The 67,500-nt window shown below is 40.9% G+C and overlaps 3 protein-coding genes across 3 annotated transcripts in view; all 3 read left to right on the top strand.

Annotated features, from left to right (window-relative positions):
- Positions 1–7,882: 7,882 nt before the first annotated feature.
- On the top strand, positions 7,883–16,037 carry LOC129372884 (ubiquinol-cytochrome-c reductase complex assembly factor 1). The gene is made up of 9 exons (XM_055050448.1): positions 7,883–8,084; positions 9,299–9,394; positions 10,150–10,257; positions 10,906–10,978; positions 11,075–11,132; positions 11,854–11,962; positions 13,379–13,456; positions 13,585–13,698; positions 15,475–16,037. The coding sequence occupies exons 1-9, from the start codon at positions 8,010–8,012 to the stop codon at positions 15,607–15,609; spliced, it is 846 nt and encodes a 281-aa protein (XP_054906423.1). The 5' UTR covers positions 7,883–8,009; the 3' UTR covers positions 15,610–16,037.
- An 11,682-nt stretch (positions 16,038–27,719) lies between these two features.
- On the top strand, positions 27,720–41,537 carry fam83c (family with sequence similarity 83 member C). The gene is given in 13 exon segments (XM_055050462.1): positions 27,720–28,108; positions 28,111–28,439; positions 33,216–33,291; positions 33,294–33,348; positions 33,350–33,380; positions 33,859–33,983; positions 38,266–38,499; positions 40,135–40,239; positions 40,241–40,281; positions 40,284–40,370; positions 40,373–40,489; positions 40,492–40,583; positions 40,585–41,537. Coding segments are annotated over 13 exon segments (1,791 nt in total). The 5' UTR covers positions 27,720–27,942; the 3' UTR covers positions 40,918–41,537.
- A 10,260-nt stretch (positions 41,538–51,797) lies between these two features.
- mmp24 (matrix metallopeptidase 24) overlaps positions 51,798–67,500 on the top strand; it is a 25,838-nt gene continuing 10,135 nt past the window's right edge. Inside the window, exons 1-5 of the mRNA XM_055050098.1 lie at positions 51,798–52,218; positions 60,297–60,445; positions 60,728–60,844; positions 64,404–64,503; positions 64,592–64,796. Coding sequence (XP_054906073.1) covers positions 52,072–52,218; positions 60,297–60,445; positions 60,728–60,844; positions 64,404–64,503; positions 64,592–64,796 — 718 coding nt within the window. The 5' untranslated portion in view covers positions 51,798–52,071. The remainder of the gene's footprint in view (positions 52,219–60,296; positions 60,446–60,727; positions 60,845–64,403; positions 64,504–64,591; positions 64,797–67,500) is intronic.

Raw genomic sequence — 67,500 nt, 5'->3', positions numbered from 1 at the left:
GGAAGTCCAAACCCGGCGCGCTGCTTCCACCTTCTCTGGTATTTCTCTGTAATCAACCGCTGGCATCGTCTCTCCATCATATGAAACTCTTTAGCAAAGCAGAAGCCAAGATAAACCAATTCTGATGCTAAAAATCTGATCCTGCTTCTCTCCATTCCTGCATTTCACTGTGAGCTGCGTTCAGAATATCAAATCAAGCCAAACTGCATTTTTGTTGAAAAATGTTTAAACATTTTAATGTGCAACTTTAGATCTGTCCAATCAACAATTCAAAAATCTGATGTTACCAGGTTTGTCCCAAGAAATGCAGAAATATGTCCTCCATCTTTGGACCTTTTAGTTTTAGTTTTCCAGAGAATGTTTCAGAAACTACCTGGAGGTCAAGGTCAGATTTTTCTGTTTCTGTTTTTCTTGCTCAGCAGCTCCTGCTTGTGTCTTTGCTCTGAAAGACACAAGCAGGCCCATCATTTTCTGGAGTTACTTGGTTAAACTTAATAACTTAATAAATTGTTCCTTTAGCAAGAGATGGTTTGCAGCTTGGAACAAAAATACAACATTGTGTGGCTCAAACTCACAACCTCCTGATTAGCAGGTGACTCAAACACGTCCATTTTAGTACTAAAATACTTTTTAATACTAAAAGTATCATTTTAGTGATACTGTTTCAAGATGCTAACAGCTTAAGGAGTTGTAATCAGGATTTCAGGAGAAGCATCATAGTTTTTAGCTGCAGCGTAATGTCAGAAGATCCTGCATCCTGCAGTTTCCTCCTGAGATAAAACTGCTAGCTGACGATGACTAGCACTGGTTTTAGCTATCCAGTTGTCAACATAACACACTAAATTTTAATGAGTGTATCTAAAGTGTTTGCTACTAATTTTCAACAATACAACAACTAGACAGCCAGGTCAGTGAAAAGTTTTAATTAATTAAAAAATAGAGAGGGAGAGGGAAGTAGCTCAGCTATGCTAGCTTGACTATGACAATCTGAGCATGTAGATGTGATGTGGAATTCAGTGTGTTGGTTCAGTAAAAAAACAAAACTAAGGCAACCTACACACCAGTCGAGCAAGTGTTTCAACTCACTGGTGTTTCAGCTCATCAACTACTGCTGTGTTAGCTCAGCTAATAGCAACAGTAGCTAATCAACCACAGAGATCAATTTTTAATAATCACAAAATAAACATCAAGGCTGAAAACATAAAACTGTAAGCGACTGAATGTTTGTGTGGGAAATGCTTTCATGTTTTTTGGTCTTAAATCCTGATACATTTGTGACATTGCTATGGCAACAGGTCTGTGTGTAGCACAGCCAGCACAGAGCGAGAAAAAGAAAAGTACAGTGGTTTCCAGTTATTTTTTAATGGCTTTTCTGCATTATTTCGTGTTGCGCTCTGCACCAAATTAATAATCTCTGCATGTCCAAGTTTCATTTTGTAATGAAGCGTTGTGCGCATGCTCAAAATAATAACATGCAACTTGTCTACATAATTTATTTAGTACTTGAAGCAACACATTCCATCAGTATTCTGTCACAGAGGCCTCGTTATAAAAGTATTGATCTTTTTCTGATTTGTCATCAGAAGCTCCGGTTGTAGTAAATTGAACAAAACAAGAGAAAAGCTCATCAGTGTTGTGATTGGCTGAAATCCTTCTGTAAAACAAGACAATAAACGAGCTGTGGTCCCGGGTGGCTGTTTCCATCCCACCATTACTAAGACCTTTTGCTCTAAGTACTTATAATTTCTTACATTTGGAAGATAAAACATTCATATAGGAGAAAATTGTGTCCTCTGACAGTTGCAGTGAGGTTAGACTCTTTGCTTTGCCAAGAAACACTTCAGTGAAACTCAGACCTTCAGCACCATTTTTACTTTCAGCTCAAGGCCACAGCGCTCCCCGTGTGTCTCTCTCATCATGCAGATGGAAGTGTTTCCAAGCCGTGCAGAGAACCGTCTACCTGCTCAGAAACTTCTACTGTTTTCCCAGGCTGGTGTTTTTCTTTGTCAGTTCTCACAAAAGATGAAGAATCAGAGCGGCTGCAGCTGCAGGGCAGGACGGGTTCTAACCTCGGTGACATAAAGAGTTGATTATATTGCTGAACTTGTTGGTACTTTTTCAAAGCTATGGCCGAGTTTAGAAGCATTTCTGGTGCAGCACAGCAGGGGTCCAGTGGAGACATTAGTTTAATTACTACTGTTTACCATAAACCAGAAAATGATCTTCAGTGAGGTTCAGACTTATTGAAATACGCTAAATTTCAGTTAATTGCAGTAAAACAATGTGCTAAAAACAATGCACACTTTTCTCAGATCCCTTTTCTGTCACATTGGTGACACAGACCCTGAAACTCCAGCCTTGCAAGCCACAGAAATACACTGAACAAAGTCTGTCGCCTGCAAAACAGAGTTTCACTTCGCTCAGAGAACCGCAGCTTTAAACTGTCAGCACAGAAAAGCATAATCACACTTTGGAGATCTACATGGCAGACAGAAACAAATCCAGTGTTTTGTTTCCCTGGTAGAAAAAGTGAGGTTGATTAAAATTGCAACATGTAGAGAGGCTCTTTAGATTGTCCACACAAAGTCATCAACATTATCATTTATGCCAGACATCATGAAACTGCTCAAATTAATTCTTCTGTCTGGATCTGAAATTATTCATAGAAACCTGACGACATTCCTGTAACGTTGTCCTAATTAATGATGTGATTAATGATTAGTGAAACCTCAGCAGCTTTCATCGACCATCAGGTCGTATCAGTGGAAAATCACCAAACTAAAAACATCCGCCTGCACAATGGAGTTAAAACTCACAGATGAATGTGGTCAGACTTTTACTTTGAAGGGTAGTCTACCAGAGGAGTTAAACCCTTCAGCTTGGTCAGGGTGGGAAACGCTACAATGGCTCTGAGGTACGGAAGAGGATCTGTGATGCTGTGGGTTTGTCTTTGCTCTAAAGCTCCTGAAATTAAATCTTCAAAAACACTGGAAATCTGACGACTTCAGGCAGAAATATGAAAACATGTCATGATTCAAACCTCCATCAGAGTCAAATCGAAACGGAAATGTTCATTTACTGGGAGTAATGGTTTGCTGACTCATCAGGACCCGCTGCCTCTGCCTCATGTATTTATTGTGTTTGTTCCAATCCGAATGTTAATAAATCAGCCTAAAATCATCTCAAAGTTTGCACTTTTTCCAGATTTATTTGTTCTGACCTTTAGTTGTAACTTTTCTAGTGAAAAACAGACTTTATGAACACCAGAGTCAGTTTAAAGCTTCATGTTCTGTCCTGCATGCTGAACGTACTGCCTCACTCATTAGCAGGAGGCATATTGAGTTTCATTAAAACACACACACACACACACACACACACACACACACACACACACACACACACACACACACACACACACACACACACACACACACACACACACACGGTGAGCTGGAGTAAAGCTACAGCTGGAGCAGCTGCAGAGGTTAGATCATCAGTTTGTTCAGCAGGCTGGTACCCCGGCCCGCGTCAGGAGGTGTTAGTAGTAACATTGGCGGAGGGGGGCGAAGGCGGGACGAGCCAGCAGCTGAACGCGAGCGGGGCGTCACCGCCACGCAGAGCTCCAACATGTCACTGCCGATGTTGATTTAGCCCCACCATGAAAACGCTGAGGAAATCAGGCCTTCTCTGCAGGAGAGCTGCACAAACCTTCCTATCCTCACTTCTTCTCCGGCATCTCTCACACCTCTTAATATACGAGCAACAAGCAGGAGTTTAATGAGCCCAGAGCTTCCCTCAACAGCCGGGGCACAAATCCCAGCACATAAGCAACTAAAAGTTATAGATTGGTTAGAAACATAAATCACTTGGCAAAAAACGGAAAAAGAACTACAAATATGCTTGGACAGAAATTTGGCTTTTTACTGCATTTCATCTGTTTAGTGCTTTAATTTTTTATGCATTTAGTTTTTTTCTTATTCTCGTTCACGTTTTGTTGTTGGGTTTAAAGTTTATTCTAAGTCCTGTTGATGTCTTTATGACAGTTTTAGGGAACATCTGCTATCCTTTCTGTCAGTTTATTTATTACTCAAGAAACCAAAGTTTAGGAGAGATGATTTGGAGCAGGTGAAAGGATTTCAGTCTCACATGTTCAGATCAACAACCAGTGAGGTAAAATATGATGAAACCCCAGAAGGACGTTCAGGCCTGAGCTGGTCAGTCACTGATTGGTCGGTTTAAACAAGACAGTTCAAAACACACAGCTGGAACCAGAGCGGCCGAAACGCCGAGTTCCCGTCTGATCAGTTCACTGAACCATGATGAACGCAACACTGACCAGCATGTTTATGAGTATTGATGGATTTGATGATGAGACTCATCAGTATGTGATGTTTGTCCCTGGTTTTCTCAGTTTTTGACTTCTGGTGTTTTTATGACTTGTTGTTTATTAATGTGTATTTAGATAATCCTGAACAGTGGGATCATGTTTCAGTAAATCATATTGTGGATCAGAAACACGTCTACAAACCAAGCCAACAGAGTAAACACGAAGAAACTGAACAATGGAGGACCTTTAACTTAAACGATTCATTCTTCTGTCATCATTCAAACAGTTCAGTCTTTTTGTCTCAACGATCTTTATGCTTTTCTCAGTCGGCCCCCTCCCAGTTCATGGAGTCGGAGAACTGGTTTCCCAGTTCAGATCCACTGATGCTTCCAGCAGTTTCCAACCTGCATGGTTTCTTGGTTGAACCTGAACGATTTAGCGATTTCCTTTCCTCTGAAGGTTCATTCTGCCTCCTTCCAGACCCTCATCAAACTGCTGAAGCATCAGACGATCTGGAAGCAGCAGTTGATCACAAATGGCTCCAAATACTTGAATGTCTTTCAGATTTAGTGAAAGTTTCAGTCCAACCAGAACATCCAGAGCACAGAAGAAAAACTGAAGAGAAAACGTTCAGCTTCTCATTTTTACACCTGCAGTGAACCAGCAGGAGCTAAAGATGTGTTTTTATTTGATGATAGTTGGGAAGTAACTGGCATGACTCAGTTTACTCAGTTATATTTACTTCATATATTTACTGTATTCATATACTTCATATATAATATACTTCATGTATTTACTATATTTTCTGCCCACTGAATTCCAAACCACCCCCTGTTTTTGCTTTTTTTTTGTTTATCTTGACTGAATGAGAACAACATTCATGCAGTTTTTTTAAACTTTCATATCTTGTTTATTGAAAGAAACTGATTTAGAAAAAAATTATTTTGTCAGATTTTTAAAAATTTTTGTTACTTATATGAATTATTGTTATTTTCATCCTTAAGTATCCAAATTTCCACTGAACTTTAAATTTTGGTCCATCTGATTTTGTAATTTTTGAAGATGAAACTCTTTATGATTTAATCAAATTATTGAGTGACTTTTTACCAAATGCTTTTTTACTCTTGAGTTATTTCTTGGTGACTTTTTACTCTCAGTAAATGTTTGATTTCTGCCCACCTCTGGATGTCTACATGTGTTTGATCTCTAAACGCGTTTGTCCACCGCGTGGCGCTGATGGGATCTTTAAATGTTGTAACTGAACCTCTTTGGCACGTTCCAGGTCTGCTGGGTTGTTCTGACTTCCTGGAGGGTTCGTCAATGTCGGACCAAGGTCACCGATGAGGAATGGTGCTTTGAGGGCGAGGTCGCTGCGGGATGAACATCTGACTGCAGAGGAAACGGCAGCCCCGCTCAGTCGGGCCTCATAACTCACAGACCGGGTCCAACTTCGATCCAACGCCACTGATCTCATTTCCTCCAACATGAATGTTCAGACTTTTGGTCCAGAAAGCTCCACTTGACCTTCCAGTTTTCCTTTTCATGCCAGTTTCCTTCCCTGATGACTTTGTGTTTTCTGAGGAATCCTGTTATTCCAAACTGAATTTTCCTCTCAGCCACGAGTCTCGAAACATGCTGTGTTGATCCGGCTGGCGGTTCTGACCTCCCTTCCTTCGACATGTTGCCTCCTACATGCAGATGCTTCCAGATGAGAAAATTAAAACCACAAAGTGAAGAAAGAAAAGCTTGAAACTTCAGAAAACCACTCGGCTGCTCCTCATCTCCTCTCTGGTTGTGGCAGCGGTGGAGCCGACGGTCGGCCTCCATGTACGTTAAAACCTCTGGTCAAGTCAATCAATCAGGTTTAAAAGAGCAAAACATAAAAAATTCATGAAATAACAGTTGTAAAGCCAGGAACAGGCATTACATTCAAGTATCATTGATAATATTACAAACACACATTAAATATGTTGGATAATATTCCATTTGTTGTGGTTCAAAAACAACTGCAAACATGTGGGTTTTTAATCTCCGTTTGAAGAAACTTCAGTTGTTTTGCAGCTGAAACAGGAAAACGTGTAAAGGTAAAAAAAAAAAAACATTTATTATTTATTCAATTATTGTTTTTTTTAGCATTTCCAGTTTAGCAGGTCCAGAATGACATGCTAATGTTTGCTGGGTCTACTGGTGTCTTCTCCTGTATGGACTAAATTGGTGCCATGACGTTTGTTCAATAGAAAAAATAAATAAACTAAACACTCTGCTCAGCTTCTTCTTCTCTAGAAAATGAAGTCCAGCTCTGCTTACCTGTTTCAGAAGGTCTATTCAGATCCTCACCAACCAATAACAACATTATAGATCCAGTGAAGTGAAGCTGGAACTGGAGTTATAGATGTTCCTGATTTCTGGTTCCTGTTGAAAAGATGAGCAGCATGTTGTATGAACTGGAAGCAGTGAAGTGATGATTGATCTTAACACAGCAAGAAGTTTCAGTTAGAAAATGTTCATCTTGACAAGTGATTTGTGAGTTTAAAGAATCTGCCAAGATTATAGAAAGAACTCAAAAATTATCTCATCTCTCAAATTCCATAACTTCCATTTTTATTATTGGAGAAAGTTTGAGTTTTTCTACACTTTTATATGACCAACACAGTCCAAGAACAGCTTAAAACTGTTGTTTTTCATGAATGGGCAGATAGATTTGAATTTACACAGACAAGCAATAGAAGTAGATATTGCACTTCCCTAAAATAGACCTTGGGGATAATATCTATATGGAAAATAAGACTGGGCCAAGGACAAATCCTTGAGGAACTCCACAAGTGGGAGGTGCTGAACGTCATCTCATTTTTGGAAAACAACTTTTGTTTCAGTATGAGGCAGATATTTGGTTTGTTGTTGACAGTGAAAGAGAAATTTAAGAGGCAGAAAAAAACAACTGAAAAATGATGAGTTGGTAATAAGATATGTTCTGTATGTTTACAACATTCTAGGAAGAATAACATAATAAAGCGCCGCATTCCGTTTTTATTTATATTTTCCACAACATCCAGGCATTTCTGGAATGGATGATTCGTGTTATTTCCAGTGAGTTCTGTTTCTCCTTCCAGCTTGATGCAGCTGTAGGAGGTCTCTGACTCAATGCAACACATTTGTAAATCAAAATGATCACGCCAATAAATTTTTAACATTTTAGTTGTGAATCATCAGAACCTGTGAGTCATGCATGCAGAGAAGACGCCAAAAGACCCAGAACCCAGGACTTTCTTGTTCCAATAGTGTTTCCAGGTGCTCAAGGTGCAGCCCTGTAAATCTGGAATTATTCATAAAAAGTAATTGTGGCACTTTGGGTTCTCCATATTAGTTTTCTTAGCAGCAGCTGTGCTGTCTAAATAGTTCACCAGATGTATAAAATTGCAGATGAAGTTTAATCCTCACTGAAAGCAGATTATGAATTTATTAGCACAAATAAACTACAAATTACATCAGACGCTCTGCTGTTATTAAACCAAGCGGACCTTTCGTTCATTTCGCGGCGTTCCGGTCGGACAGTATTCGCTGCCGGACAGATTCCGCTGACATTGCTGGGACAGGTGTTACCCAACCAGAAGGTGTGCTCGCAGGTAGCCGTAGAGAAGCAGCCCGGTCCTCCTCGGCCCTCACACCGGTACCTGCTGCAGTCATGTACCGGCGGCCGCTGCAGGTCGCCGCCAGGTGCGCCGTGAGAGCGGCGGCGTCCAGGGGCGCCTGCGCGAAGGTAGGAGCTAAACTTTAGCTTGTTGCTAACTCCCGAACCAGCTAAGAAATCTGGATCACTTAAATCCAGAGAGGCAGAATCTGAAGGGTTCGGTTGGTTGTGATGAGCTGAAACAGCGCAGAGGATCAGAAGTTTACAGGATGATGAGATTATTTACTGTGACTGACAGACTCACATACTCAGTTTGTTGTTTTCTGGTTGTTGAAGGTAAAGATGAGGCAGGAATGTTTCTTCTGGAAATAATTTATTCTCTAGAGTCTGAAAATAAAAAAATAAGCAGAAATGTTTACTTTTAAATGTTTACATTTTAAAAACTTTTTATTGTTTGTTGGGTTTTTGGATTCTTTTGTTTTAACATTCTAAAATTACAATAATGAGATGTTTTTATTAATTTAAAGCATTCATAAATTACAATTTTTTTCTTTATAGAAAAACAGTATAATTCTTTATGGTCATTATAACTACATTTTTATATGTCAGATAAATAATTTCTTAGGTCTTAACTTGGTAAATATCAGTTTTTTTGTACATTTTAAAATGATCAATATTTTCTCATGTTGTAAATTCGCTTGAGCTTCACAAGTTATAATGAAACTTTTCCACCGAGTTCACGCTGAAAACTCTTTTTCTGATCCAAGTGAGTTTCAGGAACAAATGGCTTCCAGAAGCTTTAGGTTAAAACTAATAAAATATTTTTGGGTTTTATTTATGTTGCCATAAAGTTTTCAATTAAAGTTATTTTAAAAAACATTTTCTCACCATTGGTTTGGATGAATTGGGTATTTTTAACTAATTATGGATTTATTGTTCAGGAAAATGCTGCAATATTTGAGAGATCCAAACCTGGAGCTGATCTGTGAACATCTAAGCCAGAACACCTTGACCTCTGACCTTCCGTTGGTTTTAGGACAATGTAAACATTTCTATGATAAATTAAACTCTGAATATTTTCCCTTTGCTGTTAAAGTTTATTCTCAAAACTCCTGAATTAAACAGGTATCATTAAAGAACACTCAGTTGAATGAATGAAAAATATATTTATTTTTACTTTTTCTTGCCTTTCTTGCCTGCAGAACAATAACAGCTGAATTTTCCTCAGATATTGAGCAGCAGCACTGAAGTTCATCACTGAACAAATGCAGCACATTAACTTTTATGTTGCACATGTATCTGAATTTCAGAGAGAAATAATAAATATAATTTCTTCCTTCCAGCTGCTGGAGCAGGATTGGTGTCTGAGAGCTTCGGCCGGCCAGCTGAGCAGATCCAGCTGTTTGACGCCGAGTCGGGCTCTGCACATCAGCACTCAGGTAATGAAGCATCAGGAATCTGACCAACAACCCTGCGCATGCAGAAACCAGGCATCCCTGCAGCGTGCAGGTTGGGTAGCGGATGTGTTTGAACGTCCTGCAGGTTTACTCTGAGCCACAGAACAGTTTATCTGAGCTTCCTCTGATGCTAACGCAGCTAATGGTGATCAACATAAAAAGGAAATAAAATATTTTGGCGATTGTCATCAAGATTTTTTTTCTGATCATTAAACTTACAGAAGGCTTTAAAAAACATTATTTCATTTATATCAGAAAAGAACAAAATGTTAATTTCAAATTAATTCTCAAGAAATTAATTTAAACTATTCATCTTATTTTACATTTATTTAATATTCCTGCTGAGTTTGTGAATCAAAACATTGATGGTTTTAGGAAAACAAATGTTAGTTTTTTTCCTTACATTTTGACCAGCAGAGATGGGAAAAGTACTTCAGAAAGAGCAGAACTACTTCAACTTATTTTTACTTAAGTTAAAGTGAAAAGTAAGAAAATACTTAAGAGTAAAAAAGTATTTGGTAAAAAGTCTACTTAAATACTGAGTAACTGATGAAATGATCAACCATTAATACTTCAAAATAGCATCATTTATGAAAATACATTTTTAAAATTCCATCAGCTTCTTTCCAAGCCAAAAACAAATGAATATTTTCTGAGGTTAGTCTTTTTTGTGGATTATTTATAATGAAATGAAATGTCAGACGCTTTGATCAGAAGTAATGGATGTGGGTTTGCAGCGCCGCAGCGTGAAGGAGACGCCTCAGCACTCTCAGGAGGAAGTCGGCGCCTTCTCCAAACTCATCGAGGCCATGGGCTTCACCGCCCCGCTCAAATACAACAAATGGGTAAGTCGGAGGGTTTGGATGGATTCTGGTTGTTTAGGTTTGGACGAAGAGCAGAAAGACAGAAAATGTTGGAGGTTTTAAACCAGAGAAAACATGTTTATATGATTCGTGTCCTTCAGGGTGAGACGTGACCAAAACTTTTTCCTGATTTAAACTGAAACTACAGAAACTAAAATGTTTGAAAGCACTTTACAACACAAATCCTTACCAATATTTCCTGTGTAGTTTCTGGTGCAAATGTCTTAGAACTCATAAAAAATACAAAGCTAACTTTTCAGTAACAAACTTTTTTCCAAATGGTTCAGAAAGTGCAATTAGGAATTCTACATATAATGTAAAATAAATAATAAAGTTTGGCAAAGCTCAGGGCACAAACATAGAATTAGACTGAATAGATGCGCCTGTACAGCCGCAGCACGTTGTGACTGATCTAGAACGTTTTCAGTTTTGGGACAAATCCAGATGTTAATATCAAGTTTAAATCAGTTCTTGATATTGATTCTGGTTCCAGATGTTTCTGTCTTGTAGGGAAAATTGTCTTGTTTTCTACACTTTCTAACTTGTTGTTAGGAATAAAAAAAATTTCAGGAAATTAAAACTTTAAGTTTTAGCGTCTTTTTAAAGTTTTGGACTTTTTTGCTTTGACAGAAAATCAAGATCGCCGCGCTGCGCATGTACACGTGTTGTGTGGAGAGAATAAACTACGACGAGTTCTTTGACAGTAAGTCTTGAGTCCTACATTTCCCACAATGCAGCAGAAGGATCCAGCGGTTTTCAGGCTTGTTGATGTAGTATAACGTGGTTCTGTTTGGTCCAGAATGCTCCCTGCCGGACACTCTGAACTCCTGGTTCCTGGTCGCTCAGCTGCATGTCTGGTGAGTTGGACGCCGGCTGCTTTGCTGTTGCATGGCGTCCTGTTCATGTTCATGGATTCGTTCAAATAGTAATTTGCTGCGTTGCATCGCGGGTGGAGGATGTGAGGAGAGGAAATGGAACTGCTGCGTAAGCGGTCTTCACCCATTTCAAATAAGAGCATGAATAAAAAGATCTGAAACTAAAACTTCAACACGGTTCAATAATGAACTTTATTCAACTAAAGAACTGAACAACCAGTAAAGTTAAGAATCTATGCAGGAAAATTAACCTGGGGGGTCAAAGTGCGCTAAATGTTTTCAAAGTTAGCTAAATTGCTAAGCTAAAAGTTAGCTCTGCTGTTAGCAGACATTTCCCACCATTTCATTTTAAAGCTTAGGTGGATTTTGGATGTGATTAGATTTACAGATTTTGATTTAATGGATGCAGTTTGGACTTTTCCCGCTCTCTAACGGACTCAGTCAGAATATCTGTAATAAAAGATGGACGTTTTTTCGTGTAAATTGTAGTTTAGATGATCTAAACACAGTTCAACTGAGCTACAAGGAGTAGACAGAGGGCCGAATGAGGGAAGAACAATCACGGTGAGATGGTTCAGTGGTGGTGGGTTTAAATCCCAACTCCAGACTGAAAGATCATATTAAAGCAACTAAATCCTCCTGATTGGACCGATTTATTTAACAGCAGATGTGCTGTCCATGCTCCCTGTTTGTTGCCTGGCAGGATGTGTTTGGTCCGGATGCGTCAGGAGGGCAGAGAGGGGAAGTTCATGTGCCGTTACATCGTCCACTCCATGTGGGAAGACGTGGAGCAGAGGAGCAAGATCATGGGGGTGAGTCGGGTTTGTTTACATGGACTGGGTAGTGAATGCTCAACAGAAGATTACATTTTAAAACATGCTCTTCAGTTATTGTTGAACAACCAACTGACTCGAGAGGTTTCTTCCAAACATTTTGCGTTTTTATTTTTTTCGTTTAAATGTTTTCTCAGTTTGAGTTTCCATTATTTTGTTTTAGTTACCTATAATAACCTCGGTTGGGAGACGGTTTTAAAGGAACTCACTGATGTTTGACAGTTTTCTTTTGATCAGCTCTGCGAATCCTGCATTTGTGAAAATCAAAGATCCAAACAAGAGTTGTTTTCTGGAATAAACGTTCGTTATTTCAGTCCCTGGGCCGCGAGCCGTGCCGCTGCATCCTGCAGAGCGACGCAGGTTGTACATCAGCATAACTTAGCCAACAGGCAGGAAGTGCAGACGGGTCCCAGGAGAGCGCGGCCGGCTGCGGTCGCCGCGGCCACAGAGTCGCTCCTCTATTCTCCGTCAGTGGAGCAGCTCCAGGAAACGTCGCTGCTTGGCATGGAGCGCCGGACTCTGGCTCACAGAGAGGCTCCTGCAAGGCCGATTACTGCACAGCAGAAATTACAGGTTTCACTCTGAAAAAGTCAACTCTGTTCAGGAGTCACAACAAAGAATGTTAATGTGGGTCTGCAGGATATTTCAGGGTCACTTTAAGAAAAACAACCGCAGCTCTGAAAGCCTCAACAAGCGTGAAAAGCTGCTCTAAGCGGTGGCTCCACGCTGCTCAAACAGACCTGGCTCTGACCTGCATCCATCACGCGCCAGAAATCTGTCCGCTTCAGTCAAACATCAGCGCTGCTTCCCTGGGGGAGTGACTGGGTTGGAAGAGACGGCCATCTTGGGAGAAAACATTTTAGTTTACTGCAATCTGTGGGAATTAATTTCAGCTTGAAAAGTTTTTATCTGCATTGATTCCCCAACAACAGTGAGGTAATGCAGCTCTAACATACATTTTTCTGTTTCCATTTGGGGAAGAAGGAAGTTGCGCTCAGTGTGTTCAGAGGTTTTTGTGTCGTTTCCTTCAGTGGATCTTGATGCGGCGCCCCCACAGGCCAGGAGGGGAACAGCCTTTTCAATGAATTTGACTCAGTGCATTGAGGAAGAAAACCACCGCAGCTGGAAATCAGTCGAGTCCGGTCCTGGACGGCTCCAAACCGGGCTTTGGTTATCACATTTCAGTTCAATTCAGAAATCACAAAGGGAAATAATCTGACTCTTCTCCTCCACATGTCCAAACTCAATCCATCCTTTAGTTTCTGCCCTTATTTAAATCAGTTTTCGGATTTAAATAAGCTGATCATCCTTCTTATCGACCACAGACCTGATGGCCTCAGAACCAGTCCAGGTTCTAATGGACCCAGCTGAACTGTGGTTCTGTTTGTGCTGCAGATCGATGCCATCCACAGGAAGGAGGCACTGAAGGCCATGACTGAAACCTTCTACGCTGCCATATTTGGATACGATGAGGTCAGAAGAAAGCAGGAGATGTTTTTTAGGAAACATGAAGTCAATCCCAGATCTCTGGGTTTTTAACGCCTGGCGGGCGTCCAGACGTGGGTCCTGGTTTGAGGTGAAGTGTTTCTGTGTTTGTGCAGGGAATCCTGTCTGATGACTGCGTCCTGGCCGCAGCTCTGTGGAGGAACTTGTTCAACTGTCAGTGTGACGACCCCCAGCAGCTGGAGCGCATGGTGGAGTACGTTCGCAAACAGGTGTGTCGGTCACTCAGTCGCACTTCCTGCCAAAAATGACATCACAATGTATTTTTGACAATATCACAGACGATGTTCCGCATTTTACTGAATTTGGCCGAACAAATGTGCCTAAAGAACAGATTTTCTTTTACTTTGATTGTGTAAAAGTCAACAGAATATAAAATATATTCATTTATACATTTGTTCAAAATCACACCGTACATTTAGCAGATGGAGGAAAATATAAGATAGATAAAAATCAGTCTGAAATCAGATGAAAATCTGCTGTGGTTCAACAGAACATTAGTTTTACAAAATGTTAAAGTGTTTCTCCTTCATGTTTCTCGTAAGAATTGAAAATCTTGTCCAAGTTTCCAGTGACAGCGGCTGTTTGTCATTGTCTGCGTCTCTTCTGCTTTTTATTCCCAATAGCAGGAAGTCGTCTTCTGCTGTTGGGAATAAACGAGCGTCGCCGTTACACCAAACCAAACGCTGCTGGTGTCTCCTCATCTCTCCCCTGCCTGGCTTTGCTTCTACAAAACCAAAGTTCCTCGAACCACCTGGTTTCCTTTAGCTTTTCCAGGCGATGGGTTTTCCAGTTGACGTTGTGAAAGGCCTTGATGACCTTTGACCAAAGCTCATGGAAGTAGATTAGCAACACAGTTCCTAAAAAGGGCTCATCTTCTCTGCATCGTTCCCCTTAGAGTCACGTACAACCTTGACTGTCGTTGGCCTGCAGTTGCCAAGTTAAAACCGCTTCTCCGTTGTCAAATCTGACTCCAGATGGCTAAACTGGAATACAGCTGGTTTGGTTCTATCCCAGTTTAGAGTGTCTCCATTAGTCTGTTCCAGTTTTGTCTTTCACACTGATGTTGTTAGCAGCGACGCAAGCAGTGGAGAACCTCCAGGTTGTGGTTTTTGTTGGACTCAACTAAACTCATAATTTTGTCTTGTATAAATTTCTTGCCCAAACATAATGAAAGCAATTCCATAGTTGTATGTTTTAAACATGAACAACCTATTGATTTATGTAATGCAGTCAAAAGATGTAAACTAAATGAACTGCATTGAGAAGAAAACACAAATAGTTAAGCCAAGTTACCGTTATGTAGCTCTGGTGTTTCACTCCAACTGAACGCTGAGCAGAGCTGCTTTGCTTCTCACGTCTTCATTTCATTCCTTCTCTTCAGATAAATCTGCTGCTTAAATGGCTGCAAAATCAGTCAATCTGCTCCAAAAGCCACTCAGGTGGACGTGGCAGACACTGTGTCCACCTGACCGCTGCAGAGGTTGGAGGAGTTTGCAAAGTCTCACACAGTGACGTAAATTACGCCAAGACGCAACGCTTGGCTTGTACTGCCTCTGAAAAGGGCACGAAAAATGCAGAAGAGACACAGAGTCTGCTAAAGGCGATGAACCTGGCTGCAGCAGAACCATTTGAAGTTTTCCTGACCTCTGAGGAAGGTCAGACAAAGAGCTTTTCAAAAAGGTCTGTTTAGTGAAACTGTAAACAAACCTGCAGAACCAACTGGACTTGCTCCACATAGACGTCAGTGAGTGAGATGACTGTAAAGTTGAGGCTTCGACTTCATGGTGCATCATTTTATCTTGGCTTCCTTTTCCAAATCAGTGGTTTCACAGATAAAAAGTGCCTCCTCATTCCAGTGTATATTTATATAAAACCATCAGTATTCATTGTGCTGAGTCAGCATTTCATTTAAGTCAATCATTTAAAATGAGTTTTCACTGCATGTTGTCGTTGCTGTGAGGGTAAATGTTCCTCCTGCTCTTCAGATGCAGTTCATCGACGCTCTGGACGGAGAGGATCTGCTGCTCACAGGAGAGGTGAAGTGGCGCCCTCTGGTGGAGGAGAATGCTCAGAGCATCCTGAAGGTGGTCAGTCCCACGTATAACGACGCAGGGCTGTGAGATGAACGCCTCTCCACTCTGAAACCAAGAAACACTTCCTGCTTCTCCTCAGATCAGACTTTAAACCTCCCCTCAGTCCTTTGCTGTAGCTTCTTTCTTCCTCCAGGTTTTCTTAAGTAATGAAGTGTGTGTGGAGGTTCAGTAAAGCAGCAGAGACCGGAATAGGATTCAGACACATGCTGGTGTGTCTGTCGTGCTGTTGGGTCTGAGAGCAGCTTCTGTACGCAAACACACACTCTGTTTATATTTCTACTGAATGCCACTCTGTATTTATGAAGTATTTTTGAATATCCGTGTGTTTCCTCTGTGTTTAAATAACCTGCTTGTTCCCTCGATGCTCTCAGACCTGAACAGGATGCAAAACTCCGAGACTTAAACATCAGTGGTTTTAAAAAAAGATGGTTAATAAAGTTTTCTTTTCAAACTGAGTTGTTTTTTTCTTCCACTTGTTCTGATCTTGTTCACTGTTCACTGGAAGCTCCAATCTTTATATATTAATACTAATTAGCTAATTATTGTCCTGTAATTAGCCGCCTTACTCTGGACGAACAAATGGAGTCAGAATCAATCGATCCTTATTTATACATCACTTTTTATACAGATTAGAAACGATTGAAACAATTCTGGTGCAACAGTTGCATTCATTCATAAAGCCAATTTGAAAACGGCGCATACTCTACAGTATTTCAACACACATTGGTTTACAACGGTTTCCAGACACAACAGACTCAAAATAATCAAATCATAAAACAGATAAAGTCCCCAGATAATCAGATCATCTTCATTTTCAATCCAAACTATATGCTTTATTTCAGTTTATGTTCTTCATGCTGAAAACATCAGAGCTGCTTAAAATTGGATCCAAAAACTCTTTTCATGTTTTAACTTCTCTTTCTGCTTTGACATCAGTGGAAACACAGACTGATTTATTTTGCTTTAAAAATAAATCTGAGCAGGACAGAAACCTGTGGTGAAAACTTTACTTTCTTAAAATTTTCATTTTGAGGTGAAGAGACTCTCCTCTGACATGGAAAACTGTTCTACCTTTACCCAGCAGGGGGCGCCACAACCCTCCCGGTGAAGTGACAAATTTAAAGCAGTTTGTGTCTGAAAACTAAACCTCACTGGTTTTATCTTAGAGCAGAAACATTTAGAAAATAAAAGCTCAATCCTTCAGCAGTGAGGCTCTGCAGAAGGATCCAGAGTTTTTTATTTAACCCTCTGAATGCACAAAGATGAAGTTCATGTGTAATTCTGTAAATCGTTTGACTTCAACACATAGAAAACTCGTCTGACAGCGAAGATTCATCCATGAAAACATTTCTGATGAAGAAAAACTAAAACATGGATGTTAAGATCTGGACCATTTCAAATGTAATCAAGTCATTTTGCTGCTTCTTGATTCAAACGTTTCCCCTCAGAAGAAGACCCGGTCTGTACAGAACCGGGTCGTACAGATTACCCGGTCTGTACAGAACCGGGTCGTACAGATGACCCGGTCTGTACAGAACCGGGTCGTACAGATGACCCGGTCTGTACAGAACCGGGTCGTACAGATGACCCGGTCTGTACAGAACCGGGTCGTACAGATGACCCGGTCTGTACAGAACCGGGTCGTACAGATGACCCGGTCTGTACAGAACCGGGTCGTACAGATGACCCGGTCTGTACAGAACCGGGTCGTACAGATGACCCGGTCTGTACAGATGACCCGGTCTGTACAGAACCGGGTCGTACAGATGACCCGGTCTGTACAGAACCGGGTCGTACAGATGACCCGGTCTGTACAGAACCGGGTCGTACAGATGACCCGGTCTGTACAGAACCGGGTGGTACAGATGACCCGGTTCTGCACAGCAGCTCAGTTCCTACCTGATCCTTTCACTTTGTTGAAAAGCTTCATTAGATCTAAATGTGCCCCGGGTTGCTCCGGGACCAGAACTGGGTCAGAACCAGGCCTGATTAGCAGGATCCCAGGTGACAGAGTGACGCTGCGGCATCTGGGTCACGAAGAGGTCAAACCTTCAGGAGGCACAGCGGGTCAGAACCTCACAAAAACTCAAACAGAACTAACTAAATGTTATTGGTCTCTTTATTTGAGACCAAGAAAAAAATTAAATGATTGTTTTTGTTAAAATGTCTGAATTTGACTGTTTATAAAACAGAATACCTTAAAAATACCTTAAAGGATCCAGTTTGTTTAAAATTAGAGATGCCCATTTAAACTTTAGAGCTGATTTTAATTATAATAAATAAGAATTACTAAAAAAAAATAGTTTCCTGCTTTTAGCTCTTGAACTGCAGATCATAAAAATATATATAGTAACCCGATATCTTCAGGAAATTTTACTAACGTATTTTTTCTGGAATAAATGATCATATAACAACTTCTGTATTTCACAAAAAGTTATGCCATGAATAATCCCCACTTTGTATAATTTAGACCAATGTCAGAATCTCAGTAAATATTTTTTCCTTTATAGTTTAACAATTTAAACACAGATCTTCATCAGCTCCATGAAATAGAAGGAGAAGAAAGAAAAAATAAATAAACTAAACAAATTCAGTATTTTTTTCTGGATCTAAATGTTTTCTGACATAAATATAAATGAAGTAAAATTAAACTTTAACAGAGAACTATAATTGTATTGTGATTTAATGTGACAAACTAACAAAGTGAGAAATAATTATGACATGGAGGGAAAAGGATCAATGGGGATTCAGATTTGTTAAAAAAATCTGAAAAGTGTGGTGTGCATTTGTAAACTTACTGCTGTTGGAAGATTCTGATATAAAGTTCTGGTTCGGTCCACTTTTCTTTCTCCATTTTGGCTACATGAGAAAATCTTTCATGTTTCCAAACACCAGAGTTCAGAGACTGCTGGCAGTTCTCTTTGTTTGGTTCTTGTGTCACATTTTAAAGTTTCCCTACAGAACGTTGTTTGCTGCTTTAGTTCCTCACAACATTCTGCATGGTAGATTCAGGTTGATTGGAACCAGAACATCTGCTCCACCTCCAGCTGCTGCGGTTCTGAGTCAAGCCAGCCTGTTCCCCACCTGGCCTGTGGGGCGCTGCACCAACAACCACTGCAGGAAACGACACTAAAACCTCTGAAGATGCTGAGAGCAACTTCCTGTTTCACCAGATGAAACAAGATGGAGGCGTCAGAGTTTAGTGATTTCTCTTTAGTCTTTGGCTGAAGACCAGGAGCCATTTCTGCTGCTAGCGCTAGGCTAGCATTGATTGCTTTGGAGCGCTCTCTGGTCCGCTTGCCGTTCACATTCGAACTGAACCAGAGTTCACTTCAACCGAACCCGGACCGAGGTTTGGAGGACCAGAGGTCAGAGGTCGATTAGCATTCACAGCTAACAAACCAGATAGATCTTTTAGATAAACGAACTGGAGTCGGATTGAAGCGGACTGAACAGAACCGGGCGATACAGACTGAACTCTGCTTCCACTTCAGACTCTCTTCTGGTTCAGTTCATCTGTGTGACTGAACCGAGTCAGTCACACACAGTCTGGTTCTGGTTCTGGTTCTGGTTCTGGTTCTGGTTCTGGTCCTGGTTCTGGTCCTGGTTCTGGTTCTGGTCCTGGTTCTGGTTCTGGTTCTGGTTCTGGTCCTGGTTCTGGTTCTGGTTCTTGTCCTGGTTCTGGTTCTGGTTCTGGTTCTGGTCCTGGTTCTGGTTCTGGTCCTGGTTCTGGTTCTGGTTCTGGTCCTGGTTCTGGTTCTGGTTCTGGTTCTGGTCCTGGTTCTGGTTCTGGTCCTGGTTCTGGTCCTGGTTCTGGTCCTGGTTCTGGTTCTGGTTCTGGTCCTGGTCCTGGTTCTGGTTCTGGTTCTGGTTCTGGTTCTGGTTCACTTCCTGTTAAAGTGAGTCATTCCTCTGCTACAAGGAGAACGACTCGATTCAAAGAACCGGGATTCATTTTACTGATTGGACTGTTCTGGCTGGTTCTGCTGGGATCGGACTGGACCTGCTTGCTTTGTACTGTTCATTGATGAATTAGGGTGTATAAATAAGATAAAGATTGACCTTTATGGAGGTTATTGATAAACTGGGTGGGTTCTATGGGGGGGGTTCTGTTCCTGGACCGGTCCAAACTGCAGTTCTGTTTCTGGTCTCTAATGTTCAGTCCGTCTTTCATTGAGCAGCAGAATAATAAAAACTGCAGTTGCTGACATTTACTGTGAGAATCTCGTGCAAACTGTGTCAGTCTGTTGAGCTTCAGAGCATCAACAAAGGTCTCATTGAGTCGGTGAAGGTCCGCTTTCCAGACTGAAGGTTCTGACACTGGACGGGTTGTGGTGATTATTTTAATTTCAGCCTTTCGGTTGAGTCCTGTTCTTGTGTGAGGCAGAACAATGGTGCGGTTTCTCTCTCTCGTTCTGAGCTGGGACCTTTATCTGCCAGCCGGCTTCACACCATCAATGCCGTTCTGTCCGGGTGTTGAAACTGTGGGTGGACAAACCCTGTGAAAGTCTGTCTGCTGCTGCCGTCCTCAGAAAGACGCAAACCCGTCTCAACAGAAATTCACAACATTTTGGGGAAAATCTCACATTTTCTTTCCTTCCTGAGACGTTGAGGATCAGATTATTTGTCTTTTTTACGTTTATCTTCTGGGTCCTTTATAACCAGGAAGCTTGACGGAAAGATTCACAGCTGGAGTTCCAACGAATTATCAGACCGTATGAGTCAAAGTCTGTCAAAGGAAGTGTGGAAAAAATAAATCACATTGTTTCTATTTCAGCAGCAGTGGAAGGTCTTTCAGTTCATTTAGGTTTCTGTTTTCTCTCCACAACATTTTGGTTTTTATTTAAAAACTCCTGAACATCAAAATAGTTAGCTACAGAAATCACAGCACATTAAATGAAACCCTGAGGCGAATTCACCACATACTTTTTGTTTTGGTGAAGTATGTCTATCAGGTTGAGGTTTGGACTTTGACTAGACCATTGCAGCTTCTAGATGTGTGTTTGTGATGTTTGGCCTGCTTTGGAACCGTTTTCAGATTTTACACAGATGAATTCACATTTGACTGAAGGAGGTCATAGTTCATTAAACGATAATCCACATCACCATACATCCACCGCCGTGTTCAGCAGATGTTTGTCCCAGAATCTCATCCAGGTGCAGCGCTGCTAACCTGCCGCCATCTTGTTTCTAGAGAGGAGACTTTCTCCTTCAGTCCTTCCCAGCTTACATACTAGCTCAGCGTCATGACCTTTAACCTTTAATCCACTTCATGCCCTGACATTGGGGTGAATCTGCAGAATAATTCTCTGTGCTTTGCAGAAACACATTATTTTACTGTTGTAGACAGAAAAAAAATCATTTTTACATCCAGTTATTCACTACTAGAGCAACAATTTACTGAAACATAAGTCAAAGTTTAAAATGACTCAATGTTCTGCCTTTCACATCTGACCTGCTGTGAAACAGATTCATTCTGATGTGGAGGATTTTCACCAGATAAATAAAGTTCAAGATTCAAACTTTTCTGAATCTCGAACATTTTCAGAGTTCAGCTGAAGCTCTGACTCATGTTGGGTCAAACTACATGTCAAAGTTCATAAATGAAGACAAAAAAACCATTTGTAATCTCAGTGGAACATACCTGGTACAATAAAGGCTATGTGAGGGGGAAGTTTGGAGGGATGACCATTTTGCTTTAGCTTGTTTTGGAATTCCAGTAAAATTGACTTTTAATCATTTAGAAAACCAAGACATTTTGAGAGAATGGCCACATCTACAGGCTTCATGAGACTTCCTACAATAATAAACATGACAGATTCAAAATGGGACATCAGGAGCACGAGAAAAGACTTTCTGTCAAATCAGGACAAAACAGGAAAACGTTTACTAACATCAGCGTTGGATCTCAAACATTTTCATAATGAAAGCTAAGTGTTTCTCATTTTCCACACATAAAATCATGAGCTGCAGGTTGATCTACAGTCAGTAATTGCTTTTAGGAATAAAATACTGCATCACTCATAAGATCTGGTTTCCTTGCAGTGAAATGTTGGTCTGTTTGCTGCAGCAGCAGATCAGCTGATGTTTGTCCTGTTTCACGTCCAACATCTGTCTTCACCTTCATGACTTCACGCCTGCTGACGAGTCGGCGTTGTTTACTGTAGGCGTATGCAGGTCACACACACACACACACACACACACACACACACACACACACACACACACACACACACACACACACCCACACACACACACACACACACACACACACACACACACACACACACACCTCTATGACGAGAATGACCGATCAATGGTCTGTTTCATTTTTAAACAGAAGATCAGGTTAAACAGCAACAACTCTTCCTCAGGATGAACAGTAATATCTGCTGAAGTGAATTATTAATCTGGAGGTGAAAACTCTGACCTGGATACAGACTCAGGGTCAGAGGTGAAGGTTTAAACTGACAGGACAGCAACTGAGCATGAGCAGAGTTTACTATTTTATTCTCAAAATAATTTTTACATATTTGTTAAAACTGTCACCACATTGTGACAGAAACAGATGATCTATGAAAAGACGGATCTCCTTCACCTTCTTCCTGAGATACTACTGTCATCTGAAGAAATACACCAAAAACAACCAATCACAGCTGGGAGGAGGGGCCTAATGCTGTCAATCAACTTCATGTTCGCTGCTAACTATGCTAATGGTTGAGAAACAACTCATAATTACAGAAAAACCATTTATTTGCCAGCATCGATCAATGTTTCTGTACGGCGAATGGGAATGGGTGATTGACAGTGCTAAGACCCGCCTCCTGGCTCTGATTGGTGGCTTCTTGTTAACACTGAGAGAAGATAGAAGAGCTTCATTTTTTTCAGATGATCTGTCTCATAACGATGTTAAAACATGGTGACTCTTTCAACAAATATGTAAGAAATGTTTCTTTAATTCAATTAAAATATTTTATTGATCTCAAAATAAAATTAAATGTTGTAACTTTTATTAATTAAAATTATTCAAGGAGTTGTTGTAGATGTTGATGACTTTGGCAGGAAAGCTCTCAAGGCTTTGGCATTATTTCAGCTTTTCCAATGTTAATCAGCTGTGCCTTGTAAACCCCTCTCCCTCTCGATGCTATGGTTACACACCACAACAAGAGAGCAAAGCATAAAAAATATGACCAAAAATCAGTCCAAGTGCACAGTATCCAAAACAATCAGCAACAGTTGACCAAAAATAAGGAATTGTTTCCCCCACAGAAAACATTCTGTCCTGTTTTGACACTTCAGGCATTCCGTACAGAGGAGATGGAGGGGGGCTGTGTTGAGTGCAAAATGTCTGTGGTTTCTGCACAGATGCATGAATCAGGGAATTTCTCTCTGGTTCTCAGCTGAATGTCTCTCCTGTTCCTGCTGGTTTGCCTGCAGCTGTTTCTGCAGAGTGAAAACGTGCTGATGCAGGAAAATCCTGCAGGTTTGATTTCTAGATGAAGTGACAGGAGAATAAAGGACGATTACGGAGAATAAAGCAGAATAACAGAGCATCACAAACTATCTGACAGAATCCAAACATGAAATTTGGATGTTAATTTTCTATCTGCAGCAGCATGTTTGTACTAAAGCCATTATTAACCATCATCAACAAGTCATTTAAATTCATGACTGCAAAGTTTACCAGGTCCAGGAAAAGCTTGGAGAAACTCTGGAAGGAAGGTTGATAAAGTTTTTAATACGTGGAATTAAAACTGTCAATTTGTTCCTGTGTTTTTATAGAACAAATCTCCAAGGAGACAAACTCATAAAGAAAAGAAACAATCATGATCAAACCTTATTGTCTTTGTTTAGTATTTGATTTTTATCATTTAGTTTTTATTTAAAGAGTGAAAAACAGTTTCATTATTGCTCAGATCAATCCCTCTAATTGAGGAGCAGTTGTTAATATTTGACCTCTGGTTTTATGAAACAAACTTTTTTCTCTTATTTCGGTTTGTTTCTTAAATTCAAACCATTTCTGTTGGATAATAAATATTTAATTAGTTGGATGAAAATAATCGGATGCAGTTATGAGTCACATAGTTTCCTAAGCAGGTTTTCTATTCATTTTATAAGAGTTTCTCCACAATTTTGTGTATGAAACTATTAATATTATAATATGAGAAGTGATGCTGTCATCAGTTCCAACAATGATTTAAATGTATTACTCAGTGCTGGTCAGTGTCCTGGGCGTGTTCAGAATATTAGCTGAACTTATTCAGGTGTTTATAATGAATCATTTTCAATAAGATCAGATTAAACTTTCAGATTTGAACTGAATGTTTTTGTTTCTGGCTGATGAATTTCCTGGTAACTGCAGGTTACGTAAATAAAGGTGAATAAATTTAAACTAATAACTGAAAAGTGACGCGTCAGCATTTTCTCAGCCAGCGGGTCGGACCGGTTCTGTGCTGTGGATCTAGCAGCGGGCGCGGCTGCTGCTCACAAAGCCCTGAGCCGAAACAAAGATCATCAACATCATCAACACGTCCATCATCACGTTCATTGTGGCTCTGCCAAAAATAACTGGGCAGCTGAAGACAGGCTGCAGACTGAGCTGCTGAAAAAACACTCATGTTGCTCTTCTTCTGAACTGATCATTATGCAAATCCTGGAGGATTTGCATTAGATTGCTCTTCCAATTTATGAGCTATATAATCAGCAAATTTTTTTGTTTTTAAAAAAACTTTTCTGTTTCTTAAACACAGACAGAAATATATTGAATTATAAACTTATTTGATGAATCTGCACCAGTGCAGCTGACTTAAATACAGTCAGCTAGAACATGTGAAAACAACTTTTATTTGTTCAAGTCAAACATGTAAAAACAAACTAAAACAATAGCTCGACTACGTTGGTCAAACATGTAAACATAAACAGTAACAAGCTTCTTTCAAATGATCAAAGGGCAACTAGGAATAATTTAAAGTATCAAATCAGACTGAATAGATCTGCCCTTATTAATCGAGATCTTTGTCACTAATTGAATTCCAACCAGTAAAAATATTTATATTGAATTGGAGCATCTCCAGTAAACATGAGGTTAAAGTCTTCAGATATATTAAACTTTATTTCATTAAAATCTCATAATATTTTAGTTTAACACCATTTATTCAGAAAGAATCTAAATTTGAGGAATAAATATTTTCAACATTTAAACTTCTCTAATGTTGTGTCTGTAACCATGACGGATAAAAAAAACACTGCTAAAACATTTTCCTCTCCTTTTCTGAGCTGGTCACTTTCATCTTTAACTGAATGATCCTGAAAAGGGTCAAAACAAAAATCAGGTTCATTGTTTTAATGAGGAAATGGAGAAATGTGGAGTTAAATTCGCTGGTGGATGAAATGTTTTTAGCTCTGCTGGTCGGTTTCTGCTCACAAACAGAGAGGATGACTTCATATCCATATCTATAATCTATAATCATAAAGGATCAATATAGAACAAAGCAACTGATAATGTTAAGAACGGAGGAGGAGAGTGATGCTGTGGGCCTGGATGGATGGATGGATGGATGGATGGATGGATGGATGGATGGATGGATGGATGGATGGATGGATGGATGGATGGATGGATGGATGGATGGATGGATGGATGGATGGATGGATGGATGGATGGATGGATGGATGGATGGATGGATCCTCATTGGTTCCAGAAATAAACTTGTTGGCTTAAAGTAAAGCCTGGAATAAAAACATCATCTTCAATATGGCTGAGACAATTAATCAGATTAAGATAACTGACCTGAAATAATCATCAACTGATTTAGTAATCTATAAATAGAAAACTCGAGGACACAGACTTTAAATGAACATTTATTTTTATTCACAAAAGGAACTGAATTGTTTATTTGCAGGGTTTTATTCCAAGGTATTTGTTGACATGCAGTCAAAATGGAAAGCATGTGACTGCGGTTAGCAGAAAGAAAATGTCCATGATGGACAGAACCATGATGGACAGAACCATCCTAATCCTACCCCTACCCTAAGACAAGAATGAGATGTGGCAAAGGTCTAGTCAAAGTCCAAACCTCAACCTGATTGTGGAAGGACCTTTAGGTGAGCTGAAACAAAAGTCTGCAACATTGCAAAGAAGTTTAGAGCAAAACAAAGTGAGAAACTGATGCATTTAATTGGTCAAAATATAAACAATAAAGTTTATTCTGGGCCTGAAATCATTAAAATGTTTAGAAAAACACATTTTACATCTCAGTAAGCAGATCCTGAATATCCTGAGTACAGCTGATGTTTGGTGTGAGGAACATCCCATTTCATCCATCAGAGAAGGAAAATCAAACTGACTGAATGAATGAGGATCCATGATGGTTCCAGTATAACCAGCTTCTGACTGGCCCAGTTTCCGAGCCGGACCTCACAGGGTCAGTTAATCCGCCCAGCCGTTCTGACTCGTGACCCGGACGCTGCATGGAAATCACACTCTGCTTTACCTATTCAAACAGAGCAGGGAGGATGATGTCAGGGAGAGGTGTTTTGGTTCGTTCACCTGCACCTCCCTTCTGGTAAACACACCGTCACACCTGACCCGATCCCGGATGTTCAGGCCCGATTACGGACACTGGAACCTTGGGGAAGTTCTGCTGCCAGGAGGAAGAAGATGAAGATTTCTGCATCAATGTCTGACGCATCAAAGGAAATTTCTGCAGAAGCTTTCGGTGAGGACGCAGGAATTCAACCTTCATTCCAGGGAAGGGTTGAGTCTTCTAGCATCACTTCCAGTTAAAAAGGAAGAATTTGGTTCTGGCACAGTTCTAGTGTCAGGTGACAACTGAAAAGCATCACTGTGATTATTTAGCTACACATATCTGTGCCATAACTATAGCAGAAACACAAAGAAGTATCACAACAGATCTATTTGTGGTTTTCTACTGACATGTCCGGCACAAAACCCCAAAACAACAAAATGACACCACAAAAACTTTGGGTCATGTATCATTACCTCTGCTTTCTGCGGCACAAGCTGATGGTTGAATACACTACAAGACTCAACAAAGTGACACGAGAAGGAAAACTTTTCACAAAATTACATGTTTCACTACAAAGTTATGTTGAATAACTAATAAATAACCAGCTATTCCCTCTGGATGAGGACAAAATAGGAATAAAACCTGCAAACCAGAAACAGGATGATGAAAATGTGTGAAATTAACTGAAATGTGACATAAAGCAGCAAAATTAAATTGAATCAAAATACATTAAGGTATAACTCCTTACATTTACTCAGAAACACATACTCGAGTAACTTTTTGGGAATTTATGGCAGTTGAACTACAACATAGTCTTTACTTTTGGTGAATAATATCTGTGGATCCTGACCCCACTGAGATTAGCTTCACAGAATACAGAATAAACATGTTTTAAAATCACCAGAGACAGTTTTAAATCAGAGTGAGACATCTTGCTTCTACACCAGCTTTGTTGTTCTGAATAATTATTTTCTGATGAGCCATTTGGGGATCAAGATAATGCAGTAAAGGAGATAAATTAATCACAGGAAGTACTTTACCCTTTTCATCTCCTGCTTCATACTGACGACCTGCTGGGATTAAAACTAAATATTGGTTTAATAATTTATATGTTGACAAAAAATATTTAGAAAATTACTTCTTCTTGTGAATATGTTTTATTTGTATTGTCTTTATTATTTAAATACAAAAATTCAAACTGAACTTTACATTTTTTCAGTGTGATTACGGAATTTTAAAATATTAAATCAGACGTTATTTAATAACATAAAATAACAAATAAAAGTCTGTTGACTTTTATTTGAGTAAAATATGTCAATGTTCATTTGACATTTAAGTTCAAATAAACTGGGCGAAAAAAACAATAAAGTAAAATCAGTATTTTCTTTGCTTCTTTTACTCGTTGATTATTTTTGAATCACCAGCAGCTTTATTTTGAAATCCCTGAGCAGACGTGGGCTACTTGTTGTGAGCTGGTTGGCTTGGTAACGGCTGGAGGGGGAGGAGCCTGATTGCGGGCAGCCAATGAGAAGACAGGCTGCAACAGGTGAGCAGAAGACTCACACCTGACCTCCGGCTGCTGCACAACAACCGCGCATTGGAGGCGGCTGCGGCGCGGAGAGGCGACATCCTGACGGACAGGCCGGGAACCAGAGAAGCCGGGACCATTTCAGCGCCCGAACAGAACCAAGCTGTCATTTACTCTCGTTAATCCGGAGGCAGGTCGGTGCGGATTACTGATCAGATTTAATCCGCTTTCTGCTTCAAAAATAGCGGCGATGCTTCAGGACTAGTTCCCGGTTCCAGGTCGATAGTCTCCCAGTCCGCCAGCACCATGATCAGCTCCGAGGGCCTGCGGCCGGCCCCCGGCGGCAGGAAGCCGCTGGGGAAGCTCGCTTCCCGGCTGGAGGAGGTGAAGAACCCGTGGAGGGAGGGCTCCAAGCTGGAGCTGAGCCACAACGAGGCGGCGCGGCTGGCCACGGACGCGCTGCTGGAGCACGGGAGAAGGAGTACCGGCGGGTCCTGGCCGAGGAGCGGGAGCTCAACTTCCTGTCCCCGCTGGAGATCCGCTACATCAGCCAGCATGCCGCCAGCAAGACCTCCGACCCCGACAGCGGCGACCGGGACGACGGGGACGCGGACGCCGTGTCCGAGCTGACCTCCGGGACTTACTTCCCCATGATGTCCGACGACGAGCCGCCGATGCTGGAGCTGGGCTGGCCCGAGACCCCGGTGCGGTTCGGACCGTCGGAGACCCAGATCTACTTCCAGAGGGACAAAACCCACAACATCAAGGACCTGATCCGGTCCATGATCAACAAGGCCAAGAAGGTGAGGAGGTTCGGCTCATCTGGTACCAACTCGTTACATTTACTCAACTTTTTGGAAGAACTTTTTTTACAAGTATTTTTACTATTTTTTCTTTTAATTCACTGAACGAAAAACAAACATTTTTAATCAAAACTCACCAAACTGCAGGTTCTGTTCCAGTTTTCAGGATTTTGCCTGATTTTACTATTTTCTGTTACTTATATAAATTATTATCATTTTGACCTTAAAATACCACATTTAAACTTTATATATTGGTCCACCTAACCCTGACCCTGAGGAAACTTTACCAAATATTTTTTCACTCATTTCTTGGATATGTTGAACTAATGCTGCTGATATTTGAGTAAAGTTTTGGGTTTTCTTCCCATCATGAAATCCTTCATCCAGGTTAAACAGTTGGTCACAAAATCACAGCATTAAATAAATCCACTTTTTTAAATTTCAAACAGGCTTTTAAAATCAGGAGAATAAATAATCAGTTGGACAGAGAAAATATGTCCAAGAACAAAATAATTATCTTAAAACTATTTCTCTGTGTAAGAAGGAGCGAATACTCCTTAATTTAAACAGTGGCATATAGATTTATAGATAAAAGCAGAAATGTATGTATTTTGCTTTTTCTTTTGCTTTTCATCAAGAAATATTTACATATTTTCTTTTGTGTTTTCCTTAAACGTGCATTTTAAGAAAATTGAAAAACAAAATGTCCATATTTCTGCTTTTATGTTTAATTATGTCAGTTTTTTTCCTCCATACAAAGAGAATCAGCTGCAGATCTGTGAGATTAGCTCTGATTAATAACCAGTAGTTTAATCTAATCAGCTTCAGGTGGGCAGATTTCCTGACCCGGGTTAGAACCAGAACCAGAACCAGTCTGAACTCTTCCAGTGAAAACAGACTCGATTCATTTCCAATTCAAATGTTCCCTCTCTCTCTCTGAGGCTGTTGCTCAGCCCAAAATGCTGCGTTTGCGCTGCGTTGTGTCTGCAGACCAGCGGGTCACAGATGGTTTCGGTCCTGTTGCCTCCAGAGTCTCTGACGGCTGCAGAGCTGCAGATATAGACTCTCCGGTCTGATGGCGTCGCGGCGCAGGTGGACACGCTGCCAGAGGAAACGCTGCAGGTGTGTTTCCTCCAGCTGGCTGCGTTAATTTGTCTCCAGAGCCGACAGGCCCGGGCCAGCCCGACCCCCACCTGTTGCCATGTTGGTTCAGCTCTCATTGGGTTCTGAACCAGAACCCAGCAGCTGAGCCCGGATCAAAGACCTCAATACAAACTGACCTGGAAACTCTCAGGACGTTGAACCTGATGTTGGTTTCTGCATCTTTGGTTGCTTTTTAAAAACATTTTGAGCTCGTTTTGTCTGAAATAGTTTTAGTTTATTTTAGATCTTTCAGTTTTCTTGCTGTTTCTGAAAATGTTTCTTCATTTGAATCAATCAGTGAAGTTTATTTGTGTCTCATTTCTGCAACAAGGCAGTTCAAAAACTCAAAAATAAAAGCATACGGTCACCAATTTAAGAACAAACATTTAGTCAAGAACCACCATCAAAAAAATCATCAACGCTCATAAAAATGTTGTTCACTGTTCCATTTATGATGAATCAGCAGCAGCTCTGACCAGCTGGGTTTCAGTCCAGATTTAAAGGAGCTCAGTGTTTCAGCCTGTTTGCAGTTTTCTGTAAGTTTGTTCCAGATCTGTGATGCATAGAAGCTGAACGCTGCTTCTCTGGAAGGTTGAGACAACAGCAGCAGATATTTAATGACTTTTGTTTTTTATAAACTATCAGAAGGATTTTAAGGCAAATTTGTGCTTTGAACTCCATTTCTGTTGTTTTCCTGCTTATGAAGTTCCTTCTGCAGGTCAAAGGTCATGTTTCTGAAGCTAGCTTCTCTGTTTGCAGCCTTGCTTGTCAGTGGATCTCCCAGCAGCTGGTTTCACGGGTTGAACTTGCAGGTTAAAGCTGCATTAGTAAACCCAGAACCCGAGTCAGACGCCGCTGAATCCATGGTTTCAGGTCGTGTTTTTTGTGTGACCTTTGACCTCCCTGACTGGTCTCTGTCTGGAGCTGTGAGCTGGTCCCAGATCAGCCTGGTCAGCTGCTCCGCTTGCAGACGCTGCAGCACGCGCTGCGCGTGAGTCACTTCCTCTTCCTGCGTCTGTAAATAAAGCAGTGGTTCCTCTGGGACCCCAGTGGTTCCTCTGGGACCCCAGTGGTTCTTCTGGGCCCCCAGTGGTTCCTTTGGGCCCCCAGTGGTTCTTCTGGGCCCCCAGTGGTTCCTCTGGGCCCCCAGTGGTTCTTCTGGGCCCCCAGTGGTTCCTTTGGGCCCCCAGTGGTTCTTCTGGGCCCCCAGTGGTTCCTCTGGGCCCCCAGTGGTTCTTCTGGGCCCCCAGTGGTTCCTCTGGGCCCCCAGTGGTTCTTCTGGGCCCCCAGTGGTTCTTCTGGAACCCCAGTGGTCTTCTGGGCCCCCAGTGGTCCTCTGGGCCCCCAGTAGGTTCCTCTGGGCCCCCAGTGGTTCTTCTGGGCCCCCAGTAGGTTCCTCTGGGCCCCCAGTGGTTCTTCTGGGCCCCCAGTGGTTCTTCTGGGACCCCAGTGGTTCTTCTGGAACCCCAGTGGTCCTCTGGGCCCCCAGTGGTTCTTCTGGGCCCCCAGTGGTTCCCAAAGATTGGATTGGATCACTATAAAATCCTCCCCCAAAAAGAAAAAAAGTAAACCAGATATAAATTTTTACACACATTTTGTTTTCAAACTCCAGTGAAATTTATTTGACACTTCAGGTTCCAACAAAACAAACTGCAGATGCCACTTTATTGTTTTTACATTAAATGCAACAGAAACTTCAGTTTGTTTTAAAGAATCGACTCATAAACAAACCAGTTTTTTAATATGCTGAAGTTATAAAATATCTCTGCTTCAGTGAAACATCCCAGAATCCTTTGCTGCATCACTGTCACATGACCAGCCCATGATGAAAATCAATATTGATTGATTTACATATGAAACCAATTATTAATAATAATTGGGGGAAATGGGTAAAATAGAATATTATTCAGTTAAAAATAAAACTATTTGTGCTTTTTATGAGGTTTTTGTTCTGTAAATAAGCAAGAATATTTAGCAAAAGGTTTAAAATGAAGCGGCAGATTAACTGTGGAAGTGGGAGACAGTGGAGTGTTTGGTCGTTGAATCTTTTTGTTTTTGTTGCTTCCTGTCGGTTCTCTTGCTGCTTCAGGCCCGTTTCCTCTCTCTTTGTGTTTTGGATCTGAAGGAAATAACAAGCAGAGGTGGGAGTGGGAGTGGGAGTGGGAATGGGGGGAAAGGGGCAGTGAAGGAGTAAAATCCTCCAGGATGAAAAGTATTCAGCCTCCCGGTTCTGATGGAAGTCAGAATAAATCTTCTGCCTCCAGTTGATCAAAATGATCGATAATCTCCTGGTTGGTCGTTTCTCAGAGGAACTGATTGTGGTTATGGGTTGACTGGTTGCTGACTGGTTGCTGATTAGTTGCTGACTGGTTGCTGGCTGGTTGCTGATTAGTTTGCTGACTGGTTGCTGACTGGTTGCTGATTAGTTGCTGACTGGTTGCTGGCTGGTTGCTGATTAGTTGCTGACTGGTTGCTGATTAGTTGCTGACTGGTTGCTGATTAGTTGCTGACTGGTTGCTGACTGGTTGCTGATTAGTTGCTGACTGGTTGCTGACTGGTTGCTGATTAGTTGCTGACTGGTTGCTGACTGGTTGCTGATTAGTTGCTGACTGGTTGCTGGCTGGTTACTGACTGGTTGCTGACTTTTTGCTGGCTGGTTGCTGGTTGGTTGTTGACTGGGTTTGGTCACGCTGTCATCTGAGCTGTGCTTGATGGAAACTGAGGCCCCACAGCGGAGCGATTTGGCCCCTCGGGGCCCAGAAACCGGCTCATCAGGTTATAGCAACAAATAATATTCAAATATATTTCCTTTTATCTGATGATTTCATAAATGATAAACATGCAGGTTCTCAGGAAACACTGACTGCAGCTTTCCTCTTCCTTTCTGCCCTTCATTTGTAAAGTCAGATGGAGTAAAAACTCTGCTCACATTTAATTTGGTGAGTGAGAGTTAGAAACCTGCTGCTTCAGATTCTCATCTCTTTACAGAATAAAACGTTTTTTTCTCTGATCTGAGGGGAGCTTTGTTGCAAAAGTTTGAATAATTTGGGTCATGAAAGCAGGAAGTTGAATATTTACCCATTTTGGACCAAGATTCATCTGTCAGAGGAGATCCAGATCATCAGCCCTCCACCACTGAGCCTTGCAGTTAATCAGACGGATTTCTCCAAACATTGCGCTAATATTATTATGATCATTATAAATACAATAATTACTAAAGCTCAATATTAAAACATTTCTTTGCTCAGTTTTATGTCTGAAATCATCTGAAGTTGAAAGTAAAACTCTCTCTGGAGAGTTTTCTGTAAAGGAACCTCTGAGGTCCGGATCAGAACCGGCACCATCTGAGGTCCGGATCAGAACCGGTACCATCTGAGGTCCGGATCAGAACCGGCACCATCTGAGGTCCGGATCAGAACCGGTACCATCTGAGGTCCGGATCAGAACCGGTACCATCTGAGGTCCGGATCAGAACCGGCACCATCTGAGGTCCGGATCAGAACCGGTACCATCTGAGGTCCGGATCAGAACCGGTACCATCTGAGGTCCGGATCAGAACCGGTACCATCTGAGGTCCGGATCAGAACCGGTACCATCTGAAACCACAGCTGACTGAGTCCCGTGTCTCTACAGGTCATCGCCGTGGTGATGGACATCTTCACTGACGTGGACCTGATGTGTGACCTGATGGAGGCGTCCAACAAGCGGCGAGTCCCGTCTACATCCTGCTGGACGAGAAGAACCTCAGCTACTTCACGGACATGTGTGGCTCTGGACATCCAGAACTCTCACCTGAACGTGAGTGAAACGGGTCTGGACCTGCTGGCCGTCCAGCTGCATTTCAGGAAGTGATTGTTTTGTTTCTCTCATGGTTGTTGGGTTTTGCTAACTTGTTGCTAACAGCCAAGTAAATTGTCACTTCAGAATATTTCTGTAAAAACTAAATAAATCAGGGGAAGCTAAATGTGCTAATGACATCAAGTTGGCAAAAACACTAAAGACCAAATGAAATTTGCTGGAGAAAGCGGAAGATTTCCCAACACAACTTTTCAGTTCTGTGTTTTTCTGAAAAAATGAATGATGGCCATAAATCATCCACAGCCCTGATCCTGGTGCGCTGCGCTATTCCAGAGAGGTTTTGTGCTTTTAATGTAGATAATTCCAGTTGTTTGCTTCTTTCTATACAAACTCCATAAGTGCTGCCTCTCTGGTTGATCTTGTTGTCCTGTTTCCACGCTGAGAGCGATTATTTCCCTATTATTTTTGGTCCATGCAGAACATGCGGATTCGCGGCGTCTGCGGCGACACGTACTGCACCAGAGGCGGGAAGAAGTTCACCGGTCAGGTCCTGGAGAAGTTCATGATCATCGACTGTGAGGAGGTCATCGCCGGCTCCTACAGGTGAGACGGCAGCGTTAGCTGCTGTGGTTACACCAATAAACTTTTCCAGTTGCTTTTAGTCTCAGTGGCAACAAATAAACATGAGATTTAGGAACAATCAGACCTGTTTATCAGTCAGCCCTCCATGTTTTAGCAGAAAAATGGGAACGTTTGTCTGGAGCTGCTCTGTCCTGCAGCCTGACGTCTGCTTTGCATCTCACTGATACGCAGCACAGACACACAAAGACTCAGATGAGTTTGCAAATTCTTGTGGCGAAGCTGATTAAGCCGACGTCGTGCAGCAGAGCTGTTCTCCTGAAGCTGCTGGTGGTTAAAATGGTTCCAGAAATATCCCAGTATCACCTGAGATAAGAGAGGGCAAAGGTAATCCAGTTTAAGCTCATGGTTTTCCCCTTCTGATCAAGGTCAAAATGTTTCTGCTTTAAATGAAGCAAACAGATGAAATGAACTAAAACAACCTTCAGTGTTGTTGTTGTGACCTGGTAAAGCTGCAGCCATCTTGTCCCGGTCCAGACTTAACAAGAACCCACTCTCAGTTTAGTTACTAAAACTGAATTAGTTCATGTTCTTTGATCCACTCCCAAATACTCTGAACCAAGTTCACATTCCTAATATGAACAAGTTAATTTTATGACAATTTTAAAATAAAAGATGTCAGCTAGCATTAGCAACCAGCCTTCATTCAGCTGGTATCCTCTGTTGTTGCTCACAAACATGGACCAGATATAAATGTGTCCATGATCAGACATTTTCATGTTTTAGTTGTTGGAAAGTGAAGCTAAAAGTGTCAAACTAAGTTGATAATTTTAGCTGTTTGAAACGTAACAAGGTCGTGTTCCTCTCGTAAAATCCAGTTTCTGTTTAAACACGTTAGCTGACAAAATCTGTGCTGATAGTTTCAGCTAAAATTACCTCGACAGCAGCATTGGACGTGACAGAATGTGGTAAACTGTGACTTAATTTGTCTGGCAGTCCCTGCCTGCAGCAGGTCCTGCAGCGTAAGCACTGAACTTTTTCCCTATCAGACAATCCAGATACGAACCTTCAGTTTAAATTATGTTTAAAGCAAAGAGGGAGAAGCTGTGGTCAAGATTCCCACGAACACTGGAACGTGACACAACCGAGATCTGACATGTTTTCTACAGAAATAAGTTAATGTTTGTGGGAAACGTTTCTCGGTTTGGATTTTTTCGTTTTCAGTCAGAGCTTCTTTCATGTTAAGCTCATTATGCATAAAACACCATAAAGTTCTCTGAAGACACTCATAAATCCTGGATGGTGGCGTATTTTTGGTTCAGATGAAGTTTCTGCGTGAAGTTTTGTTCTAAAAGGAGCCGTTGCGTGATGTGAATGTTCCAGGCAGAACATTCACATGGTGTCGGCTCTGCTGTCAGTTACTCATCATCCTCCGCTCAGACTGAGCTCCATTGTCTCCAGACGTCCGTCCAAACTGTGTTATTGTCTCTTTTGTTGTGTGCAGAGACTTTCCTGCTCACATCGTGAGGACTTGACTTCCTGTCATGGACAACTGTGCGACCGGTGAGGAAACGGGTTCGGTTTTGGAGTGAAAACTGGGCTCGGTGCGTAGCGATGTCCCCTGAAGCGAAGCCGAGGGCGTCTGAGTGTAAAATAGCCGTGAAGCTGAGACTTTGTTTTTACCAAGCTGTTGTCACAGATCAGCTCAGAGGAAGTGTTGATCATTACTCCATGTACTTGACGGTGTAATTATAACTCCTGCCACAGCTTGTAAAACCCCAGGCTGTCACTATGAGGGAGCAGAAAGTTAGCTTGGAGTTTGAAGGCGACGTATCTGTGGCGCTGCAGGTCCAGACGGGAACTGAATTTATTGGTTCCTTCTCGATTCTCATTGAGTTAGGAAATAAACTCCTTCATTCAAATTATGCACCATGTTGTTTTTGATTCAAACTAAATAAAAACGTGCTTAGGCAATGAGAATCCATCTGTCAAATTAACATTTCAACATGAAATGCAGCTTTCATGTTGCTAAGCAACAGGTCAAATCGGTTGCATGCTGTGCGGTCAGCGGTTTGAGGACGTTGGAGGCATTTCCTTGTTCTGCTGAAATAAAGGAGGAAATATGGAAAATCTAAATATTTCTTGCAGCATTTCTGCCGTGACGCCATCTTGGATATTTTCTACAGCAAAACACGGGCAGTGGATACATTATGAGAACCGTTAAACAGAATCAAACGACTCTGAACTACCCAGAACCGTTTCTATACAGGAACCGGTTCCCCAGCTGCAGGGCTGGGTGGGTCGGTTCTGCTGCTCTGCTGATTCTGGAATGAAGACAAAAAACTGATCAAAACTTTTCAGTCAGGTTTTACACACATTCCTTCAGCTGAGTTTCCTGCAACAATCAGACAAATTAGACATCAACTTTGCATCAGTTCAAAATGTTTAATGATAAATAGATGAAAAAATTAAAACAAAGGTTATTTTTTCAGTATGTCTTAGTTAGTTTCATAAGCATTTCCCAATTAATTGCAATTTTATCAGTTAACAAAATGTTTCCTCAATTTTTTTTTTAATGAACTACAGTAAACTCGGTTTTGATTATTTTTTTCTGCTACTAACATCGGCTTTAAGGACGAAACATTAACTTCCTGCTTACCTGTGGAAGCCAGGACAGGTGGCAGGCCGACGAGAAAGCGAGTGATTCACCTCACCTGCTGGTGGTCATAATGTTTTGCCTGATTGATGTATATCTGCTGCATGTTTTTTTCATGGGTAAAGATGCAGATTATGATAAGATGAACAAAAGGTTCATCATTAATAATTGATCAACATGTTTATTAGCTGAGCTGCTAACTGGAAAATTACATGAAATGTTCCAGGAAGTCGTATCGTAACTACACTAAACATGTTTTATAAGTTTATGGCTCCGTTGTTAAAGCAGATTTTATGTTGGCTGCGGTTCCATCTGAGGAGCCGTCATGGCGAACGGCGAGTCCCTGATCAGCAGGTTCCTCAACCTCTGGTTGTTTTCCTGCTCAGCAAGTTCAGCAACTTTCACATCTGAGGAAAAATGATTTCTGCTGTTTCCTCTGTAGAATAATAATAAATAAATCAAAGCTTTCGAAACCAACTGAAGGGTTGGCTTAGCAGGTGTGACGCCACCTGGAGGAAAAACTGTCTGGAAAAAGTTTTATAGACATAAAAACTGATGATGTTTTTTTTATCATGATTTATTTATTTAATGAGCTATAAGTGGGACATAATTATCTGAATACAGTGAGAAACAGCTGAGAAGCTACATAGTTAACTCTATATTTTTTGTAAATTTGACTTATTTTAGAGATTTTGATAGAATTTTTTTTATAAAACTTAAAGTGCATAGTATTTTTCTTATAAAAACAGAAATGAACTGATTCTAATTTTGTTACTCTATATTTGAAGAAAGAAATGCCCATTTTATTACATTTTATTTTATTAAAGATTCAACGTAAATCAAAATCTAATAATTCTTAAATATGTATTCTTGTTGTAATTCAGAGATAGATGGTGTTATACCCATTCTCATTTATTATAGTTATAGAATTTTTAGATTGGCTAAAAATCAAAAGTTTTTTCTGTAATTCAAGCAAATGAACAATTTGAAAAGATAAAAGTATAAAAATGTAGGGAATTTTTCAGTTTATTTTGCTAATAATGACATCAACTTTGCATCAGTTTAAAACCATGTTAGATATGAAAACATTCAGTTTAAAATAAGAAACATTGTTTTCATATCTAACATGGTTTTAATAAATAATCACTTTCCATGAATCACCTTTTGCTTTCAGGTTGAATTCTGGTGACATCAGATCCAATATCTTTATTAACTGATGTAACAGAACCGAATGAGGTTTTACAGCTGACTGATGAGTGAGTGAATGTGTCTGGATGTAATTAGTCGTCGCTGCAGCAGGATGAAGGTCGGCTGGACGGCGAATGAACTGATGAGTCACAGCTGTGACTCGTCATCTGCCAGGAAACGGTTAACTGGCTTATCAGCTGGAGGGAGATCATTTACACTCAGTACTGATAGATGCTCAGTGCGTTTTATCAGTCCTGCACATATAATTTTATTGTCCTGATTGAACTAACCCGAGTTAATGGCTTCACTCCGAGCCCCAGGAGCAACCCAACCCTAATTTGTTACCAGAGCTGTCAGACGCTCCTACCTGAGGGTATCTGTGGAAACTTTCCTCCGTTTTCCTCCTGATTGTTAGATTGTAGATGATAAAAGGTCCTGACTTCCTGTTGTCTCTCCCTGCAGCTTCACCTGGCTGTCGGCGCAGGTGCACAGCAACATGGTGATGCATTTCTCAGGCTTCATCACCGACAGCTTCGATCGGGAGTTTCGCTGTCTGTACGCCGACTCGCAGATCATCGACAGGTTCAACCCAGAAGACGAAGAGATGCCTTATTATCCGTCATACCAGGCCTTCCAGGCCCCAGTGATAGGCCTGGGGCTCGGCGGGCCGCCGGGTCTGGATCTGCACTCCGACAGGTAAGAACGACGTGTCCAACATGGCGGACGTTCCATGGAAACATCAAATACATCATAGAGGGAAACATTAAGAATCGCTATCATTTAAAGACATTAATAAATGTTTCCAGAGGTCAGGAAAGGTCAAGCCTCCTCTCCTCTCATATCGGAAAAATCAACACTTGACTGTGATTGTGCAGCAAAAATACCTTTGTGCTGCTTTTGCTTTGAAAATGTTAATGAAAGTTTAAAGGTCAAGCAGCCCCCCCACTAACCCAAACCTAACAAACAATTGCCTTAGATTTTTATGAACATCTTTAAAGTGATAGCGGCACAAACATTTTTTTGCGGCACAAAGAAACATTTTTTTGCGGCACAAATATTTGACAAAATTTTATTAGATTTGAAGAAGGTGCCAATGGTTTTGAGTGTCATTCATCTGCAGAGATCTGCTTCTTTATTCTGTTTAATTATTTCAACCACAATCTGAAACAGATCGTGGAAAACATTTACATTTTTCCGTCGTACGGGAAAGGAAACCCTAAATATAAAACCTTCCTGCTTCATCTCAGTATAATTCATACCAGCTGCACCTTCACCACCTTTCACAACATTTTTATTTTCTGCTCTTGTGTTTGCTCACATAAACTATATTTTAATGTCATCAAACTCTGTTTTAGTTACCAGAATGAGAATTTCCTAAGCGAAATAAAGGATCCATTGGTCTAAATGTTTAATTACAAAGTTAAGAGTGTAAACAAGCACTAAGCTGGGACTTTGTTCCTCCATTTTCTCTCCAAACTGCCACTCCCTGCCTGCAGCAGGTTCTGCAGAGTAGCAACAGGAACTAGAATCTGTTCACAGGTTTAGAGCTGCAGTTTCTTATTTTTATCAAAGACGAGTTGAAACAACATGTCAGGAGGATCAGGTCCACAGGACGTTTCCCAGGTGAAATGTTGTGACTCAGATTTGCTCCGTTTACAGTTGTTGTTTGCAGACTGAGTTTAATGACGCCATATTTTGCTCAGTTCATGTTCATCATGTAAAAACCAGGCCATTCGGTCCAAAGTTCTCCAAACGTCAACAAACTAATTCATCTGAGTTTATTTGAGGCTGTCGCTCTGAAGCTACCTGACTGACTGAAGGCTCAGAGGCACATCAGCAGTCGGCCTCAAACTCATTACAGTTGAACTTGGTGTTTGTCTCAACAAGCCAACTGTTGGATGTAACCACAGAGAGAACCGGGTCACTGCAGCTCAGTGGAAAGTTTGATTCGATCTGGTCGATTTGACCAGAACCTCAGGAAAAAGTACCAACCCAGTAAAAACAGGCTGAATTCGGCACCTTTAGAGTCTAACTGACCAAGTTTGAACATTTCCACCAAAGTGGGCGGAGCTAAATTAATTTTATGATTTCATTTTTCTCCTTATTTCTGTTCATTTATTTTGGATGTTTCAGATGTTTTCCAGTTTTAAATATTAATTAGAATTAAAAGTTTATTGATCTTTGAGCATTTTTACCATTATATGAATTTAAAATGGTCTCAGAACAACATTATTCATGACGGGCCTGTATCAGTTTTTATAGAACCGGGTCGGTACTGGTACCGTCTCTGTTTCTGTTCCTTGTTGATCTCGACTGTCTTTCGTCCTGCAGGCAACGGGACCGGAGTTGCTCTGAAAACTCCAGCAGCCAATCAAGTAACAGCGTGTCCAGCGTCAAGGTTGCTCCGGGGATGACCTCCAACAACATCTACAAGGTCTCAGGGTCATGAGAAGAAGGAACCCGTCGGCTCGTCTCTGCAAAGCCGGAGAGGAGAGTCGGCGGTGGGCTGAGGGTGGGAGGCCTGAGCCCGGGAGTCCGAGGTTCTTCTAACGGCGGAACCGGTCACAACCGATCACCGACCGCCAACTGCCAACCTACGGCCAGTCAACGGCCATCGAGTGGAACAAACCCAGCTCAGCCGAACTGCTGCGGGCAAACATTGGTGGCGCTTCCACCAAATTTCAGGGATTGGTTTGTATGACCACAAGCCCACCTTGTTTCAAAGTTCTCCAAACTCAAACCTGAACCTTAAGATCCAGACGCCGTCGCCCGTCAACGAGCCCAAAACTGCCCCCAAAGCAGAGGCCCACCGGCCAGTACCACAACAAGATGTCCGACAAGCTGCTCTTCTCCTCCAAAGAGAAGGAAACCTTTAACTTCCGGCGGTCTCCGTCCCCGCTGAACTCCTCGCACTGGGGCGGGCCAGAACTCTCTCAGCCAGAGCCGGAGAGCCAGCAGTGCCCGCCGCCGCCGACGTCTCCGCCGGGCCTCATGAGCCGCCAGGACCAGAAGCGGATGACGCTGGGCCACAGCAAGCTGGACCTGGTGAACCACTACAACAAGCTGAAAACGAAGCAGGTCTACAGCCGCTTTGAGCTGAAGAGCAAAAACTGAAAGACCGTCTGCGTCCTGCCGCACCGTTCAGACTCAGAGTTTCTCAACCTTTTAACTTTTTATTTCTTTATTATCTTCCACAGCCGGAAAACATGTAAAACTTTTCTAAGTCGGCCATTTTGGCTCCGAGAGACTGTTCAGTTTCCTCTTCATGGAAATGAGGACCTGTCGTTTTCTACAAGGGTGTTCAAAGTGCGGCTCAGGGCCCATTTGCAGCCGTCTGAATGACCTTGTGCGGCCGCCGTCCTCAATCCAAGGATAGAAACTTTTACATCTTGTAGACCAAGTTTTTTAACAAGCTTTTTTTTATTTATATTTTTATTGCAGATACATAACAGCTTATAAAAATATGAGGTACAAAAAATAGATTCTCTTATATTAACAACTTTTTTGCATTTCTTTTACCTTTGGAGTAACGAGAATCACAAACATTGATCTGATTTCTCAAATGCAACACATTCAGCCCAAATAAGAAAACCAAACTTCAAAAGTCAGAAACTTATGATAATGCAAAACCTTTTATGTTTTGTATCTAAAATGACTTAAAATTTCACTTCATTATTGAAACAGATACATTTAAAAAAAGGCTCAAGAAGTTTGTTTTAAAATACTTTTGCAGTTTGGACACCACATTTCTGTCACCAGTGTCAGTGGTTGAAAGAGATTTTCTGTATTAGATTATCTTATATAACATTTATTCTCTAGAAAAATGACCATCAGTTACTGTTAACTCATACTCTGGAAACCGGAGGGCGTAGCAACGAGCTAACACTGGATTAAACCTTCAGGAACGTTTGACTCTACATGTTGTAAATAAATGCAATCTTATGATAATTTCACTGTATAAAGATTTTATTTTAAAACTTATTTTAACTGCCCCTCCCTTAAGTGTTATCTACTATTATCATCAATCTGAATTCAAGATATTTTAAAGTCTTAAAATAAAAAAAATTAAAAAATCAGGTAATTTAAATGAGTCTTGTTGAAATTGACTCAATAATAAAGTCATAACATTAGGATTAAGCCATAAATCATAAAGTTATAGCAATACAAAAAAAGTTTAATACAATAATAAAGTTGTTTGACAGAACATGAAAAATAATGAACATTTAAAATGAGGACGAACATCTTGGGAAGTTACGTTTTGCTCTCGGTTTTACAAATTAGAAAATATTTAATCTTTCATTACATCAGCATCAAGTTGTTATCAGCAGCAGAACAACAGTGGAGTCTGTTTGGAAAGACCCACCTGGACCTGCTGGGCTGGTTACATCACATCTTGATAACTTTATCAAAGCTTTTCTCATCATTTCATCTTCATTCAGCTAATTTTATCACTTTATTCTCACAATTAAAAATCCCCAAATGCTCTGTCGTAGCTTCAGTTAGAGGCTGGAGGCTAAAAGGCACAAAGATTTCCAAGTTTATTGTTTTCAAATTATTTTATTAAATTTCAGCAACAACCAATTAACTGTTCCAGCATAAAACTTGATAATTTAACAGGAAACAAAAACAAATCTAATAAGTTTCAGCATTAGGGTGTCATCCTGACACACGGCCGAGTTGACGGAAATGGAGAAATGAAAATTAACAATTGAAAAAAATATTCTGTACATAAAAAGAAAAATATATATCAGAATTAGCAGTTGTACCAATTAAATTCATCACTGCACTAAAAGTTGAGAGGTTTTCGAGTTGAAGTGTCTGGAGGACGTTTTAAAAACCGCGGTATCGCTCAGCGTCTGTGTCCCATAATTCCTTGCTTCTGTCGGTACTAACAGACGAGGTCGTCTCAGGTCATCTGTCACGTCTTCATGTTTCATCCTCTGTTAAACAGAAGGAAGCGAAGAGCTTTCAGTGTCTGAAACAAAACGCCTCTCCAGCTTCATGTTAGCATCTTCTGAGACTGGCAGGAATTAGCCAGTGCCGTGACTCACCCAGTGGTAGACGGGACCAAACCGGTCAGTAAAACAGTAGAAAAGCTACAGAGCCGTTGACGTCTGGACTGCGCACTGCCCTAAACTAAAACACCGACATCTCCAGGTTTCATTTGGTTTTACCGCAGCAGCACAGCGACAGGCGGCAAAGGAATCGGCTTTTTGTCCTCCAGCAGGGGGCGCAACATGTAAACAACATCCGACGGGTCAAATCTCAGTAGTGAACATTAAAGCGTCATCAGCGTAGAGTGTGATTCTGTTTTCCACCTTATTTTCCCTACTTACAGATAAACGTAGAGAAAGAAGAACCGTTTACTGGTTCCTGAACGAATCCGACCCAGTTTGCTGCACAATCTGATTTATTTTAATTATTATCAATAAATAACTCTTATTTTTTATGTGTGCGATGTTGAAGCAGAAATCAAGCTGTTTATCTGCCGTTTTTTAGGTATTGATCATAGTTTCCTGGTAACTCGTGCCTTGCTCATCCTGCCTTAAGGTTTACAGCCACGTTTCTGACCAACTCTGTTTTCTGACCAACTCTGTTTCTGACAACTCTGTTTCAGACCAACTCTGTTTCTGACCAACTCTGTTTCTGACCAACTCTGTCTCTGACCAACTCTGACTCTGACCAACTCTGTCTCTGACCAACTCTGACTCTGACCAACTCTGTCTCTGACCAACTCTGACTCTGACCAACTCTGTTTCCGACCAACTCTGTCTCTGACCAACTCTGTCTCTGACCAACTCTGACTCTGACCAACTCTGTTTCTGACCAACTCTGTCTCTGACCAACTCTGTCTCTGACCAACTCTGACTCTGACCAACTCTGTTTCTGACCAACTCTGTCTCTGACCAACTCTGTCTCTGACCAACTCTGACTCTGACCAACTCTGTTTCCGACCAACTCTGTCTCTGACCAACTCTGTTTCTGACCAACTCGTTTCTGACCAACTCTGTCTCCGACCAACTCTGTCTCTGACCAACTCTGACTCTGACCAACTCTGTCTCTGACCAACTCTGTTTCCGACCAACTCTGTCTCTGACCAACTCTGTTTCCGACCAACTCTGTCTCTGACCAACTCTGTTTCTGACCAACTCTGTTTCTGACCAACTCTGTCTCTGACCAACTCTGTTTCTGACCAACTCTGTCTCTGACCAACTCTGTCTCTGACCAACTCTGTTCTGACCAACTCTGTCTCTGGCCACCTGGATTGGGTCCAAACTCCAGGTTTCCTCCTGATGCAGGAGTATCAGCAGAATGAGACCTGAAGGTTTCAGGGCATTTTCTTCCCAGCAGCTCTGCTGTGATGTTGTATTAAACGCTGGTTTCACTGGTTTGCTTCTCAAATCTCCTTTTATATCCAGATTTGTATAAAACTTATTAAACTGCTTCTACTTGGAAGTTGTAGGATTGAAACGCGTCGATCATCAGCCGGTACATCAGGGCTTTAACCTCGGCGTCGAGCAATAAGGAATGATGTTGATCACATGTTTTGTATTTGTTTACGACTCATTTTTATTGTTTTTCTTCTTTTATTGCCTTCAGTTGAAATGTGTCAGAATGTGCAGCCATCAGTTTACCTGCAGTTTGTCCTGTTTGGCTGAATAATCTGTTTATTGTACATAGAAAAGATTTCTGATTATTTTGTGTTTAACAATTATTAATGGAAAATGTGAACTTTAGCTTTTGTTAAAGTTGGTTTCTTTTTTAAGATGAACAAATTTGAATAAAAACAAAAAGCTGATGAGTGTTTGATTTTTTTGTCGTCTTTGGACTCCAGTTCTTTGACCTTCTTGCCTTTGGAGCCACTTCCTGCTCAAACTTTCACACATTTCCGGGTTTTTATGCAGATCTGCCTTGAAACCTGCAGGTTCTGCTGCTGACGGGTTTCAGGTTTTATATTTGGACCGGTCTTGTCAGTTCTGGTCTCAGTATTCCTGTCGTTTTCCTGTTGGGAAGTCCAGGTCTGGATCCGGGTCCAGATCAGGAACAAAGCTGACAGAACAATGAAACGGGTCAAAACGGATCTGAGGTTATTATAGCTCTGGGTTTTTTATTTTAGGTTTTCTATTTATTTGTGGCCAGTTTAGTTTTTTAGAGTGTGTCATTTATTAGTAATTAGTTAAATACTATTTAGTTTTCATTCAGTTTTTATTGTATTCAGAGTTGGATGGTAACTAGTTACATTTACTTTTGTTACTTTTTGGTAAAAAAAAAAAAAAATTTAGTATTTTTACTGTGTTGTACTTTCACTTGAGTAGTTTTATTATGAAGTGTTTATATTTTTACTTCAGTAAAACTTCTGTGTTTTCTACCCACTGAATAAAACACAAACATTTTTGACCAAAAACAAAAAGGTTTTTCTTAAAGCTTCATCAGTTTCATTTTAAAAAAAAGATTCAGAATTTTTTTATTTTCGCCTTATTTTGATTTTCAGTCAATATTATTTACATGAATTATTTGCATTTGGTCTTTAAATACCATCGTTTCCACATAACTTTATATTTTGGTCTGATTATGTATTTTTTTCATTTTGAATGATTGAAATAGACATTTTACCAAATACTTTCTCACTTTTGAGTTAAACTATGTTGAAGTTGTTCTTCTCTTAATTGACTGCAATATTCTGATTCTCTTTCCACCTCTGGTTATGGTAATGCGTTAATAATTTGGTTAATGTTTAGGTGCAGAACTTAGGTGAATAATGAATATTTAATGTGTAACATAGTCCTGGTTGGTTTTAGTTTTCCCCATTAATTACTGTTTTTATTTATTTCTGTTAAAACATTTCTCAGTTTTTGTGATTTTGTTAACTATTATAACCTTCAGTGGCTCATTTTTCAGATGGAAAACCTAAGAGTGACTGAAGGAGAGGAAGTGACATCATCTGAGCTCGGCAGAGTCCTGGTTGCCCCGTCCAACCAGTTCAGTTCAGAACTGGTTGGACTGGTGAAGTTGAACACCCATCAGTGTTGCTACTGGTTCATTTCCAGTGTCAGCTGGAACCATCTGAGATCAGGAATGTAAACCCAGTGGGCATGTTCTGGTTCTGAGAATCCTCCAGAACCAGAACCAGTAAACACCAGTTTAGATGCTCCGTCAGCATTTCCTCACGTGCAGCTGCCCGTTATCTGCAGGATGCAGCAGCTTTCCGGATCCCGCCCGGTTCTGCTGCGACGTGCAGCCTCTTTGTTCTCCAGGGACTTGCTGGCTGTTTGTCTCAGGATGAATGGGTCGCGTCCCGGTTCGCGTCCGGGTCGCGTCCGGGGTCAACGCTTGCATAGACTCTTGGGTCGACTCTTAAGTCGCCTCATTATGTTGTCTTGAGTCAAGTGCACAGGTGCAGGCCTGACCTTGTCCAGATTTAGATTAGGATATTTCAATAATCTGATGATTCAGGAAAGTTGGACTCAAGGATTTTGGACTGGAAGGTCGACTTTGGCTGAATTTGACTCATTTAAAGTATTTTGTGTTTTCCAGGCACATTTTACAGCATCATCAGGTACCTGTGATACCTTCAGTTGTTGCTCAAATACTTCAAATATTTAGTATGACAGAAACTGAAACCGGGTTCTGAAGGTTTCTGGTACCGGGATTAGTTCTGATTCCAGTTTCAGCTACAGAGTCAAGCTGGTTTATCCTGGAGTTTCCGTGTTTCCAAAACATTCCTGGTTTTCCGGGATGATTCCTCGGCTCAACGGCTTTTGTTCAGAGGGAATTCCTTCATACCAACGGCTTAACGCCAGAACCCGACCTGAGCTTCAGAACCACAAAGTCCAGATGGAGACCAGTGTCTAAATCCAAAGAATTCTGATCAAACAATCAATGCATTAAATAATCAAAGATTAAACAGCTTAAACCAGGAGTTTAAGTTTTACAATAAACTGGACTGAGAAGCTAAACAGGTTCAAACAGATTCCTGCTGTTTTATTGGTTGTTGCAGAAACTTAACCATAAAAATGTATATTATAATAACTGAGAGCAGAGTAGATCATTAACACTCTCAGGCTCAAATTACTTGCAAAGACGAGCTAAGGAGCACTGAGCTATTGCAAATCTGCAACATCTGCCTGGAGAGGCTTAAAAGCAAATGTAAACATTTAGAAAATATTGATTTTTTACGTATCCTCATGTTAATATTAACTTATGTATATTTGTGATTTTATTCCATGTTTGTGGTGTTTTTTTCATCTGTTTTCCTTTTCTATGTTGTGGTTAATTAGTTTCTTTTTTATTAAATCTATTTATTATTCCCTTTTAATTTAATATTTTTTTATTTTAGCTTAAAAACTTGGGATTGTAGTTTTATGCTTGTTGTGTCTCCTCCTCGTCTCCATCAGTTTGTTTCCTTCTGCTTTTATCTGCTGCAGAAAACTTGATGCAGATCAAGAAACGGGCCTTCGGTCGGGTTGGGACAGAAATAGAAAGCCGGGTTCCCCGCAGGGTGCGGTCGGCCGATTGGACCATCTGTGGTTTGGACCTTTGTTGCATTGGAATAAAGAGATTTATTAAAGGGATCAAAGCTAATCTGGATCAGCTTCAAGCTCAGAACAGAGACGAGTCAGCAGGAGAAACAGAAAAGAAGAAATAAAAGGTGTGAAATAAATTATTAATCTCCAAAAAGCAACAAAAGATAAATTAAATATATTTAAGTTTAAACCATCACTAACTAAAAACGAAACAAAGTCCTCCTCAAATAAAGTTTAATCCTGAATAAATTAAAGAATCCAATTGATTATTATTGCATTTAAAATAAAATCTGACTCATTTAAATGCAATAATAATCAGTTTATTTATCTGACTCAAAAACATCTGAAAAACATTTCAGATCCTGGAACAATCTGTGCCAAATGTCAAGCAGATTCTGAAGTTGGGTGTTTAGTAAACTCGCCTCATTAATCTTTGTTGCTGAAAACAAAGCAGCAGAACTTCCTGCCTGGTTCTTCATGTTGGCAGCTGCAGTCCAGCCTGGATTCCTCACATCCCAGCTGCATGAATCACTTCCCCGCCCTCAGAGCTGGAAACCAGCAGGTCACACCTGAAACAGGTAACCACAGTCACCTGCTGAGTCAGTCCACCGGTCCGCAGCAGAGCGGGAAGACTCCACCTGCAGACATTCACTTCAGACTGCCGCCATCTGCTGGCGAAAACCTGTCACTACACCCAAATTCTTCTGAGAGGAATGAAACTCCGGACTCAGGCAATAGAATCGTTCAGACAGAACGTTCACCTCACTGATCAACAAGTGAAGATAGAAAAACTGTAATGCAGAAGAACATCATCCAGAGGTTGAGAACTCTGTGGTTCTGATCTCCGTTTGGGCCGACTGCTTGAGATAAAAATCAATCTGGACACCAGAAAAAGTTTTAAAAATCTCCCAAAAGCTCCTGAATAAAACTTTGAGCTGATTGGTTTGCTCTACTGTGTCAGAACCAGGCTGAGGTCAACCTACTGAACTCAGTGGACCCGATCTGCTCTTCACTGGTGTCAGAATCACTGACCTTTGACCTTTCCTTTATCAGCCAGATGCTTCTGTTCCTCAGAGATCAAACAGTCGGGTTTCATCACCAGTCTGCTGGCAGACTGAGTCCCGGCGTTGAGGAGAAAACTGGGTCACGACCCAGAAACAGAGAGCTGAAGTGGTTCTGGTTCAGACTGTGGGTCAGAACCGCGGGTCAGAACCAAATTATAGATGCATTCTCCAGGGGAGAAACATCTAGATAAGATCTAGATAAGTTCCTCCTTACATCTAAATGCATTTTTAACTCAATAAATTAAATTAGTCTACATCAATTTATGTATTTATTGTTGAGTAAATATCATATTTGTCATATTTATTTGCATTTACTGTTATTTTAAGCTAAATATTAAAGTACTGAATTAATGCGAGTGCTGCTATGTTGGTTCTGGTTCTACTCATGACTCCTGTTTTATTTTGATAATCTGTTTCTTGTGTTGTGATTACTTCCTGTTTTACTTTTAAATCCTGTTTTGTCCAGTTTCTGTATCAACACTTCCTCAACTGACCCTTGACCTCTGCTGCCCTCCTACCAGTGGAAGCCACTCACCTGTTTCCAGTCCAGTAATCATCCTCCCATTGCCATCCATTCTGACAGTTTTTAAACTATTTTATTTTTCATTTAGTCATTTAAAAAAAATCAAAGTCTTAAAAGAGACAAATATAAAACAAAACACAATTAAAAAATATATTTTTTTTACTTTTGTTGTTTCACTTGTCACTTTATTAACCGAAATTGTCAGATTGTAGAGCAGTAAAAACAGGAAGTGGTTATGGCGATCCGGTGAATTAAAAAATAAAACAACACCTGACCTCAGTCTGAGCTTCAAATCATTTTACCAGAAGAGACTCTTTAACTCGTCTTTTGTATTACCATTACTGGTTTATAAAAAATACTACAAGAAATAAAACAACAATGTTTAGCCTGGTGGCCCGCCAGGCTTAAAATACACAAACATCTGGGAAACCAACAGCAATCATCACCTGGAGGAGGAATAAAACTCAGTCAGAGCAACTAGCCTGTGATTCAGCTCCTGTCTTTTTATGATGTTTTTCTGCTGAAGTTTGACCTGGACAGTTCAGTAACGTGATAAATCCCTCAGTACCTGAACAGTTGGACATTTTTCTGGAGGATGACTTCCTGTGGGCTAAAGAGCAGAGCGACCAGTAAGGCAGGAAATGGAGCTAATGACGGAGCGGTGGACCTGATAATCAAATCAGTGTTTCAGACGTGTCTAATGGAGCCACCGCTCACGTCACTGCGGGCCGTTTCCCGTCACCTGCCTCTTCCACGACAGCTTCAGGAGGAGAGACGGCTGCTGCATAATGGATCTGTCCCAGATGTCCACTGATTGACCGGAAGGGACAGAAAGGGGCAAAAAAATATCCAAAAGCTGCAGCCAACAGAGATATAATAATGTTAGATAATGTTCAGATAATGTTCTGTCTGAATGATTCTCCTGTGTGAATCAACAAACAATCAGGCAAAATAAAAAAAATAAATAAAACCTCCATGTTAAAACAGCTGGCGTCCAGAGAGACATTCAGGAATCAGTTCAAAACAAGGAATCAGTTTAAAACAAAGAATCAGTTCAACACAAGGAATCAGTTCAAAACAAGGAATCAGTTCAAAACAAGGAATCAGTTCAAAACAAGGAATCAGTTCAACACAAGGAATCAGTTCAACACAAGGAATCAGTTCAAAACAAGGAATCAGTTCAACACAAGGAATCAGTTCAACACAAGGAATCAGTTCAAAACAAGGAATCAGTTCAACACAAGGAATCAGTTCAACACAAGGAATCAGTTTAAAACAAGGAATCAGTTCAACACAAGGAATCAGTTCAAAACAAGGAATCAGTTCAAAACAAGGAATCAGTTCAACACAAGGAATCAGTTCAAAACAAGGAATCAGTTCAACACAAGGAATCAGTTCAACACAAGGAATCAGTTCAAAACAAGGAATCAGTTCAACACAAGGAATCAGTTCAACACAAGGAATCAGTTTAAAACAAGGAATCAGTTCAACACAAGGAATCAGTTCAAAACAAGGAATCAGTTCAAAACAAGGAATCAGTTCAACACAAGGAATCAGTTCAACACAAGGAATCAGTTCAAAACAAGGAATCAGTTCAAAACAAGGAATCAGTTCAACACAAGGAATCAGTTCAAAACAAGGAATCAGTTCAACACAAGGAATCAGTTCAACACAAGGAATCAGTTCAAAACAAGGAATCAGTTCAACACAAGGAATCAGTTTAAAACAAGGAATCAGTTCAACACAAGGAATCAGTTCAAAACAAGGAATCAGTTCAAAACAAGGAATCAGTTCAACACAAGGAATCAGTTCAAAACAAGGAATCAGTTCAACACAAGGAATCAGTTCAACACAAGGAATCAGTTCAAAACAAGGAATCAGTTCAAAACAAGGAATCAGTTCAAAACAAGGAATCAGTTCAAAACAAGGAATCAGTTCAACACAAGGAATCAGTTCAAAACAAGGAATCAGTTCAACACAAGGAATCAGTTCAAAACAAGGAATCAGTTCAACACAAGGAATCAGTTCAACACAAGGAATCAGTTCAAAACAAGGAATCAGTTCAACACAAGGAATCAGTTCAACACAAGGAATCAGTTCAACACAAGGAATCAGTTCAAAACAAGGAATCAGTTCAACACAAGGAATCAGTTCAAAACAAGGAATCAGTTCAACACAAGGAATCAGTTCAACACAAGGAATCAGTTCAAAACAAGGAATCAGCTCAAAACAAGGAATCAGTTCAAATCAAGGAATCAGTTCAACACAAGGAATCAGTTCAAAACAAGGAATCAGCTCAAAACAAGGAATCAGTTCAAATCAAGGAATCAGTTCAAATCAAGAAATCATTTTAAATCAAGGAATCTGTTCAGTCAGGAATCTGTTCAGTTAGTAATCTGTTCAGTGTGAATCTGTTCAGTGTGAATCTGTTCAGTCAGGAATCTGTTCAGTTAGGAATCTGTTCAGTGTGAATCTGTTCAGTCAGGAATCTGTTCAGTTAGGAATCTGTTCAGTGTGAATCTGTTCAGTGTGAATCTGTTCAGTTAGGAATCTGTTCAGTGTGAATCTGTTCAGTGTGAATCTGTTCAGTCAGGAATCTGTTCAGTTAGGAATCTGTTCAGTGTGAATCTGTTCAGTCAGGAATCTGTTCAGTTAGGAATCTGTTCAGTGTGAATCTGTTCAGTGGGAGGAAACGAGCAGAAAACCTGAACTGAAACCTAAAATCTCCATCAGAAACCACAAAGACCCTGATCCAGAAAACTTGAAACTATCAGGTAATTCTGAGTCTTAATTCATTTGGACTGATCAGCCAATCTGGGTGAAGTGACTCTGCAGCGCCCCCTCTGCTGATGACGCGCTCCTGCAACAACATCCATCACTTTCCTCCTCCTTCTCCTCCTCCTCCTCCTCACTGGTACCCAGAGCGACAAACCTCAGTGCATCAGTGTTTGATTGTAGCCCGAGTCGTGTAGCTGTTCCGCTGCTCCTGAACTGGTGAACCGAACCGAGCCGAACCGAACCGCGAGGAACCCGGCCAACGCACCGGGATGGACCCCGAGCTGGAGTCGCGTTTCCAGCTGTGAGGAGCGGAGCAGGAGCCTGGAAAGCCCCGGAGGAAAGCGGAGGAGGTGGCGGGGGGGATCCGGGGGACAGAGCCATGGCGACTGGCGGCGGCGGCGGCGGCGGCGGGGCGGCGCGCAGGCGGAGAGCCGGGATCCCCGGGTTCTGCTGGAAGACCTGCTGCTTCCCGCTGCTGCTCTGCGTGGTGTCGGTGTGCGGGGAGGAGAAGACCTTCATAGTGGAGGTAAGAGGAGGTTTTCTAAAAGCAGAGAATAACATCGGGAACTGAACCGGATCCGGACTTAGAACCGGTTCAGCGCTTTGTTTTCTGACGCTTCAGCGTCAGTAACAACGTCACAAACTAACAGCTTAATTGCTCATTAAGCCTGATTGTTTCCGCCTGTTTGGCAGCTTTAATAAGTCCTTCAGATCCTCTGTTCCCCCTCCCCCGCCTGCTGCTGCTGCTTCTCTACATTCAGACACATGTTGACCAGAAACAGGCAGGTTAAAGTGAGGCTCCAGTCCAAATATAGCCTCTCCTCCATAATTCATGGATCTGCTGAGTCGGGGTGAATGGGGGAAACTGATGGAGATGTTGGTGATCGGTGCTGCTGCTGCTGTTTTCCTGTTTTGTTGCTGGAGATGCTTTGATTGAGACAAAGAGAGCGCCTGTGGCAGTGGAACAAAGGAGGAGATGTTTTCTCCACAGCAGTCTGAGACCAGAGGAGGAGACAGACTCAGCTCCACCGTGAAAACATCACAAAGTTAGAGAGGCGGCAAACTGGAGGGAAAAACTCCTGAGGGATGCTGGAGCAGAAAATCCAAGTCCATCTGTGTTTGTGTGTGTGTGTGTGTGTGTGTGTGTGTGTGTGTGTGTGTGTGTGTGTGTGTGTGTGTGTGTGTGTGTGTGTGTGTGTGTGTGTGGGTCCCATAAGGGTCTCATCTGGGCTGGAGAGTGGCCCCAGCTCCATGGAGAACATGAAGCTCTGCTCTCCAGTGGTTCAGACTCAGAATGTTTTCACTCTGACTCGGTTCACAACATTTGCTTCATTTTCAGCTGCTGCGGTTCTGAGTCAAACAACACAAACAGTTAAATAAATGTTCCCCTCCTCACCTGAGGGGGCGCTGCACCAAGAAAAACTGAAGGAGACAATTTAAAAACCTGCTAAGTCCCTGAGCGCAACTTCCTTCACCAAAGGGAGACAAAAATGTATCGTCAGATTGAGGAGAGCATCGATTTATCAGAGATTTCCTTCATCTAAGGAGATCGGAGATCGGTTGATACGTCAATGTGAGGCCGATCGTTTCCCCGATCTTATTGACCTCGGTAAACTTCTGACCGACCAGGTCATGTCGGCACTTTTGCAGTTATCAGAAGTTGCACCACTGTTACCAGCTCAGCTACTTTCTTGCTATATTTAGCAACGTTTCACTCCAAAAAATCAGAAGCGGCAGGTCAGGCTTTTTAAAGATAAGTAATTGATCTGACTGGAAATTACAATCAGCTTTGAGTTGGAGGATTTCTCTTTAGTTTTGGCTAAAGACCACGAGTCATTTGTCCCGCTAGCGCTCCGCTAACATGTTGGTTCTGGTTGTATTTGTCCAGAATTTTAGCTTAACTTATTTAAACCCCGTTGAGATCTGGATCTCATTTTCAAGAGGGACCTGGACCTTATGTATTTCAGCTCAGATTTACTTAGTTTAGCTTATTTTAGCTAAGTTTGCAGTAGTTTCACTTAATTTAAGGCTTAGCGTTGCTTCATTTGGGCTGTCTTAGCTCAGATTAGCTGTTCTTGTTGAACTTAGGCCTGTTGATCTTAGTTTAGCTTCTTTTCTCTTAGCTTAGCACAACACCTGCAGGTTCCTCTGGAGGATTTTATTAATGATTGCTACAGGAAACATCCTGTGTTTCTGTGATGGTGACGTGGCAGCAGGAAATGATGCCTAACTGCAGATATCTGCTCCATAATGGAGGTAATGAGCTGAAAGTGTGTCTGAGCCCTACAGTCGGTGTCAGGCGGGTTTCCTCCCTCCCAGGAGGGGAGACTTCTGGGAAAGATGATGGTTGTAAACACAGCATTAGAGCTGAAGATGGACTGGAAGTGGGCTGCTGCTGCAGCAGCTGCAGCGGCTGCTGTTGCTGCAGCTGACTGGGTGGGGGGTGTGAATTCAAGGCCGCTGTCCTGATTAGTCATTGTTAGAGATAAATACACACACTTGTAACGTTTTCAGATTGACAGCCTTGTTGTGGCGCTTCCTCTCTCCAGCCGCAGCTGGAACCAACAGGAGCTGTCACTGCGGGTTTCATGATGGTTTTGTTCTGTCTGAAACCAGCTGAACCCGGACAGAGGAGACGGTCGATATGGAAACACGAGGAAGCGTCTTAAAACGTCACATCCGATGTTTTCAACTAACACGTTGACATGTCAGCAGAAAAGAAATGATTATAAAAATGAAAACATGGAGCAACAGTTCAGTTCACAGCAGCAATTTGAGTCGTGGTCCACAAAACCAGCTTTTATATTCCATTCACCCCGATCGGCAAGCTATCAGCCTAGCTAAACATTTAGCTATAAGCTAAACATTCAGCTTTAAGCTAAACATTCAGCTATAAGCTAAACATTCAGCTTTAAGCTAAACATTCAGCTATAAGCTAAACATTCAGCTCGCATCCTAAATATTAGTTAGCATGATAAGTATTTGCCTAGCTAACTAAATATCTAGATCTGCTCTAAATGCTTAGTTTGGAAAATAAATATTTAATTTCAAAATTAAATGTTGAGTTAAGCAAATAAACATTTAGTTTCCTTATTTACATTAACAAGATTTTCATCCACTAGTTTTTAATTTGCTACGTCTCTGTCTTAGCTTGCAGATGAAAGCTATGTTAGCTAAGCTAACGTTGCTAGTTCAGCAGTAAATATCACCGATGTTTTTCTATGTATTACACAGAGGTGGGTAGACTACTCAGACATTATGACTGAGTTGTAATGTTCTTAAGTTTATCGGTTAGATAGGAATGAGGCGAGAGCTAGTTTTAAGTTTGTGGCTTGCTTCTTGTTTTTCTAAGTAGATGGTCAGAGTTGTCCATAGTTTTATTGATTTAATGTAAAATATTGGTTCCACGGAACAGAACCAGTTTCCATTGCCAGGTTGTTGAGTCTTTTTAGGTTCCAGGACAGCTAGCTAGGCCCTTTCTTCACCGCTAGCGCTCGCTACCTCACGTTTACAAGCAGGACTGGAGTGATGATGGAACGACTCCAGACTCAACGAGTCTGAGAGCAGCCGCCGCATGTTAGATTCCTGCATTTAATTTTGGGCTGAAATTAAAAATTTATTCTTCACAGAACCTCAAATTAGACCCAAACATACACACACCTACACACACACACCTACACACACACACACACTACACACACACACACCTACACACACACACACACCTACACACACACACACCTACACACACACACATACACCTACACACACACACACACCTACACACACACACACCTACACACACACACACATACACCTACACACACATACACACCTACACGCACACACCTACACACACACACCTACACACACACACACACCTACACACACACACACCTACACACACACACACACCTACACACACACACACCTACACACACACACACATACACCTACACACACACACACACCTACACACACACACACCTACACACACACACACATACACCTACACACACATACACACCTACACGCACACACCTACACACACCTACACACACATACACACACATACACCTACACACACACACATGCACACGCATACACCTACACACACATACACCTACACACGCACACACACACACACACACACACACACACACACACACACACACACACAGTGCTTTGACCTGCTGTCAAAACACACAGATAGATTACTAGCAGTGGATACTCTGCAGACAATCGACATTCTTCAACTGTTATCAATTAATTAGATTTCTGCAGACGCGATCAGTGTGTTCTTAGTCCTGAAGCTGCAGAGTCACAGAGGGAAGCATGATGATGTAGGAGCAATCCTGAAGGACAGCAGGACAGGAGGACAATAAGAGGTTTCAGGACAAAAAGTCACTCTTGTAAACATCAGAAACATTAGCGCTAACATGCTAACTACAAACAAAACACTAAAAAAATGGATGCAGCACTCCTTAGAGAAGACTGCTGAGTTTCACATCAGAACTGGATCAGGAAGAGTCTGCTGAAGCCAGAGAACCAAAACTGAACTGAAGTTAGGACAAGTCACCAACGGAAACCTAAAGCTAAGGTAAACAAAGCAAAATCAACTAACCAATAATAAATGTATATACACTAAACGAATGTTAAATTAGGTCAAGACAGTCTGAAAAACTAATAAAATATGATAACACTCAAATAAAATAGGCTTAACAAAATTAAGCTAAATTAATCCAAACCTTAAAGTTGCACAGAATGAAGTGTTTGAATCTTATTTAAATTAATAAATGATTAAATAAAGTGCAGCAGGAGTGAACCAGAGTTTGTCAGACTGTTTTTAAACGGAGACAGTTGATCATCTGGGCCTCATCCTCAGCTCAGCTGTAGAGAAATCAGGATCAGCAGTTTCAACAGGAATATCTGAACGCCTTCATGATCCATCATCCAATTGTTTCTGAGAAATCTCCTTTAAACTGCCATAAATCAGAACATCAGAGCAGCGACATGAATAAGAACCAGCGTTAGAGCCACCACCTCACTGAAGATTCAAGCAACCTCAGGTTTGCAGCAGAACCTCTTCAGATTATTCCTGTCTGACATTTTAAACCAGTTCAACATCCAGTGAAGTCTAAACTGGACTCACTGGGACCAATGGCCAGCATTCATCTTTCCCTTTATGGTTCTTTATTTTGGCTTTTCTGTGAACAGGAAGTTAGATCTCACCACATCCTGCTGCTGATCCCAGCAACAGAAAATGTTTGTTTTGTATTTTTCTGTTTTAATTAGCAGTTTGAATAAGATGTGAGCAGATCCTCAGACAAACAGCCTGAGGATCTAAAGCAGCTTCATAATTAAATGTCCGTGTTGGTGAGAAATGGTTTCTCCGATCAGACCTAATCCTCCTGCGCTGCTCTCAGGAGCTCGCTGCTCCTCCGCCTGCCGTTCGTTTATAATTAGAGCTGTGCTCAGATCTGCACTCCGCTCCACGCCGCCGCAGAGATAAATGTCATCTGCTGCACATGCAGCGGCGCCGCATTAAAACCTTTCCTCTGGTGGCTCCGCCACAAAACCACCTTTCAGTTCAGATTAATGTGAACAATAGTCATTTAAAGCTCAAACTAATTAAACTAATGCAAAATATGAACATATTCATGCAAATATGCTGAAAACATTTGTATTATGAGCAAAAATGTATTTTTAATAAATGTTTTTCCTGTATGTTAGACATATATATCCATTTAAAATGAAATAGGACAACAGATATTTTACTGGGTTTGGTTTTAGAAATAGAAGTTCCTTTATTGTCACACAGTGGCAATCAAAGCAAGTAAATTCACACAAAGACAAAAAATAAAATATTTAAAAACAGAATGAAAAATAACGTGCGTTACAGTAAAGGGAAATCCTTAAAAATGTTCCGTGAGAAAGCTAATTATTTGACTCCTAAGTAAATATTTAGTGTTTTTTTATATAAATGTTTGAATAACGTGGTGAAAATATTTAGTATCAACCTAAATATGTAGATAAGGTGTAGCAAACGAGCAGGTTTAATATTTGACTTGGAAATAAAATGTTAACTTTATAACTAAATAGTTCATTCACAAGCCAAATGTCTTGCTGGCTTTACAGCTTGTGAAATATTTAGTTTGGAATTGTGATTTTTACAAATGTATGACAAACAAGACGAAAGTATCTGAAAAATGAACACCCATTTATTTTGCCTGGCAGCCTGAATAATCTAAATGATTTTGACTTAGCTTAGTTTATATTGTTATAGTTTATTTGAACCTTATTAGTTTTGTCTTTGTTTAGATCAGATTTGCTGATCTGGCTGATTGAAAGGAGGAAGATCCACATCAGAGCTCCTGCTCTGTGATTTGCTCATCGATTCTGTCTCTGTCTGGTTCTGAAGGGATTCTGTGTCTCTGATTAATAAAGTGGGCAAACTGTTTGCCATAGAGGCCTCAGAGGTTCAGCAGGTTCTGGAGGTTTTTATTGAGACAGTGAGCCGGTCGTGTCCTCCGTGACCCGGTTCGTCTGACTGAGAGAACTCTGCTTCATCCAGACTGATTAATCGGATCTCGTCTGATCCCTGGAAGACAAAGTGCAGAAGTCCTGACAGGAAGAGTCGGCGGCGGTCTGAGGATCTGCCCTGGGGGGGGAATCCTGGGCAGCAGGCCGGCGCTCTGCGCTGCAGCAGATCGGCTCCATTAATCAGCCGCCGCTCGGCTTCACCGGCTGTTTTCTGTCCTGATTGCTGCGATGGGATCGGGTTTTCCTGCTCGGCGCTCTGCAGCATTCAGAAACAGAAAATCATTTCTCATATTTCCAGAACCAGGCCTGTCACGATAACAAATGTTGCCGAACGATAAATTTCCCCAGAAGTGATGGTGATAAACGATAATGTAGATGTTTTGAGACCGTTTTCTAGTAGTCTAATATAATGATAATGGCACATATTGATCCTCACAGATCAATAAACTTTAAATACTAATGAACATTTAAAACTGGAAGACATTTTTAAAGTCCAAAGTAAATAAAACAACAAATAAAATGAATTATGAAGTCTCAAAAAAAGGTTTAGTTGAGACCAAAACATCAGACTGAAAACTTTCATCATCTAGTTTTTGCTGGAAAGAGAAATCCAATTAATTGTGCAAATGGAAATGACTAAACATGTTTTAATTTGTCATGCAGTTGAGATGCAACATTACCGTTCAAACTGCGGAGGCTTTGAAAACTATCAAATGTGACTTAATTCCACATTTGGAATGAAATAGATCTGAGTTTTTCTGTAGTTTTGGGTGAAAATATCAGAATCAGCTGTTAAATTGTGGTGTTTGTGTCACATACTGCTGCTGTTGGATCCGTTAGATTGAGGTGATTTGGGTTTTTTCTCAGCTTTTTGTGGGTTTAATCAGGTCAGAGATATAAATGTGATTAAAGTTTAAAATCTGTTCATTAAAGTTTGTTTACTGCTGCGCGAACATGAGCCACAGATTTATTTCATTTGCACGGCGCTGAATGTTTTCTTTCATTAAACGTTCCTATAAACATGATTATAACATGAGATGCTGAAGATAAAAAACCTGATGAAACATTAATAACAAGAGTTTAATCAGGGAGAAATTAATGAAAAAAAACACAAAAATGCTGACAGTTTTATGTCAATACTGGGTTATGTAGAAATATTAAAATTACTACAAAATTAAAGTAAAATGTTTAGATGCTTTTCTCTTTTCAGTTTTTATTTATACAGATTATTTCCATATTTTTAGTTGCAGCATGTTTACATCTATATTTGTAGATTTACGACACCATCATTAACTTTTTCAGCTTAATAATCTGTTTTAAGTAAAACTGTTAGGGTTTTTTTAGCTGTGATAGTAAACGTCTGGCTCACCTCGTGTTGCACGGTGCTGAAAACCTGAGGATGTCCCTGGCTGGAAGTGACTTTTAAAGAGAAAGAAAACAGGAAGACGCTCCAGAACTTGAGCTATCTGTGGATTTCGGATCGATTAATGGATCCATGTGAATCAGATTTTCTTTGACTCAGAAGGAAAAACCCTTCGGTTGTTTTCTGATCCGAGTTTCTGCAGCAGGAGGAAGATTTTATTGAGGTTTATGGAGATCATAATGAGTTTTTGTGTTTTATTGTGATGGTTTCTCTCCAGTTAGAAACATTTTAATAAACCTGCTTGTTTTTCTTCAGACCAGGAAAGTTTCAACTGCTTGTTTCTGTTTCACATTATTTCTCAGCGTTAGTGTCTCTCAGACAGCATTTTGTGTTTTCCAGCCACATACTGAAGATTTTTAGTACAATCAAGTACAAATGTTACCTTCACTTGTTATAAAAATGCTGTGCATGTCAAATATGACTTTGAAAGTTGACTTTGTGTTTAACGCCGTTTGTGCTTCAGTCTCTTTAAAAACGTGTTTGAATTTTTCCAAACATGGTTCTGTCCATCATGGTCCAGCTTGTCTGCTTGCTGGACGTCCATTCATGTCTCTGCAGGATGATGGATTTCTGATGGTTCGTAGTTGACCTTTTAACCCTTCCCTGACATTTCCCCTCCTTCCGGTCGTGTCTCCCAGACGTGGCTGAAGAACTACGGCTACCTGCTGCCTCATGACGTCAGGACGTCGGACCTGCGGCAGGAGAAGGCCATGCAGTCCGCCGTGGCGGCCATGCAGCGTTTCTACGGGATCCCGGTGACGGGAGTCCTGGACGAAACGACCATAGAGTGAGTCACGTTGTGTTTTCATGACAAATGGGATCAAATCTTTATCTATATTCCACTAATGTCGAAAAAATGCAATTTTGCAATTACATTCTTTCCGTTAAATAAGAAATTAGATAAAGATGATGCATTTTAATTGGGGTGTTTCCATTCAAATAAATTTAATTTTGTAATTTCACTTTGCGCAGCTCTGTGGTTCCTGGACCGCAGCTGCTGATTGTTGCTGAATCAGATGTTAATATTCTGTCCCGTCCTGCTCTGAGCCAAAGCTGCGCCTGTGTCCAGGTGGATGCGCCGGCCTCGCTGCGGCGTCCCCGACCATCCTCACACCAGCCGGCGCCAGAGGAACAAACGCTACGCGCTGACGGGGCAGAAATGGAGGGAGAAGAGGATCAGCTACAGGTAACGCAATAAGCAATTCATCAATTCATCAATTCATCACATGGTGAATGAAAACCAGTTCAAAAATTTAAAACATGAAAAAACTGGAAGACAAAAGTCTTTAGTCTGGTGCTTTGGTCTCAACTTAACATTTTATTGAAGATCAATTTTGTCTACAGAGACTTCATAATTCATTTTATTTGTTGTTTTATTCATTTAAAATGACTTACAGCTCCAGTCTTAAATGTCCACTAGAATTTAGGAGAATGCTTTAATTCACTTTTACCATTTTATTACTTCCAGATGAAAACATTATCGTTCATCACAATTAATTTATCATCCACCAAAATTTATTATTGTGATAATAACACTTTATTATTATTATTGTGCTGTTGACCAGAGTGTCCCACGGTACCCTGAACGCACCATTCTCTGCCTGCTGGCTCTCTGCACAGGTGTAAAAAGACCCTAAAGCAGATTAGGAAACTCCCAGGAGACACTGAACAGAACCGACATGGCTCCACCAAACGTTATTAGAAATCTAGCCAAAAGAATCTGAGTGTTCTCCTGCAGCTTCTCCTTGTTTTTGTGACTTAAACAGCATCAGCTGGTGAATAAAGCGACTGATGAGGCAGTCTGCTGAGGATCGAAGCCCGGCCCAGTGGGACCGGCACCGGGCTTTTAGGCAGAACCGACACCCATAAATACTCCCATCCTTCCTGAAAGCCCTCAAGGCTCAGAGCCAGAGACAGTTTATATTAAATAAACATACAGCAGTAAACCAGGCTGTGACGCAGAAAGGAAACTATTAAGACAGATGAATTAATAATTTACTCCTAGTGCTACGTTTCAGAAGGAAATAATAATAATAGTAGAGGGGGGACTTGATTAAAGAGTTTAATCGAGTTAATTGAACCATCTGTAATTAATCAAAAAACTAAATATTGACAAAATAAGTAACATTTTCAGTTAAACAACTATTTGCTGCTAAATAGCCATATGAGCATAAGAAATGTATTTTTACTTTTTATTTTGCATTGTGCATATTTTCCTGCATCATGAGGACATTTATTTTGGAAGTTTGTGGGTAGGAACTAATATCAGGGATGTTGGTTCCAGTGGTGCACCTGAGAGAGACGCGCCTTCTGGTGCCGCATGGGGAGGTTAGCACATGGCAGCAGAAAGTTAGATGAAAATAGTTTAATGAATGCTGAAAATAATAAACCGTATTCACGAGGGAACGTTTGCTGGTAATTTTACCAGAGTCCTTCTTAAAGCAGCTCCTGTAATGAGCCCAGCAGTTCCTCCGGCTGTTTGCTAATTCCTGCTGGCTAGTCTGAAGGAGCTGAGTGTGGGAGGAACTGCGTTTTGAAGGCGGGGCTACGCCTACCCAGGCATTGTGAAGGATTTGTCAAACATGCATGAAAGAATCGAAGCGACACTCCAGGTTTGTTTCTGGTTAGAGGATCAAATTTTGTCAAGATCAAAATGTCAAGCTTGATGCTGGCCCTTTAAATTTATTGTTGTCAAGGGGAAATCTCACTCTAAACTAAAAATCTCCCAGGCAACATGATCTGTTATTGGACCGCATCAATCCCACTCCGCCTCGCCTCGTCCCGCATGGCGCTCCATCGGGTTAGTGAAAATTACCACCTTCCCGCGGGACACTGAAGGCATCCCTGCGGCGCTGCTTCCCACTCTGCAGAGTCAGCTCCGATTACTGGCTGCTCTGGGTCTCCTCCTCCTGCTTCACCTCCCATCAGTCCAAACGGGCCTGCTGGCTCCGATCATTTCAAATCCGATTGCTCGTCTTCTGAGGCGCAGAAGCCCGGTCTCTTTCAACGAGGCTCCTTCTGAGGCGTTTGGTGACAGTTTGAAGGATGCTGGCTGCATCGGATCGTTTAGCATACATAAAGTATTTATTCCCACCTGCTGAGTTTTGTTCCAGTTTCTCCTTCATCCGCTGACTCCTGTGGGAGTTTTTCGGTGCTTGTTCGTCTTGGCGGAGCTGCAGGTTCCTGTAAATCCCTCTTCATGTTCTGAGAGCACAAAGCCAAACACACATCCGGAGCCGAAACGAGAGAAAATGATGTTTCCAGTTGACAACAGAGGCTGAGCGTATGGAGGACCAACACTGACATGATTTAAAATAAATAGTTTTTCCTTTTTTTATGCGTTTTTGTCAAACTTATTTGTATAGAAATACAAACATATAAAAGTTGAACGTCCATCACAATGGACATTAAGACGACTGTGGCTGTCGGAAGGTTGTAGGTTCGGTTCCAGCTTCCTCCTGCCACGTGTCAATGTGTCTGTGAGCAAGGCACTTAACCTCAAATTGCCTACCGGTGTGTGAATGTGTTTGTGAGCAAATGTGTGAATGTGACTCCAGTGGAAACGCTTTGAGTGGCCAAAATGACTGGAAAAGCTTGATAAGTTCAGTCCATTTAACAGCAACGTTTAATTATTTAGTGTCACCATGCAAAGAAAAAACGTATCTTTAGCGTTTCGCAGCTTATTTGTGGTTTCACAAGTCATTTATTTTATTTCATTGTTTTATGATTTTTATGAGCATGAGCACTGACTGTTGAATTGCTTGTAAAATAAAATGTTTTTTTCTGTATTTTAGTGCTGAAGTGAAAAGTATTATTTTTTTGCTACATTGATAAAAATCAGTTCTGAAGGCGTTAATTAGATTTATGGTGAATTTAGGTTTTCATCTGAAACATCATCAGAAATCTGCTGAGCTTCTTCAGGACCTTTTCCTGCAGCTCCTTCCTTTCCATCCCTCCATCCCTCCATCCGTCTCCTTCTCCAGCCGTTTTCTGTGAGTTTCTGAGACGAGCGATAAAAGTGAATAAAAATGTACAGCACGTTCCTTCTCCTGCAATTACTCTGTAACGACCTTTCTGGCTCGTTTATCTGCAGCTGCGCGCATCAGGCTGCACATTAACCGAGCTGCAGCCTCAGATGGAAACATCAGCAGATCAGAAAGAAATTATTCAACTCAAAAACACAGATTGGGATCATAATTGTCCCGTCTGCTCAGCGGTGGAGCCGAAGCGTTTCAGTTATCTGTTCTGCAGAGTTCTGGCCAAGCATTTCTTTTCTGTTAAGTAGCTTTTATCAGTTTTCCCAAACTTTTTCTAAGAGTTTATTTTTATTATTATCAAATAACGGTCATTCATTTAACCAGGTTAAATGAATAAAATAAAAACAGACACGTTTATAATTTTATTTTATCTTTTTCCATTGTTTGAACTCTATTTTTCCTAAGAAGTTGCCAAACATTCACACATTGATGTTTTTTCTTTATTTTCTTCAGCATTTGTGGGATTTAATATATTTACTATATTTGTCTGTCTGGTACATTTTAATTTAATGTGATATTTTTATGTAATTTATTTACATTTAAATGTTTAATGTATTTTTTTGTTTAATTTTAAGTTTTTATTATAATTATTTATGTTTTTTATTTTGTTAACTAAACTTTGCACTTCCTGTCCTCTGATTGGTCCGTTTTCAGGCTGAAGTGACTCCTGTCAGAAAAATACTAAAACTAATTTCCTCTGCTCCCCAGAATATCGAACTACACCCCCAAGGTGGGGGAGAAGGAGACGCACCGAGCGATCCGCCAAGCCTTCAACGTGTGGCAGGCTGTCACTCCGCTCTCCTTCCAGGTCAGAAACCAGCAGCTTCTCCTCATCTCCACCTTTCATTGTCATAAAAACATTGACTGTTGAGTTTTCCTCCCTCTGATCCAATCAGGAGGTCCCGAACTCAGACGTGGAGAGTGACGGGAAAGACGCCGACATCATCATCTTCTTCGCCTCTGGTTTCCATGGCGACAGCTCTCCGTTTGATGGCGAGGGGGGATTCCTGGCCCACGCCTACTTCCCGGGCGCCGGCATTGGAGGAGACACCCACTTCGACTCTGACGAGCCGTGGACGCTGGGAAACGCCAACCATGACGGTGAGAGCCGCCGCCAGGGGTCACAGAGGTCACATCTGGTTTTTAATAGTTTTCATGAACTGTTCTACATCTGGGAGTCATTTAATGTTTCATTTAAATTAGTTTTTGGTTTAAGTTTTTATTCTATTCTCATTAAAATGTTCAGTTTAATTTGTTTTTATATTTTGTTTATTTTAATTGAAATCCTTAATTTACTTGTTTTATTTTAATTCATTATTAATTTTTATTTAAAAGTCTCATATGAACTACATTTTTATTTCAGTTTGATTGTTTATTTACTTATTGAAACGGTATTGAATTGAAATGTTCACATTGGTTCTGATCAGTTTATTATTACCTGATTCATTTTTCCTCTGAAATCCTGCGGAGGCAGCAAAGTGTTTCGTTTTTCCACCATGGTTGTGTCTTCTGAACATTTGAGGCTAGAATTTCATTATTTTTAATCCACTTCTTCAGGTTTCTGGAAAAACTTCATGGAAACAAAGTTAACAGTTTAAAATGGCAGCAAACGAAAACCAAAAACTTTCTCTGAGTTTCATTGAGACACATTTAAATGTGTTTCTGCTTTCCCTAAAAGCTCTTCAACCTGCAATGCTCAGTCTGTCTCTATCACACACACACACACACACGCACGCACGCACGCACGCACGCACGCACGCACGCACGCACGCACGCACGCACGCACGCACACACACACACACACACACACACACACACACACACACACTCATGCGTGGTGTAATTGAAAGATTAGCGAGCAGATAGCGCAGTGTGATTCATGCTATCCGCTTCAGAAGGACAAACGGGACACATTTTTCACTTTGGATTAAAACTTCATGTTCCCACCTGAGTCTGGTGACGTTTGTTATTAACCTGCAGGACAAAACTGAGGGCAAAGCAACCCACAGGAACCAGAACCGCTCCCTCCTTCCTTTTGTAGAAACAAATAGAAATTCATCAAGAGGTGTTTACTTCATACAACTATCAACAAAGACATTTTATTTATTATATTTTATTTATTTGGTAGACATAAATAATTTTTTTAACCTGTTCTTTAAAATACAACAGAGTTTACAAAATATGAAAATTAAATTTGTGCAAACAGCAGAAATATTATTCAAGCGAGGAAAACTGTTCACACTCTGGGAACCTTTTCATTTAGTTTGTTTAATCTCCAGGTCAACCATTCAGCAGTGCAAAACGCCTGGGTGGACTTAGCTCCGCCTCTGAGGCGCAGCTCCTCCTTGAACAGGCAAACTAAGCCACAGCATTTTAATTTGTTTATTGTGAATAAAATTATTATTAAATCTGATTTGACATTTTCAACAGAAATGATTTGAAAGATTCCACATTTTGTAAAACCATAATCTTCACTTTTAGATGACTGTGTTGCCGTAGTTACGACCTGATGCTTCGGGTGGATCATAAATGTAAATAAAACTGAATAGAATTGAAAGTAAAATGCAGGCTTGAGACAACAGGAAGTGATGCATTCAAGGGTCTGAGCAGAAAGTCGGAGTCCAGGGAGCTGAAGGAGCCGTAATCTTCAAACGCATCAAGAAGAGCAGAAAATTATGGGCTGTAATTAGGTTCAGGCAGAGTGGAACCGATTAGAGAGCTCATAAAGTGTTTGAGTCTCAGCTCCTCCATCAGACGGCTGGAAGTTATTAATTATCTGGCAGCAGCTCAGGGTCCAGATTATCTAATCCCACATAGGTTCAGAACGGGCCGGGCCGCCGTTCTCCCTCAGAACCAGCAGGACAAGAAGGAAAGAGGTTCAGATGGAAAATGATCCACCTCTTCACTGTAGAAATTCACACATCAGGATTAAATGCAGCATTTTCTCAGATGCAAAAGCCGCAGTGATGCGAACATCATGCAGGAGAAGGAGGATTAATGCAACATTAGCAATTATATAAGATCCATGTTTAAACAATAAATTATGGGATGTTTCTGGGTATCACGGCTCAACAATCATTAACCGTTTCCTGCTTCATATCAAGTGCATGAAGGAGTGAGAGCATTAACCTGTTAAACCTTTAGTTGCTGTTAAATTATCTAATTAACATGGATTATTTTCTCTGTTCAGATCAGAACATTTTTTATGGATGTTTCTCTAATTGGAGAATAAAGTCTAAAGTAGAAAAAGGTCAAGCAAGTTTATACTTCTGGTTATGGAAATATGTATTGTATGGAAGTGTACTATCAAAATAAAAGAGACTGGTGCATCAGTGTTGCTGTAGATTCATTTTAAACATCCCACATTTTGCCTTTAAAACAGCTCATTCTTTGTTTTCTGTTTAAATGTTGGCCAAGAAAAGGGGAAAAGAAACGATGATGAAGAGATTACAGGAAGTTATTCTAAAGCAGGTGTTTATGAAGAGGTTTGGAAAACCCAGCTTTTATTTTGGAAGTCCATTTCCTGTTATCAGCAGGTGAATTTAGCATATAACTTAAATATAGGAGATGATGTGGGACACTTTACACATTATTATTATTAGTGGAAAATGCGTTAACCTTCTTGTTTAACTGCTGCTCAGCAGGATTCCTACAACAAATATGAAGATGTTTCTCTTCTCCAGATCCAACATGTTTGCTGCTTCATGAGATCTGAATAATTTATTCTCCCACAGATTATATATTTAAGGATGCAGTGTGTTCGTTTGGGACTGGTATTACTTTGAAGAGAAGAGCGATAGAAACA

The sequence above is a fragment of the Poeciliopsis prolifica genome, unplaced genomic scaffold (genome assembly GCF_027474105.1).
Source record: "Poeciliopsis prolifica strain line A6 unplaced genomic scaffold, Auburn_PproV2 SCAFFOLD030, whole genome shotgun sequence".
In the NCBI taxonomy this organism is placed as follows: Eukaryota; Metazoa; Chordata; class Actinopteri; order Cyprinodontiformes; family Poeciliidae; genus Poeciliopsis; species Poeciliopsis prolifica.
The sequence above is the reverse complement of the archived record's forward strand: the minus strand, read 5'-3'. Positions and strand labels throughout refer to the sequence as shown.

What these genes read in the sequence shown, in the direction of transcription:
- LOC129372884 (XM_055050448.1), top strand. Translation starts at nt 8,010, where the DNA reads ATGTACCGGCGGCCGCTGCAGGTCGCCGCCAGGTGCGCCGTGAGAGCG. An exon ending in CCAGGGGCGCCTGCGCGAAG is followed by an intron (nt 8,085 to 9,298) that starts GTAGGAGCTAAA and finishes TCTTCCTTCCAG; the next exon opens with CTGCTGGAGCAGGATTGGTG. An exon ending in CGCTCAAATACAACAAATGG is followed by an intron (nt 10,258 to 10,905) that starts GTAAGTCGGAGG and finishes TTGCTTTGACAG; the next exon opens with AAAATCAAGATCGCCGCGCT.